This window comes from Rhinopithecus roxellana, chromosome 8, assembly GCF_007565055.1.
Source record: "Rhinopithecus roxellana isolate Shanxi Qingling chromosome 8, ASM756505v1, whole genome shotgun sequence".
NCBI classification, from domain to species: Eukaryota; Metazoa; Chordata; class Mammalia; order Primates; family Cercopithecidae; genus Rhinopithecus; species Rhinopithecus roxellana.
In genome coordinates, this window is record NC_044556.1 from 60,908,970 (window position 1) to 60,976,198 (window position 67,229).

Genomic DNA, 67,229 nt, shown 5'->3' on the forward strand with positions numbered 1-67,229 from the left:
GAAATGCCTCCAGTAGAATTCTAAAATGCAGTAAAAAGGAAAAAAAAAAGTCACTGTAAAATACCATTTGGAGAAAGAAGTGGCTTTTCATTCTTACATTTTACCATTATCCAGAAAACTCATGAAGTGGCTTATTTTTGTCACTTAATTCCAATTAAAATAGAGTACTGCTGTGTTTTCTAAATGACCACAAAACTACAGGTAAGAAAAGATTATTCAAGGTTTACATTCTGAAATTAATGGTTTGTGTGAAGTTGGGGAACTAGCAGAATTATTAGAGTGAACAATTCTTTTTAATCCTCAGATTTGAGTCGAAGACTTGACCTTTGAGAATGTTTATTTAAATGCTATTTATTCTTGTGAATCCCGTAAAAGGCCTGGAGCTTCACTGGATTAACTTAAGGCTTAAACAGTAAGCATCAAGCTGAACATTCTGGGGCAAGGCCTGATTCCGAACCATTGTAATGAGCAAGGAAGCAAAGAGCTCTCCTCTGAATTTCTTCGGTGCAAGAACAGCTGTTGGACTCCCCAAGCTAATGCATTTCTGTGGAATTATTGCCTTCTTACTGAAGCTTCCTGGCCCAAGACCTATGCCTCTCTACCTGAAAAATGCCTTTTCCTTCAGCAGTGCTGTGATTTTTCAATTTTTAAGGCTGAATGATCAGCACCACTCCAGTTTAGTTAAGGATTAACTTGGCTAGCCCAGACATTTCTATAATAGATCCATGTGTTGACTGACAAGAAGAGGTGACATCTAAAAGGAGATTGAAAGAGTCTTACAGGAGAGGGGAGGATTAGTGAGCCCTTTTTGCAATCATGAAACAATCAGCCATGTTCTTAGGAGATTTCACTCTGTTGTAACCGAATGTGATGCTGTACTGGAAAAAATAACAAAGCAGAGTGCTAGGCCTGGGATAATGGTCCAGCTTGTCTAGACCCCATGTCTCCTCATCATGGGAGAAAGCATTTATTCCTTCTCTCTTTCACTCTTTGCTACAACAGATATCAAGTGAGCATGTAAATGCAGGACACTCTGCGTGGTAGGCACTGGATATTCCTAGGTGAACAAAAGATGCATAGTCATTGATGTCATGGTGATCACAATCAAGTAGGGTGGAGCAGACAATAAACAAAATAAACACATAGATAAAACCGCAAATCCTGCAAGGTCTTATTGGATGCCAGAGATAAATAGTTCCACTAAAAACGTCTTAGACAGTAAAGAGATTTAAAAACTAAGACATAGGGTGGTTCCAAGAGTGGTCCAGTGACTCAGTGATGCCACTAAGGACCCAGAACTTTCTGTATTCTCACGTTCCATCTTCAGCATGATGAACTTTCTACTTCAGTGGCTTTTTGAGATATTTTTCTAAAGACAGTTCCTTCTCCACAAGAAAATTAACAACAGCTGTTAGATAAAAATCAACATTAAATTATTTATAGAAAATTGTTATTAGCCTGCACTTGTGTCTCTTTGATGGGCTTAGTGTACAGTTATCTTCTTAATGTTAATAATAGTGAAAGATCAGGCTGGGTGCTTCTGATCACTGGGTGCAAAAGATCAGGCTGGATGCTCACACCTGTAATACCAGCACTTTGGGAGGCTGAGGGGGGTGGATCACGAGGTGAGGAGTTTGAGACCAGCCTGGCCAACATAGTGAAACCCCGTCTCTACTAAAAATACAAAAAAAACATAGCTGGGTGTGGTGGAGCATGCCTGTAGTCCCAGCTACTCGGGAGACTGAGGCAGGAGAATCGCTTGAACCCGGGAGGTGGAGGTTGCAGTGAGCCGAGACCACACCATTGCACTCCAGCCTGGGTGACAGAGTGAGATTCCGTCTCAATAATAATAATAATAACAATAATAATAGTGAAAGATCAGTGACACATCCCACATTCATTTAAAGCATTTGCAATGTCTGTTCTCACAGTTTGTTCAAGTAATGCTGTCTATATAGTCTGTACCAGAATGCAATATTGTGAAGAGAACTAGCCCCAATCCTTGTCTACACTCCTTTTCATTCCGCCCCTAATGCCATCTCCTATTACAAGAAGCCTCACACATAGACACAGGAACACACTAGCCCATACACCCACACTCCAGTCACAGACTGTACAAGATCAGCCATAGCCACTGGTGTGCTTGGGGGTACTCATACCTGTGTGCTGTCTGCTCTTAAAAGAAGACATCTGGGGAAAAGGCCCTCGCAGGCCCAGAAGTAGGCTTTGGTCACTTGGACATAGCTCCCTACAGGGATAGCCACTTTGTGTCTTTAATGAACTCTAGGTGCCTTTGTATTTGTGGGCTCCCTTTTCCATAAAATAAATCACAAGTTATGTCTTACAACTGTGCTGGTATAGAAATAAATATATTAATATGATGTCAGATATGTTTTCAACCTAAAAGTTCATTTTTTTTTTTATTTTAAAAGAAATTTTAACATCTTTGTGGCCCCTAACAGTAATAAGGACCCTTGGCACTCCACCTATTGTACCTAAAAGATAAATCTGCCTGCCTGGAGCTTAGTCTTGAAGGGGGAAGGAGTGTGTGCTCTAACTTGGCCTAGAGAGTCACTGCCCCATGGGAAGACGCGTAGCCAGAGCAGAGCTAGAATTCTGGACCCTTAAGTCACAGGGCTCAGATTTGGGGTTCCTCATCCACCACAAGGCTAAAGGTATTACCATTTCATAATAAACATGTGCACTCACGTGGGCAGTGAATTTTATTATTATGAAGAGCATTGAATTAATACTTGTTCTGCATTTGTGTTACTAAAGATCCCATTCTGGTGGCTCTCCTCCATAAGACAACAGTTGGCCCTGAAAAATGAAAGAACTTCTAGGGAGTCAAAACAACAGCTTGCAACTTCTAAATAACAATTTTTCCAGGTTCTTTGCTTCAGTGTTTCAAAAAAATAAATCGAAGGGTTTAGTTTGAGATTGGGAACTCTGTTACACTATTTTTTCTTGATATATTAGACAACACAGAATTAACCAAGAAGACCAGGAGAAAACTTGGGGCACATGTGAAGTTCTATGAACCACCTCTCTTACCTCTAGTGTATACAGAGTGGACTAGGTGTTTAGTGTCATTCTCTGAAGTAGCTGTAGTTTGCTTCTCCTCCTCCCGTTCAAATACTTTAAGCTGCTCAGTACTTCTCTCTGGAAAAGACTGGAAGTCTGACCCCACCAGTTAGTAGAAGTCGGAGTGCCACAGGGCTGGGTGAGCTCAGAGCAGGAGCAGGAATGCCACCATCAGCCTGTGGGGCTCTCCCATTCTCACACCGTCTTTCCATGTTCTGCCCATCATCCCACCTGTAAAGCATTAATAACTAGAAACTCTTGTTTTCCTTCTCTGCTCCTACCCCACTCCATCCCTCCTAAATGGCTCTCAAATCTTCCACGTCTTCTTCATCTCAAAGCCAGTATCCCAGCTAAAGACCTCCTCTGTCTCTTACCTGAACTCTTGCCATAGACCCATTCCTGGTTTTCCTGACTCTGATCCTTCCTCTCCCTCCCTATATTTCCATATTAAATTGCAATAGAAGGGATCTTACATAGATCTGTGCCACCAGGTACCTCTCCCAAACTGGAGTTTGGGGAAATGTTTCAGCAGATATTAAATATATATTTTATCTTGCCCTCATTGGTACAATCTTTTATTCTATTATTTTTAGGCTGTGCAACAATTAAGTCCCTTCTCTCCCTGGTCCCAAAGACACTCTGTTTTGTTTTGTTTTATTTTATTTTATTTTATTTTATTTTATTTTATTTTATTTTATTTTATTTTATCTTATCTTATCTTATCTTATCTTATTTTTTTGAGAAGGAGTCTTAGTCTGTCATCCAGGCTGGAGTGCAGTGGTGCAATCTCAGCTCACTGCAACCTCCACCTCCCGGGTTCAAGTGATTATGCTGCCTCAGTCTCCCGAGTAGCTGGGATTATAGGTGCCCACCACCATGCCTGGCTAATTTTTGTATTTTTCGTAGAGATGGAGTTTCACCATGTTGGCCATGCTGGTCTCGAACTCCTGACCTCAAGCAATCCAACCGCCTTGGCCTCCCAAAGTGCTGGGATTACAGGCGTGAGCCACCATGCCTGGCCCTCTCTGTCTCTTTTAATTTTAGTGAGGAAAAAAGACCCCTCTTATAGCAAGAGGCACAGACCCATCAAAGAATTTAATTACCCCTTACTTCCTATCAAATACAATGACGAAAACTATTCAGATATCATTAGCACTATGTCCAGTCCTCATCTGGAGATTTGAGACTTTGGTGGTATTACGTCTATAGTAGACACCCAGAGGGAGCCCATGCCTAGGGTTAGGTATCTGTTGAGAATTCCCAGGCTGTCATTCAAGCTAACAGAGGGAACTCTTTTCATTGTATTTCTTAAGGTAGGGTTTTGGGGAAGGGATGGAATCCACGACCTTTGTCCATTTAAAAGGTCTATAAAATACTTTGCATTAGTTCCTCGCGCAAAGTACTTGCACATGTTTTATTCCTCTTACTGAACATGCAAATAACAAGAAGGACTAAGAGAAGCCTGTGACTCTCCATTGTTCTGTAGTAAATAGGAAAACTAGCCACATAGTGTTGCCAGGTGATTATCAGCACCTATCTGGAAAGTTTCTTGGGGATTCCCACACAACAATTATAAACACATTTCTGACTTTACATTTAAATGTTTTATCTTCAAACAGATAGAGGGTGAAATTATTCATATTACAGAAAGATGCTTCACAACAGCAAACGATCACAAGGATACTTTCTATGGCATTTGCTCAAGTTTTGTTTCCAGATCACTAAATAGTTCAGAGGAGAAAAAACTAAACTGGGGAGTGTTCTAGGCCACTGTTGATAACATATCCATCCATCAAAAATGAAATTATAATGACAAAGGACATTAATATGTCAATGGTTCGTTTATATTTTACAATTTTTATTTCTTTAGACAGAAAGCTAAGCACTTGATAACCTTATTAAATCTTTTTCATGCTCTTTCTTGCCTACCCGATATATAAGACCTTTCATCCTGCGTGTTCCTTCAACTTTATATCCCTTTGCTCTCAGACTCAAACTCTATTTTACCTTCAAACTCATTTCTGAACTATTTCCTATGCTTGCCTTGCTCTACACTCCATTCCACCTATCCCCAGTTCACCCGGCACACCCACCCAACAAACTCATACTCCTGCAAGACTCAGATTGGGCCTCGCTGCTCCATAGGTACTTTTCTGACTTCCCTTGGGTTTACTGAAGTCCCCTTCTTGCACACCTCCTTTATCCCTTCCATATACCTCTATTAGAGCACAGATAACATGGAACTCTTGGTAACCTCCCCACTAGATTACAAGTTTTTTGAGGACCAGAGTTGCTCTCCTGTTTTCATAACCAGTGTGTCCGTGTTCAACACCTCCTCATGAATCACTCCAGTTCAAATCCTGCCTCTTCCATATGTTATCCAATCTCAGCAGCCTAGAATACTCCCTTATATTCCTACTCTCCAAAACAAATGAAACTTCCATAGCACTTGTTTATATTTTGCTTTGTGAACAGCTCTTTTCAAGGAAATGTGCAACACACAGTCCTTATCTTTTAACCACAATATTAGGTATATCAAAATAGTTAGAATACTATGGACACTCCTAGGATTGGGCCACACTAAACAGTAGCTATTTCATGAGGGCTTGTTCAGCCTAATGGAATTAGTGTGAAAGAAGAACTAGCAGGGTCTGGCATTGTGGATATATACTGTTGGCACAGCAACCTTGCTGTTGAGAAAGCATATATATTATAACTTATGGCCTTGTGGCTTTTGTGGAATCATCAAATATTTTTCATGATTATATAACAAAATTAAGTTTGAAAAAAGGAATCCCTAAAGGACAAAAGCAAACTAAAAGAAGTAAACCCAACTAGACATTGCTTTATGGCATAACCATATACAGAGAAACTGTTTTAATTGTCTTAAGAAGACAAAACTGATTCTCTCTCTCTCTCTCTCTCTCTCTCTCTATATATATATATATATATATATACACACACACACACACATATACATACACACACACATATACATATACACACATATATATACACATATATATACTCAGTAGGTTTTTCCCTAATGATACTAAGAAATTCAAACACACACACACACGCACTCTCTCTCTCTCTCCCTCTCTCTCTCTCTTTTCAGTAATCATATTATTGGGAGTGCTATTGGAAGTGTTATTCTAAGATTCATCCATTGGGAATTCCTTATTTTCAGCCTACAAAAAGAAAAAAACATTGTAACATAGATTAGATTAAGCAAAAATTCTATAGTCTTAAATTTGATTTTGAAGTATTAGTATGACTTCATAATTTCATCTTTTTAAGAAACACATATTTACTACCTCTGCCCACTGAAAAGTGTCTAAAAGCAAAGGTCAACCCAGGATCAATGTGTATTCCCTAAATACCACTAAGAAATGACTGGCCTCAGGTCTGGGAAGGAAATGTACAAAATGAGCCTGGATCTTCATGTACCACAGAGAAAAGATAACATCAAAGACCGTTGAAAGTGTGTAGAAAGGACTCAGGAGCCATCCTGAGGAGGCTCTTACTGGCCAGAGATGGGTCAATTTAAATATCAGTAAAGATAATGGCAATAGATTGAAAGACATGAAATATATTTAAATTTGTTAGTTAATAATGGCTATAGAAAAAAAAAAAGTGGCTACTTTTGACCAGTGAATTATTTAACTATTTTGAAAACTGGTAAATAAAGAAAAAAGATTAAGCATTTATTCAGACTTTTCTATGTGACCAATACTTCAAGTCAACCAAATAATGTATGAGAATTTTCTCTTTATGGAAAGATTCCAGGTAACAAATTTAAAGAGTATGATAGAATACAATATCACCTTTTTGCTACTCCTAATTATATAGTGTATCTAAATAATGATCATCAATCACTGCTGACTTCACAAAAAGGGAGACAATTAGACATTTTATATGCCCTAATAGAGGCTCACAGCACCATTTATGAAGCTGGCTTGCCAAATGAATCCAAGGTGAACGTGATGGAGCCTCTAAATCCAACTAATAATTTGCAGAAAACACATGGGACAGGAAAGCATGATACATGAAACCACAAGGATCCAATTAGCAAATCCTGACAGTGGGAAATTCTACAGGAAAACAATATGGTTAAAAAACAAAAGAGTAAGAGGAAAATTGAATCTATACATTAAAAGAAATTTAAATGACATATCAACCAATTTTAGTGTATGGAACTTATTTTGATGCTAATTTGAAGATATTATATAAACGTATCAAACTTATAAGATAATCAGAGACATCTGAATACAGAGATGTACCATTAAGGAACTATCATTAGGTAAGATAATGATACTGTGCTCATTTGTAAAAGAATATTTCCATTTTAGAGATAAAGAATTAACATTTTACAGATGAAATAATATGAGGCCTGAGATTTGTTTGAAATAATCCAGGTAAGGGTTGTCCGTGCATTGATAATTGTTTAAGAAGGAAATTGGTATATGGAGGCTTATTATGCTATTTTCTATATTTTTGCATGTGCTAAATAGTCTACAACGAAGTGTTTTTGAAAAAGATATTGAATAGCTAATAGAGTATTAGAAGGGTGAGAAAGCAAAAGCATAAGACCCAGCTTCTAGAAATAAGACTCAGAAACACTTTCGTAAGGAAAACTGCACCACTAAGTATCATTGGAGTCATCTGTTCTTACAGGAGAGAGACAGAGAGAGAGAGAGAGAGAGAGAGAGAGAGGGAGGGAGGGAGGGAGGGAGGGAGGGGGAGGGAGGGAGGGAGGGAGGGGGAGAGAGAGAGAGAGAGAGAGAGAGAGAGAGAGAGAGAGAGAGAGAGAGAGAGAAGAGAGAGAGAGAGAGAGAGAGACTGCCAGAGAGCACAAGCATGCTCTCCACTCATTCCATCTCAGGAACTTTTGAGGAAAAATCTGGGGAAGATGCCTATGGTTATCAGAGCCTTTCCATAGCTTCAAGGGAGTCTGGAAAGAGGGGAAAATGATCATCTAGTATTTTCTGTTCGAATTACAAGAGGTTTCCTGTCCCATCCCCACTGCAAAGAATCAAAATGAGAGCAATTCCAAAAATACAGAAAATAATTCAGACATCAAAACGCAAAATTGAATGAACAATATTTACCTCCTTGGGCAAGTAGCAACTTCCCTGAGTTTAAGTTTCCTCATCTGGCAAATGATTAAACAACACCATTCTCCCAAGACTACTTTGAGGACTGAAAGCAATAACGTGTCTATTAAACAGCACAACACAAAAGGTCACTCAGCAATCTTTCCTTCCTCCCTGTCTCTCTGTTTTTTTCTCCCTCTTCCCTTCCTTCCTTTCCGTTTAACTGCCTATCTCGCTTCAGTTTCTATGTCCTTTGTGTTTTCAGGATAATATTCTATTTACTTAAGGGACACAAAGTAAATAAATGTTTTTGAAACTGAATTGGATCGAATTGGATCCAGATTTTCACAGGAAAAAACAGTTTCCTTTTCCCTTAGTTCTCCTTACACACCTGGCTTTGCAGGAAAAGAAATTAGCATTTGGAAACACACATCTGCCTCAGCCACAGGTGAGATATTAATGCATTCCCACATGTCCCAAATCCTCAATCTTTGATCAGTATGATGGGAACTTTCATTGTCCAATAAAGCAAGGGACAGACTCTTGGTTTCATTCAAGTCAGTATTTCTTCTAATGGAAACACACCCCAGGATGAAACAGCCCTGCATTTCCAGCAGCCTCTGGAGTGTCAGGTGGCCCTCCAGCCTTTGAATACCGTGGGCTGGATTGACTCAACCATGGTTAGCTGACTTTTATTTATTTTCTTCCTTCCTGCTCATTCAATATCATCAACCAGAGAGAAGGAGCTCTGTGTCATAAAAGCGACCACAGCTGAGCCGATCTCTCCCTATGCCAGTCCACGTGGTAATTTTGGAGGGGCCCTGGGATATCTGACCTTATGACTATAAGAAAGTTTTGCGATTAATGGTGATTTTTATCTTCAGACTTCAAAGATTGACTCATGCAGAGAATGAGCAATCTATAGGTCAGATATCCTACATCCCAGTCATTTTCTTTCGCTGGTCAAGAATTGAGAACTAAACACCGACCAGCTGTAAAAGACATCTATCCAGTCTGCAGAAAAGCCTACTTAATAGGCCCCTGAGGAGAATTGTTTAAAATAATGCTATGCAATTTCTCCAAGAGTTTCTGCTGGAAAAAAAAAAAAATGAACAAATGGAAAATTTAACACCTAAATGATTGATACTTTATTCATGAAGCAAGGTTATTATCTTGCCTTTTTCTCTTGTGGATGAGGTATTTCGCAGTTACTTTAAGAAGTCAACCTACCTTTTATTCAGCAATTTATCAAATATTTATTGTGGCTTTTCTTATAAGATACAGTACAGGTCCATGGGGTTATAAGGGTAGAAATAAATGGTGCCCAGCACTGAAGGATTTTAATAATAATAATGTTAGCAATGCCAATTATAACCTCTAATGCATCTACTAAGCTTTACTTTTTACAGTGTTTTAATATGTCCTAAGTCATTTTAATAATTCTTGTAACTTATTATAATGTGATAACTTTTTCAAGATCATTTTAGCAATATATTGTATTTCATTTCATCTTCTAGTTGATAATATAAGATGCTTAGCCCACTGTGTGCCCAGAAGTACAGTAAGTCCTTACTTATCTTTGACAATAAGTTCTTGGAAACTGGGACTTTAAGTGAAAGCACACATAACAAAAATAGCTTTACCATAGGCTAACCGATCTAAAGAAGAGTTAAGTTGCTACGGCATATTTCTGGTCACACACACACACAAAATAACCAAACTTCTAAAGAAGACCCAAATACTTCTAATATTGAAATAAACATCAAAATAACTTTGAAAGGAATGTGGGCTGCACACACATTTAAGAAAGGTTAACAAAAACAAGTAAGATAATAATGTACCCACTTATTCAAGTTCAGGAGCTCAAGTGGCCAGAGCCAATTCTGGTAGTTCAGGGGTACCAGGCTGGAACCAGCCCCAGACAGGCCACCATTCTCATTGCAGGGCACACTCAGCAACACTCACTCACACTGGGACCAGTGAGACACACTGATTCATCTGACAGACACAGCTGTGGGTTTTGGGAGGCAACCAGACATGGGGAGGACATGCAAAGTCCACACACACAATGACTTCAGCTAGGAATCCTTTTTTTTTTTTTTTTTTTTCTCATTGACATTATAAGGAAATGACATTGAACTTAAATGGCATTATTCAAGGACCTGCTGTGTAAGCCCAAGAAATAGTAGAAACCCCTTACCCACATACCTTGTTCCCTTAGGTATAATGAATTTAAAAGTACATTTGCATGTTCACATCAAACACTTGTCACATAGCTGTGGCTTTCTATTTTGTATAGCCAGGAGGATTTCATAACTTAATGAATAATCCAAACAACAACCGCCTGTTTTACCTTGACTTAGTTTCCTCTTTCCTTTGTGTACACAGGTAGAAAAGGCTTAGACTACATGTTGGGTCTGAAGTTTGAAAATCTCAGTTTTTCCCCAACCATCAAAAATATTTACCTCCCTCCCTTGTCCCACAATCAACTAAGCTGCTTTCGTGACTTGACTCCCACACCTGTTCATCACAGAACGAAAAAAATTAAAGCAAATACCATATAAAATCTCTCTTCTTCACCAAGGTCTTCTGTTTTGAAATACTGAAACAGTTCCTGTTCTATTATCTCACCAGCTGTGGCCTTTTATCTCCTAAAGGGAATAGCTGACATCTTACCAGTCAAAGTCATTGTGCTTACGGACGCCATAAATATCTCCTTTAAATCCTACATGATAAATTTCCCACTGATTGGTAAAGCAGATACTGTAACGTGCAAAGGGGAGCGGGAGAGGCTTTGATGATGCTAAACTAAGCCCCTGGAGATATCCCAGCCCTCTTTCCAGAATTTTACTTTCCAACAACTGAAGTCAACAAATACGGTAGAAAATGTTGTCTGGATTATCGACTCCCATTATTTTTTTTTAAACTGGATTTCAATGATGGACAACCTAAAATTTACTCATACGGAACACAAAACAGTTGAATTTGTTAAAGGTCCAAATGGGAATGTGTTTCTTGTACAAATCACAATATGCTTTCTAGGCCACAACCTAAAAAGGAAGGAAAAAATCCTGTGAATAAAAAATAAAGCAAGGATTTTCAGTTTTGTACATGCATTTGAAAAGACTTTATCTCTGACTCATGTTCTACTTTATTTTTGATTCTTGGGAAGACCTATTCCTATACTGTAATTTGTTTTTTTTAATAACAAGTTTCCATTTGTAACTATTAGCTGATCTTTCCACAAAATTGGTTTGCTGGAAAGGACAGAGAAAAGAAAGAGTATTCCTGTATCAAATGGAACTGGTGAGTGTGGAAGTCCTTGAACTTGACCAAGCATTGTCAGTTCTCATAGTCTGACCAAAAAGAAACTAGATTATTCTTTGTGTTTTTCTTGGTGCTCCTAATGTAAGTTTATTCAAATGGGGGGAAAAAAATAAACAAGTAGACTGCAGTTACAAGAGAAAAAAGGTGAAAATAAATTATTTTGGTGTTTTTTATTACTTGGAACCTTATTTATGGTAGGATATAGATTTAAGATAGTTTTTTGTTTTTTTGTTTGTTTGTTCGTTTTATTTTATTTTTATTTATTTGTTGAGATGGAGTTTCACTCTTGTTGCCCAGGCTGGAGTGCAATGGCATGATCTCAGCTCACCACAACCTCCGCCTCCCTGGTTCAAGCAATTCTCCTGCCTCAGCCTACCGAGTAGCTGGGATTACAGGCATGTGCCACCACGCCCAGCTAATTTTGTATTTTTAGTAGAGATGGGGTTTCTCCATGTTGGTCAGGCTGTTCTCAAACTCCCAACCTCAGGTGATCTGCCTGCCTAGGCCTCCCAAAGTGTTGTGACTACAGGCGTGAGCCACCATGCCCGGCCTTGTTTTGTTTTTATAAGCAATGGACAGTCTTTATAATCTGTGGAAGTGGGGTATAATATAAATAATAACATACCCAAGAGGTGGGCAAAGAAACATCCACACTGATGCTCAATCCTTTTGGTGCCAACCCCACAGGCAGCCAAGAAGCACTTTGACAATGGGGAGAAAGGAACTGAAGCTGGAAGATAAATGAAAGGTAATTGGTAGCTTTGGGGCCGATATAGCAAAGACGTTCAAAGTGCCTACCTATTTACAGAAATGACTCATTTCTGTAAGTGGCCTAAACTCTATTACCAATTTAATTCATGTCCCCAACACACATATTTCCCTCGCCATTCCACCTTAAACAGAATAAGACAGATAAGTTACTATATATTTCACTAAGCATTCAAATTTATTAAAGTCTGCACTTTGCTCAGACGAAGGGTTTGTGGTCTTGCCCACTGGTCCTAGCTGGGAGTTGGAATGTGTTGCTCAGTTAAAATAATATGTCCTCTGTATGTTCTCCTGTAACAACTGGACAGTGTTTTCCTTGGCCAGAGGGGCTGAGCTGTATTCACTGGTTCAAGGACTATAAGGTACCCAGTGGAATGTTTCATGTTTGTTGGCTAATGGACTACTACTGAGGACTGAGGGAAACAAACTATAAGCCATTCATGCTCAGTCAAGCCTCCTTGGAGGAGGCGGAATTCCCCCGTGATTGCTGCCACCCTGCTGATTCAACCGCCACTCATACTGCCATCAGAGGTTACTGGCTCTAGACTGTAAGTTACAGGAAACCTTTCGGCCTCTACTTGGTTATTTATAGAGGAGTTTATAGGATTCTTCCACAACTCGAGGGAGGAAAATCAAACAAATGTCACCTCCTATTATCGTGGCAACTAAGTTCCACTCTGAAAATAGAAGCTGGAGCTTTAACCTGTTAACTAGTAAACTAATCCAGTGGTGTGTTTACGTTTTAGCAATACTTTTTACATTAAAAAAAATTATTTCAAACCTTTACCACTCTCAGGAATTTTCCTTGATTAAGCCCACTCCAATATGCACTCTTTGACACCTATTTGCATTGGGCTAATGCTTTAATAATGGACTTCAAGTGCACGGAATTTGATTATTCATAATTATTTATTTATTTCCTTCCTTGATTTCTTCCTTCTTTTACTTCTTTCCCCCGCCCCCGTCTCTCTCTCTCTCTCTTTCATCTTTCACAAATACTAATATAAAACTATGTACCAGGCATTATTCTAAGATTTTCAACCTTCATAACAACGCTAGGGGGCTAAGTATTCTTACTAATTCCGTCTTAAAGATGAGAAGACTTGATTTATGATATACTATCATCACTGGTCTAATCATGACTCTATTTTATTTTTTCATTTACCCATTGTATTCCCTGGTTTATTACTTTGTTAGTGATAAAAGTCAACTACCCAACCCAAGAATTTGAACATGAGCAATGTTTGCACCTATCTGTACAATCCTCCCCATCCCATTACCCCTCTGCATAACCCTGACATCCGGAATTTTATGTTTATATTATTTTCTTGCATTTTTAAAATGATAATTTTAGCAAATACATATTTGCTCAAAAATGTTATTGCTTATAAAGACTATCATGCTGTGATCATCTGAGAACCTGCTATCACTAAGCATCATATTATCACATATACCTGTAGTTCATTTATTTTCATTGCAATAAGTTATTCCAGATATATTACAATTTGTTTCCCTCTGGATAGTCATTTGCTATCTGCTCTTGTTATAGTAAACACTACTTTTATGAACACTTTTATGTGTTTATCCGGGTGCACAAATGTAATAATTTCCTTTAGTATATACACGTAGAAAATTGTTGGGTCATAGGGTGTGTGAATATTAAACTTGAAAAGATAATGTTAAGTGGTTAACCAATTTATACCAGCACTATATAAGGAATCTGGTTATTCCATATACTTTTCAATTTTGCTGTAGTTTAAATTCTTAATTATTGCCAATAAATTGAGTGTAAAGAGATATCCATTATCTCTTTGATAATGATACTGATTTGTTATTCTATATATTGATTTGCTCAATGTTGCTATAAGACTCAAGATCCTTCCATATGTTTTTAGCTGTATATGTTTCTCCTTCTGTTTCTCCTCTGTAAAGTGTTTATTGTTAATTTTTTTTTTTTTTTTTTGGTCAGTCGAGTGGTTTGGCCTTTCCTTATTATTTTGAGTCTTTACATATGCTTGATACTAAACCTTTCTCAATTATATGTTCCAAATGAATTTTTCTCAGATTGTAGCTTGCTTTTTCTTTCTTTTTTTTTTTTTTTTTTTTCTTTTTTCTTTTGTTTTTGAGACGGAGTCTCGCTCTGTCGCCCAGGCTGGAGCACAGTGGCCGGATCTCAGCTCACTGCAAGCTCCACCTCCCGGGTTCACGCCATTCTCCTGCCTCAGCCTCCCGAGTAGCTGGGACTACAAGCGCCCGCCACCTCGCCTGGCTATTTTTTTGTATTTTTTAGTAGAGACGGGGTTTCACCATGTTAGCCAGGATGGTCTCGATCTCCTGACCTTGTGATCCGCCCGTCTCGGCCTCCCAAAGTGCTGGGATTACAGGCTTGAGCCACCGCGCCCGGCCGCTTTTTCATCTTCTTTAAGAATTCTTCTGATGAACAGAATTTCTTAATTTTAATAGTCAAAAATCATAAATCTTTTCTTTTATGGTTTGTACTTTTTGCTCCTGTTTAAGAAATCCTTCCCTACCCCAAGATTGGAAAGATATCCACCTATATTCTTCTACTAAGTGTTTAAAATTTGCTTTTGACATTTAAGTCCCTAATCCATCTGGAGTTGATTTATGGGTATGGTGTAAGGGTGGGATCCAAATTCATTTTTTTTCCAAATGGACAACCAGTTTTTCCAGCTCCTTTTATTGAATAATCCCTCTTTTCTCCACTGAAATGCCAGACCACCTCTGCCCTCGTTAAAGTTCCACATATGCATGAATTTATTTCTGGGCTCTCTATTCTATTCCACTGTCCATTTGTCTACACCTGCAGTGTGGTCTTCTGGTAAGAGCATGGTTCTTAGTCAAAAGTACTGGTCATTTATAACCAAAGGGACTTCAGTATGTCACCTGACCATTCTGTTCAGTTTTCTCTTTCATAACACTTGGATAACAATTTCCTTTCTCATGAGAATGCTGTGAAGACTAAAGGAAAATCTGTGATACTGTTTTCTAACCTATAAAATTCTTTGAAATATTTTAGCTTATTTGTTTCATAAACATTCTCTGTTTCTTTTTTCTTCTTTTTTTTTCCATCTTTCAGAAATCTTTTGGTTATTAGTAACAACAAAACCTGACTTGCACTTTAAAAATACAATTTAACGGCCCAAGTAACTTAAATATTCAGGTGGTAGGGCCCGCCTTAGGAGAGGCTTTAAATTTTTTTGCCTTCTCTCTTCCCTGATTCCTGCAATGTCACCTTCATTTTGAGACCTTATGATTCCAGCGCAGCTGTCAGGGGCTTCTGGGGCTGCACAAGTCGCTGTTCACATCCAGCTTTAAAACAATCCTCTCCAGAGAGCTCCCAGAGAAGAAAGAGGAAACTTTTCCCCAGACATCCCGGCCACAGTTCTCTGACACATGTCGTATAGGTTTCACCTGGGGCATGTGCTCCATCCTTCTCGAAGCATTGAGCAGACAGTTTGGGATCTGCGGCTGAACTTCCTTCTTCCAAAGCTTAGGAACTGTGTGCAGAGGATTGAAAATTGGTTATTATTACTGAAAAGAAGCAGAGAATGAATGCTGGGGGATAGGGGGCAGCACCCATAGCAAATGGACATTACATTTTAATTTTAATTTTAAACAAAAGAACACACGGATATGGTGTCAAATCAAGTAGTACTGAAGAGTTTACAGGGAGAAAAGCAACAGCCACTCTCACCAACACTGGTCTTACTCCAGGGGGGAAATATTTTTAACCCAGTCTGCACTGGACTCTCCCACTGGACTGCTATCCTAACTCTTTAACAATTTAGACCTAATTTCTTTTTGAATTCAGCTTTATACATGCCAGTGCACTTCTACTTCTCCATCCTTACCACTGACTCATCCAAAGTAATTTTAAAATATTTTATTGTTTACCTTTGTGACTTTAAATAATATACTTGTATTTCTTTTCCCATCTATTTTAATTAGTATCTCAACTTTCTTCTCCGAGGAATTTTAGCTAACTTTTCCATCTCCTCTACCCAGTCTTCGTTCACTTCCTCTTTCTGTCATGTGCATTTTGTCTTTTGCGTTATCAAGAGTGTGAACATTCACATTGTGTCCCTCAACAATAAATAATACTTTCCTGCTCTGTACATATTACAAGGTGAATTTGCAAAAATTGTTCACCATCGGCTCAAGTTTTGTGCTAACGTAATATTTCCTTTCCTGTGGGTCCAGCATTACTCAAAGCAGACCCCTACACTACTCCAAGTAAAATGTCCTTTTGCAGCGAGGTTAAATAGAATCTGTTCGATTGTATTTTTCCAATTATGCTTTTAATTTGTGTGTTATTTGCATAACAACTTTCTCCAACACATTTCATTTTTTGGACATCTATTTCACGTTTTTTTTTTTTTCTTTCGTCCTCCTACATGTTTTCTCTTTGAGTCTGTTTTGTAGCAGTCATTTTGCAGCTCCCCTTTTCTGCTGTCCTGTGTTGGAGCCATGATCCTCGGAACCTCATGTCTCCCATTTTTTTTTCTTTCCTCCTGTTGCTTCACTATATCTTCAATTAACTTCTTTAAAAGTCATGATTAAAAGGTAAATGTTACCCTCCCTTGACTGTCAGAAAAAAAATTTTTATTTTGTTCTCACACCTGATTGATATGTTGGCTCAGAACTTTGAGAGAACATTGCTTCATTTTCCTGTAATATCCAATTGTTTATAAGAAATCTGACATTAATCTGATCCTTATTCCTTTACATATGGCTTGTTTTTCCGGTCCAGAAGATTTTATGAACATGCCTTGATCCTAGATGCATTATAATTTAATGAGAATATTTTATATTTCTGATTTTAAATTCATCTTGCTTAACAGTCAGTGAACCCCTTCAATCTGAATATTCTGGGAAGTCTCCTGGGACATTAAAAACCAATCCCCTTCCCCTGTTTTCACCATTCATGTTTTAGGTGTCATATGTAGGTGAGTTTGGAACCTGCTTTGGTTTAAAATGTCCCCTCAAAAATTTATACTGAAATTTGATTGCCAGTGTGGTGGCATTAATAGATGAGACCTCTAAGAGGTGATTAAGTCATAGAACAAGAGTGGATTAAAGCTGTTATTGAAGTAGTAGGTTAGTTATCTAAGGAGTTCACCCCTTTTTTCTCTCTGTCTCCCATGCTCCCTTGTCTTTCCACTTTCCTTCATGGGATGACACAGTAATAAGGCCCTCACCAGATGACTGAGCAGATGCCAGTCTCATGCCCTTGGACATCCCAGTCTCCAGAACCATAAGCAAAATAAATTTATTTTCTTTATAAATTACCCAGTCTGTAGTAATCTGTTATAGCAGCAGAAAGCAGACTAAGACAGGACCACCTGAATTGGTCTCTTGTTTTGTCTAAATTTTATTTAACCATACATACAATGAAATGTGCTAATCTTAAGTGTATATACATTTATACATTCACATAACCACTCTCCAGATAAAGATAGGGAATGCTTCCAGCATCTCAGAAGTCAATAACGTCCTATTTCAAGGTATCATCAATTGATTTTGTCTATTCTTGAACTTCTTATAATTATACAGTATACACTCTTATTTGTCTGGCTTCTTTCACTTAACATAATGTCTGTGAGATTCATCTATATGATTTAAAATATCAGTAGTTGTTTTTTTTTTTTATTGCAGTATAATTTTCCATCTTCCACAATTATTAGACCTCCTGTTGGTGGACATGTTTCCAGTTTGGAGTTATTATGAAAAATGCAAATGTGATCATTCTTACATATGAGTTTTGAGGAATATATTACTTATTTCTTTTAGGTATCTATCTAAAAATGAACTTATTGGGGTTCCATGTTTAACTTTATAAGAAACTGTCAAACGTTTTTCCAAACTGTACCAGTGTACACTCCTGCTATGATACTGTATGAGAATTCCAGTTGTTCAACCACCTTACCAATGTGAGTTACTCTCAGTCTTTCAGTCTTTTTAATTTTAGCCATTCCAGTGGGTGTAAATGGTATTTCATTATAGATTTGCTTTGTATTTTTCTAATGAGTAATGATGTTGACATTTTTTCTATGTGTATGACCCTTTGGATATCCTCTTTTATGAAATTTTTGCTCAGGTGTTTTTTAATGCATTTTAAAATTAAGTTATATGCATTTTCCCATTGATTTGTAGAAGGTTCTATATATTCTGGACAGAAGTAGTTTTTAGATGTATGTATTATAACTGTCTTCTTGCATGCTGTGGTTTGCCTTTTTTCTTAATGGTGTTTTTACATTAATATAATTGTTTAAATATAAAGAAGTCAGGTATGGGGGCTCACAGCTGTTATCCCAGCACTTTGGGAGGCAGAGGTGGGTGGATCTCCTGAGGTCAGGAATTCAAGACCAGCGTGGCCAACATGGTGAAACCCTGTCTCTACTAAAAATACAAAAATTAGCCAGGCATGGTGGTAGGCATGCCTGAAGTCCCAGCTACTCAGGATGCTGAGGCAGGAAAATCACTTGAACCCAGGAGGCAGAGGTTTCAGTGAACCAAGATCACGCCATTGCACTCCAGCCTAGGTGACAGAGAAAGATTCCATCTAAAATAAATAAATAAACAAACAAATAAATATCTCCATGTTCCCAATCTTTTCATTTATGATTAGTGCCTATTTAAGAAATATTTTCTAACCCCCAAATTCACGAAGATACTCTTCTCTATTTTCATCTAAAACCTTTATTTTTAAAAATTTTTTATATTTAGATTTACAAGCCATTGCACATTAATTTTTGTGTATGATGTGAGACAGGTGTCACTAGCATCTCTTTGATTGAAAAGGCCACTTTCTCCACTGAATTGCAGTACCAGTGTTGCTGAAAACCAACTGACTATATATGTGTGGGCCTTTTTCTGGACTCTCTATACTGTTCAATTTACCTACTTGTCTAGCCTTGCACCAATACCACACTCCCTTAATTACTGTTTTTACTATGAATCTTAAAATCTTATTAAGTGCTGCAATTTCATCTTTTTTTTTTTTTTCAAAATTGTCTTGGCAATTCTATGAGTTTTATATTTCCACATACACTTTAGAAAAAGCTTGTCAATTTCCACAAAGAAAAAATTTATTGATTGGCCAGGTTGGTTTTGAACTCCTGACCTCAGGTGATCCGCTGGCCTTGGCCTTCCAAAGTGCTGGGATTACAGGCGTGAGCCACTGCGCCCGGCCAAATAAAATAAAACGTTAAATTCAAAAAAAAGAAAAAGAAAGAAAGAAAAAATTTATTGGTATTTGATCAGGATTGCATTGAATCTACAGTTCAGTTAGGGTAGACTTGAGATTTTAACAAAACTGAATTCCTAATCCATAAATATGGCAAATTTTTCTATTAATCTCCAATTACTTTAGACACATTGATTTTCTCTTAGCAATATTGTATATTTTTCAGTCTTGCAAAATTCGTATTAAGTTTCTTTCTAGATATTTGTTAATTTTACAGCTATAAGTAATTTATAAGTGGTAATTTAAATTTCTTTTTGTTTCCATTTGTTTACCTCTAATGCATAGAAATACTTGAATTTTTATATTGACCTAGTGGTCAGTGTTCTGGCAAGCTTCACTCATTATTCCTAGTGGCTTTTTTTGCATTTTAAAAATTGTCTACATTTCTAATTACTTCATCTGTGAATCTTTTTCTGTCTCTTTTTTTTATTTACTAAGTGATTTCCTTAGCTTTATTTTCCATGAACTTTTAGCTTTTGTTTTTAATTTTGGGACCCTATCACTTCTCTTTAAAAGTTTTTTCTCATCCTTCAATTTTGTTTTTTTAGAATATCTTGCTCTTGCTTTGTGAATACAATGAAACCTCAAATTAATCAAGTTATATTATCTTTATGTTGCTTTTGTTTTCTGATTTTTCCTCTATGATAAGTTTTATGTTTTTTGAAAAAAATCTATTTCATGCCACTTTTTTTATGTACCTAGTAATCCTTACTTGTTTATTTATATTTAGGAAATAACTGCTTGGCTGATAACGATCTCCTCTGCTGCTATGTCTCTTTTCCCTTCAGTCTGTCTTTCGGATGAGAATATTCCTGGCTGCCAGCTGGAGACAGAGAAGAACATGTCAGCTGGTCAGCTTTCCTCTGCTTCAGTGAAGAAGGCAAAGCTCTCAGACTGTTGCCCTTTCTTCTGTAAGAATGTAATGAGAGTGACTTAAACCTGTGATGCCAACATCTACACTAGGCATATTTCAAATACTTCATTCAAGTTCCTTAGCAATGGCAGCCTCGCTGCCTGTGCCAGGTAAGGGAGATTGGGAGGAACTATTCCTTATGAGCACTCCTTTAGGGAATGCTCTTGTGTCTTCCTCATTTCTAACAGTTTGATCTCTCAAACATATGTACTGCCATTTCTCTGAAGCTCCCTTGTAGCATATGCTGAGCAGTGACCCTCATGCACTGTCTTCCCTCAACATGCTCTACCTAATGTGCTTTCATAGGTATGTTTATTACCTGGTGGTCACTAACCTCCTTATCTATCTTGCTTTGCTTTTTGTGTCTATTCTTATATAAATACTAGCATATGTTTGTGTGTGTGTCAGTGTGAACACACACAAGTATATATATGCATATATAGTGCATATTTTATATGTGTAAAAGTATATATGAGGAATATATACAATATTCAGATTTTATATATGTGTGTCTATGTATGTGTGTATATATATGTATATATGTGTAACATTTTTTATTGGCTACTTGAGAAGAACACAAGTGTAACATAAATCTGCTATCTTGAAGCAGTCTTGAATTTTTTTTTTTTTTGCATAGTACACAGTCAAACTACAAGTTTAATCTTCTTAACATTGGAATCCTGTGGTTTATCATTGTTATTAGACAATTCTACATGGATCTCATGTTTATGCACAAGGATATTTGTCTAATGAAGAGCCTTGGAAAATAGAGATAGTCTTCTTCTGGAGAAATGGACAGATTTGTTTGCTGTCCAAGATAATAAAGAGAATGCTTATCACCAGGGCAAAAGTTAGGAAGATTTACTAGCCACCTGTTATAAAAGATTGGGATTTTCTAAGCTCAATCCCTCAAACCAACCTTCAAGTGGACAGCATCTCCCTGGACTGTTCTGCATCTCTCAGGGGGACTTCAGGGGCAAGGGGAATCACACAAATATGAAGCTCTGCTATCTGCTGTGTCATGTGTAATAAAGTTCTTTGTCTCTGACCCAAGAAACTTGTGTCTTCTACCAGAATTCATGATATTTACATTAGGCTAACTAGCTATTTTGCAAATAGAGTACAATTTAAGAAGTACATATTGTATACAGGACAGAATATAGACAGGACATTCATATCTTGGCTAGTCTCAAAGATACCAAGATTTAGTATAAAACAAGTTGAAACCACTAATTCCACCTTCTAAACTTTGGTTGCTATCATTTTGTTTGATCTTGAGAATTTATTGTAACCTTGACATTCACATTCAATCTCTTTTACAGTCATTTTAGAGGGTTTCTAGAGAAATTAGAACTAAACAGATATATTCAATCTATCATTATTAACTGAAGTCCTACATAAATGCTGTGAAGTTACATCTTAAACTACAAAAAGTGGAAATAGAAACTGTTAAAAATTTATCTCAAGCCATGAAAGTTGAAGATGTATGCAAAGAAAGACTTTTTTAAAATTATACATTTTTCACACTTCTGTGAAGCTTCAGTGTTCTTGTCACTTACTGACATTACTTTAGTCTGTACATTGTTGCTTAAACTTATACAAACTATTTTTAAATGTTAGTATTTAAGGAAAAAAAATTGAAAGCATAGGAACAAAACCCAAAAAACTGAATATGTTAAAAGTGGTTTTGTCTGAGTGAAGGAAATAACCTGGGGTGATATTTTCCTATAGTTTTCCAAATTTTTCTATATGCATAGTTTTCAATCATGAAATGTTACAAATTTAATTTTAAGAGTGGGTTAGTAAAGAAGAGACAATTATAAAAATTCAACCTGAGATCAAACACTCACCTAAACCAATGTCTAGGGAATATAAAATGGTTAATTTAGGCAAAGACCAATTTCCTGCACCATCTTGCCCTCTAACACTTAAATGAAAATTTGTGTTTGCAATATTGACATGAAGGCCCTAAAAATCCTCAGACAACAAAGAGAGATACAGCTATGCTTGCAACATGGGAATTTGCTAAGGGCATTTTGTAAGGATTATTCAAAAAGTGTTGAAATAATGATTTTCTGACTAACCTGCAATTAACCACAACATTAAGTTAACCCAAGTATTGCAGTTCCTTCAGAGTTCTGCATAATTACAATCTTCCCACTGTTTCATACTTACCTCCCTAGGATTTTTTTTCCTAGGGAGTTATTCTATATATTAAATAACCAAACACAGCCCAGTCATTCAAAGCTGAACTTCTTTCCATAATTAAAAAAGTACTTTTAAAAAGCCAGCTTCTTTCTGTACTTAAAATAACTGGCTACATGGGAATCTGGCAGAGGACATGTCCCAGTGTCCTGGGCTCATTGAATTACTGTGACCCCAGGAGGTACATTTTTCTTTCTATCATTTTGGAATTCTGATTTTTTTAAATTTTATATTAATTTACTGCTTAAAAAGCACCAGCGATATTCTTGTATATCTCTGTCCCAATCAAAATCTTAATATGTGAGCAGCACTTTGCAAGACACAACAGAGGACATACAGAAGAATACAAATTCTATCTTTGAGCTTACCATTCAGAAGGAGAAACCCGATGTAAATATAGTAAACCTTAAAAAAAAAGCACGCTGAAGTCCGGGCGTGGTGGCTCACGCCTGTAATCCCAGCACTTTGGGAAGCCAAGGTGGGCAGATCACGAGGTCAGAAGATTGAGATCAGAAGATCAAGGTCATCCTGGCTAACACGGTTCACCCTGTCTGTACGAAAAATACAAAAAATTAGCAAGGCGTGGTGGCACATGCCTGTAATCCCAGCTACTTGGGAGGCTGAGGCAGGAGAATCGCTTGAACCCGGGAAGCGGAGGTTACATTCAGCCGAGATGGTGCCACTGCACTCCAGCCTGGGGGACAGAGCAAGACTCCATCTCAAAAAAAAAAAAAAAAAAAAATTAAGGAAAGCACGCTGATGAATTGTAATAGGACCCTTACACAGGAGGAGGAACTGTGTGGGATGGCCGAGTGTAAATGCCCAGGGGAATCAGAATATACAGTCAGGAATTTGCACTATACCCAGCTTTTTGTGGAATGGTGATAAAGACTCCAGCTTGAGACAAAGTGATTCAGATGTGTCTGGGGACATCTGGCAAAAAAGCAGTGTCAGCACCCAGAATCATGTCTGCATAAAGACTGAGAAAGTTTCTGGAAGAGAACTGGTCCTGAGAATGATCCAGGAAAGATTAGGTTGACTCAGTAAAAAAGTCTATGTCATGGGATGAGGAAGATGATTCTGGACACGGCAAGTCTGAGATTCATCCCTACCTTAATTGCAATTCAGCTTAGTCTGAGTGTGACGGGAAGCAGAGAGTTCTAAGTAAATGCCGAAGCAGTTTTACTTTGTGACATAAGCAACTCTGCATTGGGATTCCCTCTAGCAGAACTTAACAGAAAGAAAAAGTCTCCCCTGACCACTTTTCCATAGGGTATAAATCATCACACAGCTTTGGTGCCCTGAAGTCACAGCCTGATTCCTGGCAGAGCTGGCACTGTGTCTGCCATGCCTTGCCAACTGCCTGAGGGTGGTCAGTCAGGAGAAAAGGCCATGTCTTACGGATCAGTCACAGAGACAAGGTACCTGACAATGGAATAGAGGCAGCATCTGGAGCAGGCTTTTAAACCCAGCACAGCATTAGCAGCAGCCATGGGGAGACGGCTGACCCAGTCAAATGTCAAGCCTGGAATAGCAGAAATGTACCAGCCATGCCCCAACTTAAAAACAGCTGTGTCCCACAACATAAGATCCAACTTATCTGTGGCCATATGAGAATGTAGGGAAAAACCCTTTGTAGGGTAAAAACTTCCAGGGGTTGAGGGGACCTGTGTCAGCATAAGAGGACATGTGATAGTGACATTTGAGTCTTTAATGTTAGCATGCCTCATGGATATCTGCAGGAAGGAGAGATCTTGAGAAATCTGGGCTATACAATTAGTTATTTCTCAATGCAAGTATAGGAAAGACAGCCTTTAGCTTTGGTGTTCAATATTAGGTTTATAACAAAGCCAAAAATAACATTAGGCATGTGTACAGAAATAGTGTCTAAATGCCCCATGTTGATTATTTATTATACAAGGAGCCTTAGAGACTCACAATACTAAGATGTTACAATGACAGAAATCAAGTAGACCAGCCCTCTGATGTTCAAGTATGAGAGTGAGACCCAGAAGAAAGAAAGTCAAGCACTGACTGGTGATAGAACAGGAAGAAGAACAGAAATCTTCTGACTTTCAGCCCAGGGATCTTCGCATGACACTATAAGGACTCAGGGAGACCAAATGAGAAATAAGCCTGACCATTTGATTCTAGAAAGTGTTAGCAAATAAATCTTCAGCCATTCTGTACAAATAAAAACAAAGTGGGGAATTTGTGTAAGAATGGTTAAGATGCTCTTTCCTGCAATGTGAATATGTTTAGATATACATTTCTATTCGTTTGGAAATGTAAATGCCAGGCTTGGTTTCTGGAATAATGCCTTAAAAATTAGAAACACCATTAGAATTAGATTCAGAACAGAAAAAGTTTGCACAACTTTTTGTTTTCTCTAAGGAATGGATGAAGAAAACATGGGGGGGGTGGGGAATGAAGAAGAGAGGCGTGCAAACAAAAACAAGAACCAGTATGAGGAATGAAAACATAAGAGGAAGTAAGTAGAGGAGAAAGAGCCACATGAGAATCCTGGAGTGTCTACATGAATGAGACGGGTGGGTAGAACTCCATTCAGAGGACATTGAACATGACGTTCATCTGTTTTAACTGGTGTGATTTACTTGACATAAGTGACAGCCCGAAACGGAAATAATAATTATCTGTCAAACAATTCGTTTGACTGTTTCTTGACTGTCCTGGCTGTTGTTTTCTTTTTTTAACCTAACCTGCCTGTTTCCTTGACCAGTCAAGTCAAAACAGACAACCGAATGTGTACATGTTAACACAGGCTCTCTCTTGAGTTAATGTCTCAGAAGTCTGAGTCATTGCCCTGAGAACCCCAGATTCTAACTATTCTCTTCTTCTAAATTAGAATGGGATGGCCTCTGTTTATATTTTCATTAAATAGAACCACATGATTGCAATCTTGCCACTGGGGGTTGTTAGCAGAGAATTTATTAGCATGAGCCAGTATCCTTGACTGCAGGGCTGCTTGGGTTGCTGGAGTACACCCTGGATTTGCTATTTTTCCTCAAGAGTTCCACTTTAGTGGGTTTCTCCTAGGGGCCTGTGTCTGTATATTGAAGGAGAAAAGAAAAATATGAGTACATCCTTTACATGATCCAGCTGTCTCTGCTACTCCAACCCTCTCTGCTGCATTATCAGAGCTTTCCACGTGAAGTCTGAAGTCTCCACAAAGGAAAAGTAAAAGATTCGCTTTCACTTACCCTGTGAAAATATAATGGACATATTCCTGGGAAGTGGCAGTGGCTTACTAGGTCTCTGGTCCTTTTTCACATGTAATAATCAAGTTAGAAATTTTCTTAAGGTGTCTTCCTTTTACTTAAAAGGTTGTCTCCTCTGAATTGTCATATACCTTTTGAGGCCCAGCTTAGATGCCACCAGCTCCATGGTGTTCTCCTCAATTCTTCCCACCCCATTTGAAAACCCACACTTTTTGGATTTGTGTTTCCCTTCTCTGTGTCCTTAGACTCCACTTCTCCATTCCCTGCTTTGTATCATGCTGATGGCATCTACAAATGTGTCAGCTCCCTGTTGCTGGCAATTATGTTTTAACCATCATCATGTTTCTAATAGAGTAATGAATGTTAACTCAAATTGAACTGGCAGAAGACTAATGGGAAAAGTCTGAGGATGAGGCGAGAAGAAAGGAGGGAGAGGTTATTGGTAGTTGAAAAGAATGTACAGGGAGAAAGAGGAAAAGACAAGATTGTTCGGTATTACCATGGAGGAGGGTACAGGGTGGTGGAAGGAGCTTGCAAGATAAGACAAGGGGAAGCTCAGAAGGAGGATCACTAAGATGAAGACAGAACAGAAAGTAGTCAGAAGTCAGTGAAGTGCTGCAGTTGGAGAAAATGCCGCCATAATGGTGTGGACAGTAGTTCCTTCCTTGTGGGAAGGGGAGGAAGGTGAGGAGGGCAGGGAAGGGCAATCATCTCATCCCAGGCTGCCTCTCCTTCCCATTTCTTGCAGAAGTCTGCCTTGTTGCCCATGCTTACCAGCCTCTGTGACACTTCGTTATTCTGTCACCAGTCCTCATGCAGAGGTTTAAGTCTATTCTTCTCTCCATAGCTCCAGCACCAGAGGAATTCTGAGATTAAATTCCCTGAGTCAGCTCCGTCTTTCAGGTGTAAATAAAATGTGATTGTCCTTAGATTACAGAAGTGTACAGTTAACATGTATGTGTGGTCTTACTTTTCATCTATGATACAGATATATACACATGATATACAGGGGTGAGATTTTTTACTTTCTATATCCCTTCTCTTATAATCAGGTAATCAAATTCGTTATGAAACCTCAGAAAGGATGTTGAGTCTTCAATAACACTGGGAAGGAAGATGTGCTGTTCAGAAGCAAGAAGTGTTGACAGTGTAAACAACAGGCCAATCCCTGGGGTCCTAGGAAGAAAATAAAAAGATAACAAAGAGCAGCCTGTACCAAGAAATCATCTTTGAGGGTTAATATGAAATAAAAGGTCTTCCCATCCTAAAGAAGCCATCCCTTGATCCCACCCCTCAGTAGTCTCTGTTCTTACTACTTCATTGCCTCCTAACCTCCCAGCCACTTTCCCAAAATGGGAACCACAACGTGGAATTTGGATTGTGGGTAGTCCCTGATCCTCTTGTTGACAAGGTTTAGGAAGGAAACAGATCGAATCTGTGATTCTGTTCTTTCAGTAGAAGGTGAAAGTCGTTTTTAAGATATTTCATAGGCATTGTCTTATCTGAGCCCTGCAACAATAACCCAGTGAAGACAAAAAGCAACTTTTGTAATCTGCCTTTCTCCATTCAGTTAAAGAAACTCAGAGCTAAAAGGAGTTCCGAGAATTTTCTAAAATCACTCAACTAGTGAGAAGCCAGCCTGGCCTTCTACTACCAAAGGTAGTGAGGCTTTCACCACCTCTTCCTACTTCTAAGTTCACTGATGATGGTTCTATGCTATTAAGATGGAAACTATTTATTGGGTACATTATGGGTCCAACAGGCTTTTGTGAACTGGGCTGACCTGGGGAAGTAACCATCAAACATGACTTTGTTTCATTGGAAAAATTTGTTCTGGGTTCTAAACAGCTGATTTACATACAATATTTTAGTACACAGCTCATTTTAAATTGAGGACTGCTTGTACTAAGCTTCTAACTTCTAAGGATAGAAAGATAGTCCCTTTTATTTTTCCTGTTCTGCTTTTGGAAACTACCAACAAGGGTGCCAATTAGCACCAGATGGGACAGGGACTGTGTGATGTGGAACTCCAACCACTGGGAACTGGAACAAGTCCACTAATGTATTAAGCAATCGAAGAGCCAGAGGTTGGGCAGGCTTCAAATTTGGCACAATGTAAAGTTCGGATCTGCAAAGGCCCAGCTTTATACACAGAATCTATCCCTTCTCGACTCACTGCCTATGAAGACTAGCAAGGGGAATGGGAATTTAGAACTCTAATACCTTCAAGCCTGTAGACTTTTATTTGCACATTGCCTTTCACTCTGTATCTTTTCTCCATTTTGAACTTGAGCAAATCTTTATGAAATAATTAAGAGGAGGTGTAAATGCTTGTTTATCTTGAAAACTTGGATTTTAAGTCTATAATTCTTACTTAGCTGTGTTTACTTTCTGGATATCTTGATTTTTGAAATTATAACTTTGCATATGTCCAAAGTCAAAGTCAAGCGTAGAAACGAAACATCAGGTTAACTCAAACTCAAAGGTAACTGAGATTTAAATGGTATGTGTTTACTAAAAACATAGATAAGTGAAGCAACATGGGAATTTCTATCAATATTATTCAGATAAATGTCATTTTTTTTCTCCTCATTTAGCCAGCCATGTGCCTTCAATGCAAATTTGGCTTGCTGAATTTTGTCACTTACCACTCACGCTGTAATTCATCAGCTTTCCCAGGCAGTGATCTAAATCACCTTGAAGACAGTTGAACACAAGATAAACTGAACGCAGTTTTACCTCAGCTTCATACAGCCTGTATTTAATAGAAATGAAGTTAGGTTTTGCCTATAAAATTAGTGGGTTAGATCTGAGCACTACTTTCCACCTTTTTTTCTTATTATGCCACATATGGAAAATGATATTATTTAATAGCGCTCACTGGTCTAAAGAGATAGATAAGATAGCTCATGGCTAGGGGAAAGTGACTGAGGGCTGGAGGTACCCAGATTCTACCCAGCCAAAACAGGGCTGGGGGATCAGTACCTCAGCACACCTGGATTAGTAGCACAATGTGTTCACATCTACCACTGGGAACACCAGGTTGGAAGTTCTGGAGTAAAACATATTTAAGGACTCTTTGGAGATTCTATGACTTCTTTATATATAATTTACTGGGACTTGACCACTGATGTGTGATTTGGGTATTATGGTTCAAAACCTTCTAAATCATAAACTTATCTCAGAATGTTTGACTCTTAGTTAACAGCATGGATAAGGCCCCTAATGCAGGGATGACCAACTGTCCCAGTCTGACCAAGAGTGAGGGGTTTCCCATGACATGAAACTGTCAGTGCTAAAACTAGGGCAGTCCTGTATAAACCAGGGCAGTTGATATCCTACCTACAATGTATTAAAATCCTTTATTAAGGAAACAAAGAAAAGAGAAACCAGGGTTTCTGCTTTCAGGGGCTTGATGTTTGTTGTAGTCTTTCTTCCCTGGCCATTGGAACCAGAGGCAGCACCCTTGTGAATTGGTCATAGAGTCCAGGTCATCTATGGTTTAAAAAGCAGAAGGCTATGATTTTTCTTATAAAATGTTTTCCTTTGTAGAGTTGTTTTTGCCAGTTCCAAGAGGAAATAGTGGGCTGAAATCAAGAGGCATGACTGGATGACTAGTACTAAGCAAATGATTCGTGCAAAGATTTCACTGGAAACATTCAGACTCATAACAATAGTAGTTCTGACATGACTACCTCTTGCCTGAGAAACTCATAAACATGGCCTCTAGGCTATACTTTTTTCCAGCAGCTGCTGGTTCTTTAATTTAATTATAAGCTACAAGTAAGCTTCTTAAAGAGGCAATGTGTATACCAAACAGTGTTCAGAGGACACTCTGTTCACAAATTTTATGACAGTCAGCACTGTTGGAATTACATGTTCTAATATGAGATGGGTGGACTGGTGTGGGAGAAATAAGAGCCACCATTCTCCTCCTCCCCCACCCAGACTTAAACCAAAATTGTTTTTGAGGTTCAAAAATATTCACATGACAGCTTTCTATGTTTGGCTGGAGCAGACTAAACTGCAATGCCAAGAAAATGGTTTCTTCTATCTTTAATTCTAATACATATGTCACAGGACCTAAGGGGTGCTCCAGTGCTGGGTCCTCCCTCTCACGCAGAGCTCCTGTTTCATTGTGAATATTTATTATGCACTTACTTATGTGCACAGAACCAGGCTTTGCACTGAATGAGAAATGAGTAAGATAACAATCTTTGCCCTCAATGTACACACCATGTCGTGACGGAAAAGCCATCAAAGCAAGTAAGTAATTTTTACACAAAGCAGAATGAAAGAAACAGAATAGAAATGTGAAAACTTAAAAAAGGAAGAAATGGCATGTGAGCTGGTGGCATTTGGCAGGGTTCACAATATCAGTGAAAGGGGTAAAATTTGAAGTTTTAGAAACACACAACAGGAAGCTTTTTTCCCTTGCCATTACCCACCAAGACTAACACACTCTTGCTTGTCTGAGATCCATGTCACACAGAAGCTCTCTCTTCTGAATGAATGTTGACTTTGAAGTCAGACAGATTTGAGTTTGAATTCCATCTGTGTCAGGCATGAACTGTGCGACTCTAGGAAAATTCGTGTCTCTAAATTGATTTTCTACTTTATAAAAGAGAATAACAAAAACCTGTTTTATAAATGTAGAAGAGGTAAGATATGTACATACAGATCTTATACAAATTGGGCAATTAATGAGAGAGAGAGGGAGAGCTACATGTAGTGGGAAGACTTGTACTGTGCTCTCTCATGGTGTATGGTAGCCCCCAGTTCTTTCATTATTAGAGAAACCAACAATACATTTTAAACTTACGGTAAATTAGATGCATTAGAATCTCAGATTCTAAGAATGAAATCCTTAGAATTGAACTAGACTCATTGTTTTAGTATTAATGTCTTTTTCTGCAGGAGATGGTGGAGTTAAAGATGCTGGAAGGAAGGAAGGAAGGGAGAAGATGTGTAAGTATGTGGACAGCCAAAACCTGACAAAAAAAAGAATGAATACAGTTCAGAAAAAGACGCGTGTTTCGTGTCCTATCTTCCAGTAAAAACTAGTACATATTTCTCTTTTACATGTGTTTTATTATATCTTTGGTTACTGATATTTGGTTAAATGTAAACAAAATATTCATTGGACATACCAAGCATCACTTATAATGATGCAGCTTTATTCTTGTGGAGAAACTGTTGGAGGGAATTGCAATATGGTTTTGCAATGTGTGTAACATTTTGGCGCATACCAGTGATAATTTGCAATGATTTTTCCCCTTCATGAATATATTCCAGATATTCATTTGAGACTCTAATATGAGGACATCAACTTAGGTAACCCAGTGGTTCAGGATTAGCAGGTTGGATGTAATTATCTCCAAAAGTCAACTCCCCACTCCTGCTTCCTTTAGCCATCTTTTCCACTGCTTATTTCTTCTTACCATTAGTAATATTTTTTTCCCTAATACCTATTTCAGCTTTTCTTCCTCAATAACTAGATGTCTTCAGTAAAAGGAAAAAACCACACTCCCTTTTAAACTACAAAGATAGTATTTTTCCCCCTTTTATACTCAAATAAGAAGAGGAGCCATACAAGGAGTAGAGCTTGGTGGAGGACAGAAGAGGTGCAGAGGAAGAAAAGAGAAGGGCAAGCATGATCTCTATTTCCCTCCTTTTGTTGGCCCACGTACTGTTTTCTCCTCCAAGTCTCTGACTAATTACAAATTCACTGTGGGAGGCTGTTGCTCTTTCCACCTGGTTTCCATTGCATGGGAAAAAGATCAGTGCCCAAAACACATTTCAGTGCCTGACATGGAAATGCCAAGAGTTGAGACAACCTACTGAGCAATATTGATAGATAAGCAACAGTCACATCTGTATCAAGTCATTTTTTTTTTAATATCTACATCAATTTCCTTTTGCTAGATGAGTCAAATGCTTACAACTCTAGTTCTGTCATACTTGGCAGAGTAATACTACATTATTTTTTCTGGTTAAGAATTCTATGATCTTCAGCAAATTTGCCTGTTCTGTCACTGGCTCCATTTCTTTGGGATTTTTCTCTAAAATTATCACAGTGTTCACTGCCCTCAGTTTCAATGTTGGGTACAATAGGTCTATTATTTTTATGCAATGCTAAAATTTCTTTTTAAAAACCTCTGGGAAATTAACTACTGAATACATCAAATGTGTGGAGAAGGTAACCTACATCCATTCATTCATTTGTTTATTCATTTACACAACAATATTTAGTTAGCTCCTACTACGTAACCAGCACTGTATGGGCAGTGGGGATACAGCAATGAAGAAAAAGAAAAAATAAATAAATAAAAGACAAAATCCTCTCTATCATGAATTTTACAATGAATATTCTGTGACGAGAGAGATAAAATACAGAACATAATAAACAATTGTATTACATAATACTTCAGAGGACAATACTTAGGTTAACAGAGTTGAGAGGTGCTGGATGACAGGAGCAGGATTTTTTATAGAGTGATCATGGGCATTTGAGAAGGTGATATGGAGGAAAGAATTAAAAGAGGTTAAAGAGCAAACCCAATGGATAGAAAGTAATACTAGTACGGACAAACACCCTGAAGTGGGACACGGTTGTGAGATGATACCAGGTGCACTGGCTGACTATATTATCTTGGGCTGTATGGAGTCAGGAACATGATTTTACCATAGCACTTGAAAATCAAGCTAATAAAAACATGCTCAAATAATATATTACTCTATTTCCTTCGTGTTAGGCTCAGAAAAATTTTACGCTAAGTGAGATCAGCGTTCCCTCCTTTTCAGACTTATCCGTTGGTATTACAGAAATACTGTAAACAATATAACTACAGAGCAAGTGTTATCATTGTTCAGAAACATGAATGTTGTTTTGCATTGTAATATAATGAATACACACTGAGTTGTTTGCTTTTGGAAAAAAGTAAATGTTGGAATACATTCTATAAACATTGTTTAAGTTATATTATAAAGTTACGTTTTATAGGCAGTTTTACTGGTCTTATAGCCATCAGCCAAAAGTCTCAGGTGCTTAGGTCGGTGGAAAAATAAGCTACTGTCTGTAGCGTTTTCAATAAAACAGTCAAAAAAGAGGTTGATGTTAAAGAAAAACTAACATAGAAACTAATATTATTTTAGAGATTCATTTTTTTCTGTTTTACTTTATATTATTCACATTAAAATACTTTATAGGGTTGTTTCTCTCAAAGGATTTAGGTTTTTTCCAAAACCGCAACTTGGGTCTTCAAAGTTGGGTTTAAATTAAGATTGAGAAAAATATTTTTTAAACTCTTGTAATTTCTAATTATCTTTAATCAAGTCTTTGACATTTTGCTTATCTATATTTAAAAAAAAAAACTCAATTCATCAGCCTAACAAAAACCTACTTGTACCCAAAAGTTATTGAAATAAAATTTTCTTTAAAAATCTCAAAAAAAGACATTAATGATAGCAGAAAGGGACTCTTGAATCACCAACAGAAGGAAAACTTACATTTTCAAAGGGGGCTATAAGTAAAACTGATATAGTCATCTTTTTCCAAAACATAGTAGGGGAATAAATTGCAATTAATTAAATTGGGTTTCTAGGCTGAATGATAACTTTTGAGAGCTGACATCTGATCACTGAGCTCACCTATTCAAATAAACGTAGTATTAGTTGGTCTGTTTTTCTTTCATTATATTTAAAGCTAGGAAAATCTAGATGGAATAACCAGTCTCTCTCACTGACAATTTTGTATTTTTCTGCTGCAAATGACCTCAATTTTCTTTAATCATTTTTTATGTGTTTAAACAAACTCTAAATAAGCTTACATTTTTAAACATTTACGTACACATACCCTTATACACCTAACCCAAGAGAAGATAAAATTAAATTTTAGTAACCTTCTTCACTGAAGCCAACATGGAGTGCCTCCTTCTTCTCCCACAGCAATGTCACGAGGAGAATGAGAGCCTCCACAAGATCTGCTCCGAAAGTCTTCTCATCTCTCCACTTCATGAGCCTTACCCCTCTGAGTACCATGGTCTTAAAGTTTCACAAGGGAGCTGGGGCTCATTTGCTGAAGGAAATCCATACAAGCATGACATTAGCATGTCACTTTTATCACGATAATCCTCACTAGGGCTTCTCTGGGACAATTACCAAAATGTTCTCAGAGAATAAAGAGAAGCAGGAAGATCATGAGAGCAGACTGGGGAGTGTGATGACTGAACCAGTAAAATCATGCTAGAGAAAGAGGACCAAAGAGAAAAGTGCACATCAACAGCAAACACTCTCATTCCCTTAGACCCATCATCATGGAGGCTGAAGGACTTTCTGGGCTTGGTCTCAAAGAAGACTGGAGAAATTAAGACTGGTAGGCACCTGTTTTAGCTAACTAGATACAAACTTGTAAAAATGTTTTATTTTTTTTTTGAGATGGAGTCTGGCTCTGTCGCCCAGGCTGGAGTGCAGTGGCCGGATCTCAGCTCACTGCAAGCTCCGCCTCCCGGGTTTACGCCATTCTCCTGCCTCAGCCTCCCTAGTAGCTGGGACTACAGGCGCCCGCCATCTCACCCGGCTAGTTTTTTGTATTTTTTAATAGAGACGGGGTTTCACCGTGTTAGCCAGGATGGTCTCGATCTCCTGACCTCGTGATCTGCCCGTCTCGGCCTCCCAAAGTGCTGGGATTACAGGCTTCAGCCACCGCGCCCGGCCAAAAATGTTAAACCAAAAAAAAAAAAAAAAAAAAAAAAAAAAAAGGAGTCTTCCTCCACCACAACCCCAGACCACATTCACAGAAATAACTACTGTTCACTGTAACAGTAGCTACATCTATAGAATATTGATATTCTATGCCTATACAAAGAGGGCGTGTGTGTGTGTGTGTGTGTGTATAATATACAAGATATGTAACTAAATATATATACTTCACGTATATGGGTTCATATATATTCATCTGATATCTAGCTAGCTAGCTATAGATGTGAAGTATACCCATACCACCCATTGCTGGTGTTACTCTAAAATGACTGTCTCAGAGTTTGTACACATTATTCTGCGGATTATCTGTATTGCACTAGGGGGGTTGATAGAGAGGGAAAAGGCATCTAAGATAAGAGCAAATACAGAATTGAGCTTTTCTCCCTTGGGAAGGGGCTGAAGAAATTAATATTAAGAAAATTTCAGAGAATATGATTTCTTAAGAGATAGAAAGTAAAAGCATATATCAGGGGAGAGGAGCAAAACTAATATCTGTGGCTTAGACATGAAATTGTGGCCTTTGCTGATCTCTCTACTGCTCAGGACGCAGGCACATCATCGAAGGCAAGAGATCCAGACTTCCAGGAGTGAAACAACAGCAAACAACCAGTGGCTCACTGTGACACTGGAAATGGCTGTGCAGAATGTAGAATGCTGAGAGTCAACTGTCCAATGGATGAATGTGGGAAAGAACTAAGACAACCCCTCAATTTCCTAAATATGCCAGAGGAAAGCCTCCCTTGGGGAATGGCTGATGCTTGGAATATAGATGCCATGTATAATTATTTAGTTCACAAATTCAGGTCAGTTTGACATTATATCCTAAGCTGTAAGGAGAAGAAATCTTCTTACCTCTCTACATTCCTAATTTAGCTATAAATGTGGTGTGCTGCAGGCAAGTCACATTGGCACATGAGAGCAGACTGTTAAATTCTCAGAAATTTTGTAAACCAGTTGTTAAACACAGGCATCATTAAAAATTAAAGTATATAAACTTTCAAATAAATAAATTTTATCAAAAACAAAAATATATTTTTCAAAACTCAACACTTCCTAATTATTATCATTTTACTATCATCTATGCTCTTGAAGTTATTTTTATCTATTCTATGGGTGTAATGGAAACAATATGTCCAGCTGCCTTTCCAACTTTGCCTTTAGTTGCCTCACATTGATAGCTTGACATTGGCTAAAGTAGAGGCATTAATAACACAAAAACTGGCAAACACCACAAATCAGGACCTCATTTGTTCTGTTGATTGTCTACACCACTGGTTCTCAACCAAGGTGAAGTTCGCCCCTCAAATGCCTAACATTTGGCAATGTCTGGATAAATTTTTGGTTCTTCCAACTGGGGATTACTACTAGTATCTAGTGGGTAGAGACCATGGATGCTGCTAAATACCCTATAATTCACAGGAGAACTGTATTAGTCTGTTCTCATGTTGCTAATAAAGACATACCTGAAACTGGATTATTTATAAAGGAAAGAGGTTTAATTGATTCACCATTTCACATGGCTGGTAGACCTCACAATCATGGCAGAAGGTGAATGAGAAGCAAAGCCACATCTTACATGGCTGCAGACAAGGCAGCATGTACAGGGGAACTCCCATTTATAAAACCATCAAATCTCATGAGACTTATTCCCTACCACGAGCACAGTATGGGGGAAACTGCCCCTATGATTCAATTATCTCCATCTGGCCCTGCCCTTGACACGTAGGGATTATTACAGTTCAAGGTGAGATTTGGGTGGGAACACAGCCAAATCATATTAACAATCTCCCGTAACAAAGAATTATTCAGCCCCAAATGGCGGTAGTGCTAAGGTTGAGGAACCCTGGTCTAGACCCAATAAAGTGATATGGAAAATGTTAACAGTGCAGATTAAAGTATCATGTCTGTCCTGGTTATATTGGCCTATGTCTGCCCTCCTTTCCTATCATCACAGGCAACTTTAGCTAGCCTTCTGTCTTCAGAATTTTCCAGGCAAAGGCAGGTATAACTTTCTCAATTCTCAAATATCCCCAAGCCTAACAGAACCCACCTCAGGTGCTCTGGAGTGATCTCTCACCATGCTTCACTCCTGTACCACAATAGTATCTGACCCATGACTCCACCTGTTGCTCTTGGAACCTTTCTGACTTATTTGGTGGAGGGAGCAACATTAACATTCTCTTCTTCTGTGAATTACCTCCAAATATAGCCTCCTCTAATAAATCTCTGTCTTCTGCCTTCTATTGTATATTCTGGAATTAACTAATAGGATATGGGTCTCAGGACTAGCTTTGCTATCTCTAAATCTTGGAAGTTTATGTTAAGAGTGTGCATATTTAGAACTCTGCCTCTCACGCTTTGGGGCTTGAGAGAGAAGAGAGAAGAAGAGAAGAGAAGAAGAAAGAAAGAAAAGAAAGAAGAAAGAAAAGAAAGAAAGAAAAAAGAAAGAAAAAAAGAAGAAAGAAGAAAGAAGAAAGAAAGAAGAAGAAGAAAGAAAAAAGAAGAGAAGAAGAAAGAAAGAAGAAAGGAAAAGAAAGAAAGAAAAGAAAAAGAAGAAAAGAAGAAAGAAAGAAAAAGAAGAAGAAAGAAAGAGAAAGAAAAAAGAAAGAAAGAAAGAAAGAAAGAAAGAAGGAAGGAAGGAAGGAAGAAGGAAGGAAGGAAGGAAGGAAGGAAGGAAGGAAGGAAGGAAGGAAGGAAGGAAGGAAGGAAGGAAGGAAGGAAAGAGGGGAAAGAAAGAAAGGGAGGGAATAAAAGGAAAGAAAGAAAAGAGAAGAAAAGAAGAGAGAAAAAAAGAAAATTCCATTACACATGTTGTGGCTAATCTTCCCAGGATATTTTAAAAAATATTTGTTTTAACTTAGAAGTGCTCATCAATGGTTATTATTTGTATTTTGGTCAGTATTTTTTTTTAGTAAAACTATGTATTAAAGCCCATAAAACTTTAATTTTTACTGCCTGTGTATTTTGAGAAAGACTAATAAGTCACTTGATGCTCTTATTGAAATATCAAACATTTTTGTGAACTAGGACAAGGGGAGTACTTAATTCCAAAGAAAATATAAGAAGGGCAAAATAAAACATGATCCTACTTGAAGTATTCTTCCTCTAATCCTCTTGCCAAAGCTGTCATAGATAATTTTTTTAAATTGCAGTCACAGCTAATATGTTACAAAATATGTAAGAAAATAATAATGGAATACCATATAAGTAAAGATCAAACTTAGTTTGAAAAATAAAAATAAAACTTTATTTACTTATTTACCTGTTGATACATAAAGCCGTTGGAAGAGGATATAATGGAGCATCTTCTGTTGGAGAGGACTTATGCTCATCTAAGGCATCTTGGTCATCTGGCTGCAGATTATATCTATTTCAAAAGATTGACAATTTGATTATAAAAGTAACTTTATACATTCTATTTAATTTTCTTCATTTGGAATACGCTTTTAATAAATGCAGGAAAGCTGACACCTTTAACATCTTCACAACTCGTGCAAATGATTTGTTATTCCGGAAAAAATCTGAGTTATTTTAGCTACATAGTTTCTAGTCCATTTCACACAAATCATTTCCAAAAGGAAACAGACTTTTCAAGACCAAAAAAATCAATGTTAACTGTTTAATGAAATAAATATTTTAAGGGCAATATTAATACATAAACGTGGGCTCATACATTTAAAAATTACTTCTCTATCTCCCAGATTTATCTGCCGCCCTTTGGGGTTTTCCCCCAGCCCCTTAGCTAGATAAAGTTCTCAAGCATTTGTAACTGTCATCCTAGCACTGCTTGATCTTTCTAAGAAATAGCCATTTGATGTCTTATTGTTTTCTACTGGAGGAGACCAATTTTTGAAGGCACCCTGAATTGTTTCAGTATATGGTCTTCTTTCAAGTTTCTATATTCACTAAAGGAGTCAAATTTCTTTCTTTTCTTTTATTTTTCCACAGGAAAATGCAAATACAGTCCTTCACTTCCACAAATTATGCAGCTGCGTTTCCCCCATTTGGGTAAACCGCAGGGGTCAGCACATCCAGAGTTCAATAGATCTGCCTTGTCCTGGGAAAGCCACCATCGTGATCATGACATCCCCTCTGGCAGGGAAGTATCCGTTTTCTTTTTATGACTTCGATTTTCCTTAGAAAGAAGAGTATAATTCTAGTGGATAGTATATTTAGACAAAACATTTTAAATTTGTTACAATGTATAGTTTAATAAATTAAACTACAACTATAAATGTGATAGAATTTTTTAAAAAATTCAGCATCAGCTTAAAATGTTAATTTCAGTCATCCGTGATTACTCTTTTATAACAAATTTCTTAATTCTGACACAGGCTTCTACAAAATTGTGAGAAAACACTATGGCAACCAAAGAAACAACTACTAAATAAAGCTACCATACATTTTATGCACTTATATGCTCATTTTTGCTACTGACTCTTTGAGTGTTCTATTGTATTTAACAGCCATTCTAGGTCTTCTGGAATTTTTATTATGTCCACTATGAGCTTTAAAAATAAGCAGATAAAAAATAATTTCTAATATCTAGTAGTAGCTTATATTTTACTGCCTCATATGTGCCATTCAGAACAAGTTTTTGAGTTAATATAACTAATATTTGAGTTAGTTTCCTAAGCGGGTAACATTAGGAAATCCATTTCACAAATAAAAAATCAATTATAGTCAGGAGAAATACTTTGCAAAATATCACAGATTTAGCCAGTTGAGGAGGTAGCTAGCAACCTGACTCAAATATCTGACCTCTTGGCATAATACAAATTTAAACTGTTTTGTCTAAATATACTATCTACGCATTATTACAAGTGAATTAAATACAGTAATGCTATATTACTTTTCATAGTAGTGTCTTTTATTCTATACCTAGGATTATGCTCTGTGGCCCAGGCTGGACTCCAGTGGCCTGATGCGAGCTCATATCTCAATGAGGCCTCACACTCCAAGATTCAAGGAATACTCCTGCCTCCACCTTTCAAATGCTTGGGACTACGGAAGTGCACCACCATGTCCAACTCTCCTCATTATTTTTTTATTTTATTTTTTTTATTATTTTTTTTTTTGCAAGTGATTTAACACAGAAACTTTATTATTGAAATTATTCTCATTACAGCATATAAAATAGCCAATGCCTAATCATGCCTAAAGGAGAAAAAAATAATCCTGTAAAACATGATTATAAGAGTATTTCCTTTATTTTACAAAGGCACTCTTTTTTTTTTCTTTTATTTATTTATTTATTTTTTTATTTTATTATACTTTAAGTTCTAGGGTACATGTGCATAACGTGCAGGTTTGTTACATATGTATACTTATGCCATGTTGGTGTGCTGCACCCATCAACTCGTCAGCACCCATCAATTCATCATTTATATCATGTATAACTCCCCAATGCAATCCCTCCCTCCTCCTCCCTCCCCCCTCCCCATGATAGGCCCCAGTGCGTGATGTTCCCCTTCCCGAGTCCAAGTGATCTCATTGTTCAGTTCCCACCTATGAGTGAGAACATGCGGTGTTTGGTTTTCTGTTCTTGTGATAGTTTGCTAAGAATGATGGTTTCCAGCTGCATCCATGTCCCTACAAAGGACGCAAACTCATCCTTTTTTATGGCTGCATAGTATTCCATGGTGTATATGTGCCACATTTTCTTAATCCAGTCTGTCACAGATGGACATTTGGGTTGATTCCAAGTCTTTGCTATTGTGAATAGTGCCGCAATAAACATACGTGTACATGTGTCTTTGTAGTAGAATAATTTATAATCCTTTGGGTATATACCCAGTAGTGGGATGGCTGGGTCATATGGTACATCTAGTTCTAGATCCTTGAGGAATTGCCATACTGTTTTCCATAATGGTTGAACTAGTTTACAATCCCACCAACAGTGTAAAAGTGTTCCTATTTCTCCACATCCTCTCCAACACCTGTTGTTTCCTGACTTCTTAATGATTGCCATTCTAACTGGTGTGAGATGGTATCTCATTGTGGTTTTGATTTGCATTTCTCTGATGGCGAGTGATGATGAGCATTTTTTCATGTGTCTGTTGGCTGTATGAATATCTTCTTTTGAGAAATGTCTGTTCATATCCTTTCCCCACTTTTTGATGGGGTTGTTTGTTTTTTTCTCGTATATTTGTTTGAGTTCTTTGTAGATTCTGGATATTAGCCCTTTGTCAGATGAGTAGGTTGCAAAAATGTTCTCCCATTCTGTAGGTTGCCTGTTCACTCTGATGGTAGTTTCTTTTGCTGTGCAAAAGCTCTTTAGTTTAATGAGATCCCATTTGTCAATTTTGGCTTTTGCTGCCATTGCTTTTGGTGTTTTAGACATGAAGTCCTTGCCCATGCCTATGTCCTGAATGGTACTACCTAGATTTTCGTCTAGGGTTTTTTATGGTATTAGGTCTAACATTTAAGTCTCTAATCCATCTTGAATTAATCTTCGTATAAGGGGTAAGGAAAGGATCCAGCTTCAGCTTTCTACTTATGGCTAGCCAATTTTCCCAGCACCATTTATTAAATAGGGAATCCTTTCCCCATTTCTTGTTTCTCTCAGGTTTGTCAAAGATCAGATGGCTGTAGATGTGCGGTATTATTTCTGAGGACTCTGTTCTGTTCCATTGGTCTATATCTCTGTTTTGGTACCAGTACCATGCTGTTTTGGTTACTGTAGCCTTGTAGTATAGTTTGAAGTCAGGTAGCGTGACGCCTCCAGCTTTATCCTTTTGACTTAGGATTGTCTTGGCAATGTGGGCTCTTTTTTGGTTCCATATGAACTTTAAAGCAGTTTTTTCCAATTCTGTGAAGAAACTCATTGGTAGCTTGATGGGGATGGCATTGAATCTATAAATAACCTTGGGGAGTATGGACATTTTCACGATATTGATTCTTCCTATCCATGAGCATGGTATGTTCTTCCATTTGTTTGTGTCCTCTTTTATTTCACTGAGCAGTGGTTTGTAAGAGTATCCTTTGAAGACTACCTGTTTTAAGAAAAAAAAAAGAAAATATTGTTCACTCATTTTTCCAAAACAACAGTTTAGAACGTAAAGCAAGGATCCCATGATTATAAATCAATGGTATAAATTGGCAGCACAAAATTGATTTAAATTCTAATAGTACAGGAACACATATGACTGGTAAAGCAATTTTCAATGACAACAATCAAAGTTTCCTGATTTGCTAATGACCAGTTGTTTTGTTTCAGTGTGACTGCAGTGCAGCAAATTTACACTGCCAACTGTTTACTCCTCTTATGAGTCAACATTAAAAATTGCAAAAATGACTTCTGTCTTTTTTCATTACAATGACAGATAAATAAAACAGTTTTTCTCCCTTTATCATGTCTCTTACTGAACATAATCGTATTATACTCCAATTCAGAAGCCAAGATTTTTGTTTTTGCTATAGAAGCATTTATAATATGAATTTTGTTTGAAAAAAGTAATTTTATAATCTAATGATTTCAGGTTAAGAATAACATGGGTAGGCTTGTTGTAACAATTATAGTACATAATTCATTATCATACTCTCTTAAAAATTGAAATAAAATGAATCTATAAATTGCGTTGGGCAGTATGGCCATTTTCACGACGTTGATTCTCCCTATCCATGAGCAGGGAATGTTCTTCCACTTGTTTGTGTCCTCTTTTATTTCCTTGAGCTGTAGTTTGTAGTTCTCCTCAAAGAGGTCCTTCACATCCCTTGTAAGTTGGATTCCTAGGCATTTTATTATCTTTGAAGCAATTGTGAATGGGAGTTCACTCATGATTTGCCTCTCTGTCTGTCTGTTACTGGTGTATAGGAAAGATTGTGATTTTTGCATGTTGATTTTGTATCCTGGGACTTTGCTGAAGTTGCTTATCAGCTTAAGGAGATTCTGGGCTGAATCGATTGGGTTTTCTAAATACACAATCATATCATCTGCAAACAGGGACAATTTGACTTCCTCTTTTTCTAATTAAATACCCTTTATTTCTTTCTCCTTCCTGATTGCCCTTGCCAGAACTTCCAATGCTATGTTGAATAGGAGTGGTGAGAGAGGGCATCCCTGTCTTGTGCCAGTTTTCAAAGGCAATGCTCCCAGATTTTGCCCATTCAGTATGAAATTGCCTGTGGGTTTGTCATAAATAGCTCGATGCCATCCTCATCAAGCTACCAATGACTTTTCCACAGAATTGGAAGAAACCACTTTAAAGTCCATATGGAACCCCGAAAAAGTGCCCACATTGCCAAGATAATCCTAAGCCAAAAGGACAAAGATGGAGGCATCACGCTACCTCAATTGAAACTATACTGCAAGGCTACAGTAACCAAAATAGCATGATGCTAGTACCAAAACAGAGATATAGACCAATGGAACAGAACAGAGCCCTCAGAAATAGTACCACACATCTACAACCATCTGATCTTTACAAACCTGATTAAAACAAGAAATGGGACAAGGATTCCCTATTTAATAAATGGTGTTGGTTAAAGGGGCTAGCCATATGTAGAAAGCTGAAACTAAATCCCTTCCTTACATTTTATACAAATATTAATTCAAGATTGATTAAAGACTTAAATGTTAGACATAAATCCATAAAAACCCTAGAAGAAACCTAGGCAATACCATTCAGGACATAGGCATAGGCAAGGACTACATGTCCAAAACACCAAAAGTAATGTCAACAAAAGCCAAATTGACAAATGAGATCTAATGAAACTAAAGAGCTTCTGTACAGCAAGAGAATCTACCATCCAAGTAAACAGGCAAGCTACAGAATGGGGAGAAATTTTTGCAGTCTACTCCCCTGACAAAGGGCTAATATCCAGAACCTACAAAGAATTCAAACAAATTTACAAGAAAAAAAAAAAACATTAAAAATTGGACGAACAATATGAGCAGACATTCTCAAAAAAAGATATTTATGCAGTCCACAGACACCTGAAAAAATATTCATCACCACTGGCCATCAGAGAAATGCAAATCAAAAAAAAAAAATGAAATACCATCTCACACCAGTTAGAATGGCGATCATTAAAAAGTCAGGAAACAACAGGTGCTGGAGAGGAGATGGAGAAATAGGAACACATTTACACTGTTGGTGGGAGTGTAAATTAGTTCAACTACGGTGGAAGACAGTGTGGTGATTCCCCCAGGATCTAGAACTAGAGATAACATTTGACCTAGCCATCCCATTGCTGGGTGTGTACCCAAAGGATTATAAATCATGTTGCTGTAAAGAGACATGCACACATATGCTTATTTTGGCACTATTCATAATAGCAAAGACTTGGAGCCAACCCAAATGTCCAGCAATGATAGACTGGATTTAAAAAAATGTTGCACATATACACCATGGAATACTACGCAGCCACAAAAAAGGATGAGTTCATGTCATTTGTAGGGACATGTATGCAGCTGGAAACCATAATTCTCTGCAAACTATCACAAGGACAAAAAACCAAACCCCAACTCTTCTCACTTATAGGTAGGGATTGAACAATGAGAACACTTGGACACAGGAAGGGGAACATCACACACCGGGATTGGGGAGTGGAGAGTGATAGCATTAGGAGATATACCTAATGTAAATGATGAGTTGATGGGTGCAGCACAGCAACACGATACACGTATATATATATGTAACAAACCTGTATGTTGTACATATGTACCCTAGAACTTAAAGTATAATTTAAAGAAAATACACAGAAAAAAAAAGAAAAAAAATTATAATAAAGTGAAAATCATGTCATTTGCCACATTATCAATAGTATCAAATGTTTTTATGTGCAATTTGGATTAGTATTATCATTGCCTATATTGTTATCTGCTGTCTCAAACAGCGCTTGGTACAGAGCAGATGTTGATATATATATATCTGTTTAATGCTGCCTATTGAATAGACTAATGTTAATTAAATAAAACATTTTATGCTTGTCTTAATAAGGAGAATAATAAATTCATACATAAAACCCACATTAATCCACAGCCACTATTTTTCACATTAACCCAACATGTATAACTTTAATCACTTTCTTGGATGAGATGATGCTAAGATGTGATTTAGCCTTACTTGAGAGGAAATACGTGCAATTACATAGTAAACAATGTATGACTGCAAACTATTTTTATAATGGCATGAATTAAATATCATTGATAAGAACTCTTAATGTCAATTGTACAACATTAATTGACCTGCTTGAAATTTATGATGGTGGACCAAAGAACAATTAGAAAATTTTAATTGTTAAAACCTAATATTTTCAGTTGTTTAAAATTTAACTTTGTCACTTGTCTTTAATCGTTTTGTTCTACAGATTTATAATAACTTTCATTTATCATCAGGTTTTCAGTGAGTTTATTATTATGTCTATTGAGTGAAAATTGTGTGTTTGTGTGTGTGAGAGAGAGAGAAAGCATGTGTGTAGAGAGTTTCCAGATACATAGTATGATTTGTTTCTAAAATCTTACAACAATAAAACTTTGTGTCTCCTGGCATCTTTGGGCAACTAATTGTGGTGCAATTGTTAGGCTTATTTTACTGCAGATGACACAAGTAAGAACTCTAGAAGAAGGCTAATGATCTCTTTTTACCATAACCACAGTTTTTTAAAAAATTGTCATTTTTCTCAAATCCAGTCTGGCCAGGCGTGGTGATGGGCCCTGGTAATTCCAGCTACTCAGGAGGCTGATGAACAGAATTGCTTGTACGCAGGAGGTGGAGATTTCAGTGAGCTGAGATTGCACTCCTGACTTCCAGCCTGGACTCACTCAAAAAAAAACAAAAAAACAAGACAAAACAAAAAAACACACACACATACACACACAAAAGTCTTCTTCTTACATACCAATTAAACCAACTATTTACAGGCTATGGATTGTTTTTGGGTAACTTAATACTATCTACCTTGTTAACATTAACACTTTTTAAAAATTTTTCCATTCTAGGACATTCCTTTCTATGACTTTTTGTCATTATTACATCTATAGTAACACATGGATCCTTTTAGATGAGTCCAAATTTTGGACATGTGTATCCAACTCCCCATTACAATTTTTTATTTGGTGTCCCATATGCTTCTAAAATGCAATCCGCTCAAATAGGTTCTCTTTTTCCTATCAGTAAATTGCATTACTGTTCCCTCAACTTATCAAATTACACCCGGGACACAGTGTTAACATCTCTTAATTGCCTCAAATATCCAAGTACCAATACCTGCCTATTGTAACTTATAAAGAGCTTGTAATTCTCTCAACACATATGTTCCACATTGCCAGTTTCTCTAACATAGAGCACGCACATCATTTTCTACAGGCAATTTTGAATACTTCCTTACTGTGGTCCATTGTGAAATTTTCCATGCTATAGCCAGTGAGATGTTACTAACTTGTGGTTCTCTAATGGTTTATCAAGTCACACTGAATATCTCACATAATTGCTAAAATGCCAAGTTATGCCAGTAGTAAATCTGTAACTACTGGCTACTTTTTTTTTTTAAAAACTTAACAAAGCAACCGTTTTCTACTGCAAGATGCTATTTACTCTCCAAATCTAAGTCATGTAGTCCCTACAACTGACGGCAGAACTCTTTGTATTTTTACTGTCTATTATGATGCTTTGTATCTCACCTGGGCTGTTTATTCAGTACTGTGTTTTCAAAATCATAATTAAGGCAGATTCAAAGTAATTTATCTAAAATTCAAAAAGCTCAATTAAGTAAGACTTTTTTGTTTGGTAGGTAACTCAGTTTCTGATGTAATATATACTTAATTGAGAGAAGCTATTTAAGTCTACATTCATGTACCCTTCACCTTAAAGGGAATATTTATTTCTCTTCACAGAAACATTACTATGTTTCATCTTTGGGTACTTTTGGGGACTTACAGGGAATAGTACACAATGTGTACTATTATAGTACATAAGTGTGTTGACTCAGTTTTCTCAAATTCAAAAACTCCTAAACCCTAAAACACACTGGCTAATGCCTTAAGATATATAAATGTATACAGAACCTTGTTAATTAAAATTAAACAGGTTATATTATAAGCCAATCATGTGTTGTAGCTGAAATCTCAACTTACAGCTTGTAAAACACAATTTTTTTTGTGAGTTCTATGTATGATCCTTTTAAATGTAAAATAAATATCATATTTATGTTTGTATAACATATGCTCCTCCTCTATTAAAAGTATCCCAGCATCTCAGATGTAGTGAGACAAGGCTAAGAAAAGCAAAGCACAGAGATGGTCAGAGGAGGAAGAGTTAAGAGAACAATTTATTTCCACTTGAAGGTAAATATTAATAATACAAATAACATTTTCATTACAGGAATGTCAGACCATAGAACTTAGTTTTGATAGTAAAATATTTGTGATTTAACAAGTTACTTAAAATGATCTGCTAATTTTCACAGTTGATTATTCATATAAATGTGACCTAATATTTATCAACATCACTGAGATATTAACTAGTCATTACATTTTAACTATATCCATAAATCAGCAATTTTGAAGTGTTGTACTCACACCTGAATTGCAGATATTCTAATTGGATGACAGCATCTGTAATAAATTTGCCCTCCTTTTTACTCATAAAATCAACATCAATAACACTGAAAACACTACAGATATTTTTGTTGTGTGTTTCTGACAATATATCCATGTCTTTAGTACTACTGTGCGATAGGTTGATGCAAGAAAAATCAGGCTACCCTAAGAGAGATTTACTGAAAATTGCATTTCTTCATTTATGCTAACATCAACCAAAAAATTTAAGTGAATTATTTATTTACATTATCGCTAACTATCTTTTCCTTTATTTAAGTGAAACAAAACATACATACATGCTAAGTTCCTCATGAAAGTCCTTTTGAAACCTGGCAAGAAAAACAAATAATTGGGATCCCTTAAGGATATAGATTCCATTTCCAAGTTCCAGAAATTCTCTTTTAGATAGTGTGAGACATGACCTGGAAGCCAGTACGTTTCAAAAAGCAACATTAAGAGATAACATCAGCTGGACACAGACTGAAGTCTGTAATCATAGCACTTTGAGAGCCCAAAGTGTGCAGGTCACAAGGTCAGAAGATGGAGACCATTTTGACCAACATGGTGAAACCCAGTCTCTACAAAAGAATGAATATATACACAGTCCCAGCTTCTTCGGAGGCCATGGCTGAGGAATCGCTTGAACACAGGAGGCAGAGTTTGAATTCAGTCGAAATACTGCCCCTGTACTCCAGCCTAGCCACTCCATCTAAAAAAAAAAAGGAAAAAAAAAAAAAAAAAGAGAGAGAGAGGGAGAAAGATAACATGAATCAGACACAATATCTATTCTTAAGGATTATTAGAAAAATGAAACAAGTGCATAAAAAACCTGAGAATACATGAAATACATTAAAGTTGCACACATTTGCAATGCATTTTAATATGTGTATATGTATATGTAAATGGAATATTGATTGTACTTTAGGACACTTTTCATTTTATAACTTGATAAAAATGTACTCCTCATTTAGTTTTTAAAAATAAAAACATAATTGATATAAAATTATGAAAATATCTTACCTAAACTGGCATACATTACAAACAACAAACTATATTTCTGTAAATCTAATCCCTATGCCCTGAATCTTTTCTTCTCTGGAGATTCAATACTCCTGTTAGTAACTGATCACTCTTGCTCAAGTTGTTACATTTCTGTGAAAAATAAGCATTCACTGGTGTAATAGAATCAAGATTATGAAACAGCTTCTATTTGTATAAAAAGAATTCTATTCTCATAAAGAGCAAACATCTCACAAAGAAAAATATTAAATACAATTCCTTTTTGAGAGAGAAAATAAAGAGCTGTGTTAGATGTTACTGTAGATTTTATACGCTGCTATAATTGAAACAACAACAACAACAACACTTCCACAACTTCAGGAGAATAATTTAAGCCATTTAGTTATTTATAATATTAGTAATTTTAATTCTATGTTACAGTTTTATTTTTAATAAAATGCCATTCATTTTAACATTAGAAAAGTAAATTTTAAAAATATGAAGCTCAGAGAATTCCTTTAAAAAAGTGAATATTCAATACACAAAATAATTTAACCTTGTTTTTGAGAGTGCCAAGTAATCATTATTAATTACCATAAAATAATTTTTAAAAATCACAGGGGTTATAATGCATGTCAGCCTACATTTGTGTATGGCAAATACATCAGATAGAGTCATACAGGTTCTCTGATTTGCATTTGCAGACAACAGAATTTACTTCTAGGTATATAACTGCTCCAAACACCAAAACAAAATTAGTAGCTGTGCACCTACCTGACTAGAAGGTGATAGAGCAGGTGCACCTTCATCCTGAACAAACAGTGCCACATTAACTTCCAGCTCTCTTTTCAGCCTTATGAATTTCAAGGGAATCGCTTCTCTTCTGACTACCAATAAGAAGTACATTCCTTTGCCTTCAGGAGCACTAAGGTAGGGAATCTAGAGGTAGACATGGAGGATATGCCTGCAACTCCAGAAACAGAAACACAACTCTCTTTGTCAGATAACCACAACAAAAGAGAAAAAGAGAGAGTCCAAACCTCTGATACACTCTTTGAGACTGAATTGGGAAAAACTCTTAGTCCGCTAACAGAGTGTGGCTCTGACTACACCTGGTCAGACACCACTCTCAGTTTGATTCAAAGTAAACCTCTCTGTTGACTGTCAAGCCATCCTTCAGGTTTCTCTCCTCTTTTCATAATGCTTACATTTGATGCTGAAAACTGGAACCAGTGTTGGGAGCACAAGCTCTCTTGCTTCCCAGGAAGCTGTGGGTAATGGCAGTTTATCCTAAGGTAACTCCTGGATCCTGAGAGTCTCTGGCCACCTGCCCCATCTTTTTTCTCTCATTTAACCCATCAAGAGAATGTTGTGAGAAGGACAACAGACCTGAAGGGAACTGGAAGGCTCAGGTCAGGGCTCTAAAACCCTCAAGTCTCAGGAATCCACCTCTGACAACCAGTATTAGGTATTTCACTTCCTAACACTGGCTCCCTCTTCTCTCTCTCTCTCTCTCTCTCTCTCTCTCTCTCTCTCTCTCTCTCTCTCTCTGTCAATCTCTATCTCTCTCATTCTGTTGCTCTCTCTTCATCATGTAGCTCCATTCTGGCAGTCCCTGTGCCAATTCCAACTGGAATATCCAATATACAACCTTAATTCAGCCATCTGGTAAGATCTACCTTTTCCTGGATATTTCCTGGAACTGGAGAATTTCCTGCCTGCTGTCCAGTTCCTCTAAGGACCAATGGGACTAAGCTAGAGGAAACACTGGGGATGAATAGGACTTTCTCAACATAACTGTCTTCTTCCATAAAGAGGATTCTAAATTTCTATCTATCGTCTGGGACATCTAGAACAAAACAGACATTTTTTCAAAATATCTTATAGCAAATCTAGCTTCCCGGAAGTGCTAATTGTTAAGTACGTGAATTTGTAAATATATCATTCACTTGTACCCATGGGAAAGGTTTAGTGTTACTGTCATTTACAGGAAAAGCAAACAAAGAAACAAACAAAAACTTAACACGTTTTGCGTTGAAGTTAAAATGGCTAAAAGTTACATTATAACATGTAATTGAAAGTGCTAAACGTAAATTTTCATGCAAGGCATATAAAAAGAGTAGAAAGTTAAAAATTGTAAGTGGACATAAAAATGTACACTTTAATAAAAACTAAAAATTCATTTGGGCAGATAGTGACCTAGCTTGAAGAGTGTTTCATTTGTTTGTTTGTTCCTGTGTTTGTTTGTTTGTTTCCATGCCCCAGTGGCACCTGAAATGCCAGAAATCGGCACCGTTCACTCCCTTAAATGGGGGTGAAGCCAGGGAGCCAAGCAGTCTAGTTCAGTGAACGTCATGCCCAAGGAGCCCAGCAAGCTAAAATCCACTGCCTTGAAATGATCACTGCCATCCAGTAGTCTGAAGTTAACCTGGGATGCTTGAGATTGGTGGGGACAGGGGTGTCCACCAACGCTGAGGCTTGAGTAGATGGCTTTCCCTTCACAGTGTAAATAAAGTCACTAGGAAGTCATCACAGCTCATCAAAGCTGCTGTAGCCAGACTGCCTCCCTAGATTCCTCCTGCCTGGTCAGGGCATCTCTGAAAAATGGCAGCAGCCCCAGTTAGGGGCGTATACATAGAACTCCCATCTCCCTGAATCAGAGCACCTTTGGCAAAGGGCAGCTAGAGGCACAGATTCAGCAGACGTAACCCTTCCTGCCTGCGGTTCTGAAGACAGCTGAAGATCTCCAACAGACTGCCTCATCAAGTGGGTCCATGAATCCCATGCTTCTTGACTGGGAGACTCCTTCCCCCAGGGATCGACAGACACCTCATACAGGAGTACCCTGGCTGGCACCTGGCAGGTGCTTCTGTGGGATGAAGCTTTCAGAGGAAAGAACAGGCAGCAATCTTTGCTTTTCTGTATCCTCTGATAGTGGTACTCAGGCAAAAACTGTCAGAAGTGGACCCCCAACGTAGTCCAGCACACCTGCAACTGAGGGACCTGATTGATAGAAAGAAAACTAATAAGAGAAAGGCATAGTATCAACATCTACTAAAAGGATTTCCAGAAAACAAAACAAAAACCGAATTAAAGGTCACCAACATCAAAGATCAAAGGTATAAAAAATGCACAAAGGACAAATATAGTTGAAATGATGAATTGATGGGTGCTGACGAGTTGATGGGTGCAGCACACCAACATGGCATAAGTATACATATGTAACAAACCTGCACGTTATGCACATGTACCCTAGAACTTAAAGTATAATAAAAAAAAAAAAAAAGAAAATTCCAAAAACAAGAATACCTCTTTTCCTCCAAAAGACCACAAGTCCTCACCAGCAAGAAAACAAAATTGACTAGAGAATAAGTTTGAGGAATTGGCAGAAGTAGGCTTCAAAAGTTGGGTAATAACAAATTCTTCTGAGCTAAAAAAGAATGTTGTAACCCAATGCCAGGAACCTAAGAACTTCAAAAAAAGGTTAGGGAAATTGCTATCTGGAATAACGAGTTAAGAGAAAAACTTAAATATCATAACGTAGTTGAAAAACACACACTACAAAGACTGCATGAAGCATACACAATTATCAATAGCCAAATCAATTAAGTGGAAGAAAGGATATCAGTCACTGAAGGTCAACTTAATGAGATAAAGCATGAAGAAAAGGTTAGAGAAAATGGAGTTAATAGGAACAAAGAAAGTCTCCAAGGACTATGGGACGATGTGAAAAGATTAAACCTGCTTTGTTTGCTTGTTTGTTGGTTTGAGATGGAGTCTCACTGTGTAGCCCAAGCTGGAATACAGGGGTGCGATCTCGGCTCACTACAACCACCTCTTCCCTGGGGCAAGGGATTCTCTTGCCTCAGCTTCCTGAGTAGCTGGGTTTACAATAACACACCACCACATCTGACTATTTTCTGTGTTTTTAGTAGAAACAGGGTTTCAGAATGTTTTTCATGTTTGTCTAGAACTCCTGATTTCTTGATCCAACCATCTTGGCCTCCCAAAGTGCCAGGATTACAGGCGTGAACCAACATGCACAGCAAAAAACTGGCTCTTATTTTTGGCCCAAATACAACTATGAAGTTTCCTGCTCTCTCAACACTAACTTCCATTTCACTTGTCATCAACATTCTCCCTAAAGTATAAATCTTGCTGTATCAGAAACACGCAGTCTTTCATCTCTTATCCATCTCTAATCAATTGTACTTGACTTACTATGAGCAGAGAGGGGCTTATCATAGATTCACTGTTCATTACAAGAGCATTGATGTCACATTGAGGCTAAAGTGCCAACTTCACAGACAGCTGTGATGTGAGAAAGGAGAAGAGCGAGCCCTTTTTAGTTGTCTTAGAGAATAATGGTAGTATAGTAGCCCACACATAGCTATGTGTTCAGTAAACATCCAGTCTTATTACTTTTTCCCTAGGACTGTGTTTTAATTCAACTAAATGCAGATATTCATAGTCTCATACAGAAGAATAAGTAGGTAAAAAGGAATGTTATGCTACCTTTTTATTTTTCAGGGTTCTTGAAGTTCTTGAGATGAACAGTGGCAGGAAACTCATCATTTTTAAAAGTAATTCTCTTTGGAGACGGTGGGGTTGGGAGGAGTTCATTTATGAACAGACATGCCACTCATACGTTTGATACTCAGCTGTTCCATGCGATAGTTGTGGAATTTTTAACAAGATTTGAAAGGGATGGACATTTTGCTACCATGAAGGTTTTTGACATGGCAGGTCAGGAGAGATTCCAAAGACTGAGGATATTATTTTACAGAGGTTCTGACAGTTGTCTGTTTACTTGTAGTATCAATGATTCACAAAGCTTCGAGAACTTAAGTAACTGGAAGAAAGAGTTCATCTATTACGCAGATGTGGAAGAACCCGAGAGCTTTCCTTTTGTGATTCTGGATTCTAAGACTGGCATTAGCGAATTGCAGGTGTTTATAGAAGAAGTGAAGCTTATGCAGGGAGAACGGCGACTATCCTTACATTGTAACAAGTGCAAAAGATGCCACAAATGCGGCCATAGCCTTTGAGGAAGGGGTTCAAAAATTCTTGCATCTGAGGATATGTCAGATCACTTGATGCACAAAGGCATGGTCAACCTTCAGCAAAAGCCCAAGCCTAGCTCATCTTGCTCTTGAGTTTTAGAGATAAGGCAGATGCATTCTAACCAACTCACACATGTGCACATAATCACAGACACGGAGAAGAGAATTATTGTTTGCAGCAGTGTGTTACTTACTAAAAATTTCGATGAATGTGTATTGCTGTGTCATTAGTTGGTGGGAGAATGGACACATCCACTCATAGAGGAATACATTTTCTCAGTAAAATCACCCTACATTTATAAATTGTAATGGCTGTCTAAAAATTTTTCTGTGATTTACATATGTAAATTAGATATTTTATAAATGAGATGGCCAACACTTTAATTATAATTAAAATGAGACTACTGTAGAATTTATACTTGAATTTTTTTCCTGGAAAAAATGGGAAACTAATTTTTATATGTACAGATTTTTATGCAATTATCATCCTATCCTTCATGAAATAAAATGATTTCCTAAGCTACAATATTAGATGGGAAAGATTGGAATCTAATGTATTTGCAATGCATTCTATTTACTTTACTTCTTTATTTCTTTTCAACATGGCTTAACCTTTTTCTTAGTTTTCATTCTACCTATCATTAGATTTACTCTAGTAACTACTCATCATTCTTTTGCCATTAATGAACTTCTCCCAAAATAGATCACATTTCCCAGCCCTAGGCAAAAAATAGTACAAGAGTTGCTTCTTCATACAGTCTGTCACACATCCAGCTAAATTCAAGCTGTCCGTGAATAAAAAGGCTTTCCACTGACAGAGTTCACTTTTAAGAAAAAAGGCGAACTTCTGAGCTTGGAGAAAAGACAAATCTGCTTTTGATAACTGATTTAACACTTACAATGTGTGTGTGGAGGATACAAAATTACAGTTCTACTAATGGGATACTTAATATTTCTCTGACATTGTTCAACCTTTTGGAAAGTCTCCTAGTTGAAGTTAAGTGACTCCTTTTTAACAAAGACACAAGCTGAATTTATCACTCTCAGGGGAAATACTAAGAAGGATTGTACTTTGTCAGAGGGTAAATAAGACATTTTTATTAGGCCATATATTACTTACTGCCTTCACTATTGCTGAACATTGCTTAGTGATTTGCTTTCAAGGTTTTTTGTGTTTGCTTCAAAAAAAAAACCCTTCCTGCAATGATGAGACTTGATAAAACAAGTTGTGGCCTCTTGTGGATGTTCATATTCTCTGCAGTTGAGGACTATCTGAAGCTTGGATTGAATGTGGATGAGACCCGCAACTGGGGAGCGATGGGGATATCAAAGACCATGCTGGGTGAGTGTGGTGGCTCTCATATAGGGAGCAGAGTTTTAAAAAATTACATCAAAACATTTCTCTTCCTGGTTTCATCCAGTATTTCATCTGGAAGCGTTTTATAAAATATACGATAGGAAATGGTAGCAGAACAAAGCAGGTGGCGAGTATGGCAGCAGGAGCAGTGAGAAGCAGCTGCAGAGTCAAGCTGGAAAGGAGAACCATAGATCATGCTCCATCGTTTGAAGGAAGGGTGATTCCCAGTGGTACAGAAGTTTGCTTCATACAGTCTGTCATATATCCAGCTAGAGTCAAGCTATGAATAGAAAGCTTTTCCATAGAGAGAGCTCAGTTTACAGAAAAAGGCTAACTACAGAACTTGATGAATAGATAAATGTGCATTTTATAACTTACATATCAACTAAAATGTGCTGAGTAGAGGATACAAAATTACAGTCCCATTCCATTCAAATAAATAGTTTTGTTAATTTTCCTAGTTGAAGATAAAACATTCCTACTCTTTCTTGTCTCAAAAAAAATCTATGTTTCTTGACAAACCTAAGCTTTCACTTTTATATTATGATACCAGCATGTAAGTTTTCTCACAATAAACATGTCATGTGGAGGAGTAAAAGATAAGTAGAGAAAAGCATCTGTGTGGTATCCAGTGATAGGTGCTCTCTGGAGAGTCAGTGCTTTCTGGAACTCTGAACTGATAATTGGGAGTGGTGAAGTGACTGAATTGTTAAAGATCACAAGTACAAGCATGGACAAAACAGAGATTGAGAGTATGTATGTCCATGCTAAAGGAAGTATCTTACGAAGTTTGCAGCTATAACCGGAGGACAAAACTCTGTATGCACATGTCTTCCGGATCACTTTTGGAGCACTAAAGCAGACAACCAACTTCGTGCAACATACATGTGCTAAGAGGAGCCTGATCTTAAGACCAATTTCATTTCCTTGCTCTTATGTTAGAGAGCCTGCAAGGGACATCACCTACCAGATCCAAGCTTTGCCAGCTTATCTTTCCTCATGATCATCTTGTCTCTATCAGCTGACAGCTCTACACCTGTGCCCCAGTGCTCTCATTCACACCTTCACACCTGCAATAGTTTTCTCTGCAGCCCACATTAGAGGTCTGGCTTAATGCTCCACTTCCCTTACAGCTCCTTCAAAGAATTAGTCACATATGCAGTTTGGCACTTAACTTCACTAATATACACCCAGTATGCTCTCTCACCTTCATTAGCATGGAGAAAAGGCTATTTTCAGTGTGCCACTGTAAACAGCTGAGCCATGTCTTCCTGCTGTCACTCACCCTGATGCTCTTGGCAGGATTTCATCAGAAACCTCTGTATTAGACACTCACTGAAGGCAGGAACAACTGTATTAAAATTTACATGTTTGCTGAAATTTCTCCCAGATTTCTAGAAGAGTCTTGCCTTTCTCTGCACCCTTAGCTCTGACATTTATTTTGTTTCAATATGAGTGTTGTATAACAGGTTAAGACATCATCTTAGTTTGGACATGACCAATAGAGGAAATAGTACAAAAACAGCTGTGAAGGATAGCATTTTTTTTTTTTTTTTTTGACAGAATTTCACTCTGTCGCCCAGGCTGCAGTGCAGTGGTACAATCTTGGCTCACTGCAAGCTCCACATCCCGAGTTCAGGCCATTCTCCTGCCTCAGCCTCCCAAGTAACTGGGACTACAGATGTCTGCCACCGCGCCTGCCTAATTTTCATTTTTTTTTTTTTCTATAGAGACAGTGTTTCACCATGAATTCAATCTCCAGACCTCGTGATCCACCTATCTCGGCCTCCCAAAGTGTTGGGATTATAGATGTGAGCCACCACACCAAGTCTGCACTTTAAAAATGAATATTAAACTACCACAATCTGGAACAAACATCTTTATGTTAAAAATCAAATAAGTGGGATAAAAATCATGAGAGTTATTTCACACAAGGACACAAGAAAAAACGTAGAAGGACTTGCTTAAAGTTAATTCAGAATGGAACAAAATTGTTCAAATGCTCACCATTAGCAGAGGTTGTAGAACCTGATTTCAATGAACATTACCTATTTTACTGTAGATCTTATTGTAGAAACAAAGAGAGCATTACCAGCCTCCTTGGTGTACCATCTCGGCCTCCAAAAATGCTAAGATTGCAGCATGAGCCACCATGCCCAGCCAATTCCAAAAGTTTTATAAATTTCTGCGACTTCCTCCACCATCTCTTCACCCGCAAAACAATCATTACTGAGAATTCCAGTGTATAAAAAGTAAAGCAACTGCTGTGACCAAAGTACCTACATTGATATGAGTGTATATTCATGATCTGCTCGATTTTTTTTCTTTGTCTTAAATAGACACCTTTGACGTTTCAAAAAGGCTGACTACAAATGTTATTGTAATCCTGGCTTTTCTTGACAACACTCCTAAAAACTGCCTTACACTTTTTTTCATCTACGAATATCAATGGTTTACTCTCTGACGGAAAGGAAATAATCAGGGACCCACTATTCCTAGCCACCGGCAGAAGCATAAATGCGACATTTAGCACTGCACATGTGTTTCCTTAGGTTCTTGAGTACTGCTGTGTAGACTGTCTATACATTGTTATGATATATCTACATTTATAAATGAATTAATGTGAATGTATATGCTATCACATTTCATTCCCAACTGCAAATATCTTAGTTTTAAATCTATCTACCAAATCTTGACTCTGACAATTATTTTTGGATTGTTACATTAAAATGTACTACCTGGGACAGTCTCCGGGGCTCATGCATGTACTCTCAGGCGGGCTTTGGAAAAGCAGAGGTGGGTAAATCACCTGAAGTCAGGAGTTGGAGACCACTCTGGCTAATATGGTGAAATTCCGTCTCTACTGAAAATACCAAAATTCAGCACACGTGGTGTTGGAATGTAGTCCCAGCTACTCCAGAGACTGAGGCAGGAGAGTCACTTGAACCCGGGAGACAAATGTTGCCGTGAGCCAAGATCCTGCCGTTGCACTCCAGCTTGTGCAACAGAGCAAGACTCATCAACAACACAAAATAACAGCAATAATAAAATCAAAAGTAAAGAAACCAAACAAACAAGTGGCACCATTCTTCTCGAATGACTATTTGATCATAGAAAACTCAATCCTGCCAGTTTGTGGTCTCTATTAATAGCACAGCAATTTATTTGAAAGTAGATGGAAACATTTCAGAATAAATTTTGAATTAGTTATCTCTTATATAGGCTGCTTGCTTGCTCTCTTTGGGGTTCCCTTGTAAAATCAACGATGAACACTAAAAGGTGAAACATAAAAACAATTTGCCTTCACAATATTCTACAAATAGCTGTCCTAAGTTGTGTTCCTAAATACATATTCAACTGGCTTGAAGACTTGCTTGCAAAGGGAGTTGACAGAGAGAGTTCTGGTGAGAAAAGGCCATCTGGAACGTAAGCTGTGAAGCCTAAGGGAGTTCCTTCAAAAGGGCAGATGAAATCTTGATTCAATCACCAAATTTTAAAACTAGAGAACACACCTTACTTTTATATGTAAATCATAAATATCAGTAAAGAAGTGATTTATTTCATCTTCTCGCCTTATGTCATGAAGCATAATAAATCTCGTATGTGACAAAACTAAGCAATACTTCTCTTAGAAATAAAAACAAAAAGCAAAGTTAATTGACACAATATCTTCAAATTAGTCGCACACCACACATTTGTGATGTAAGAGTTGAATACTTTAACTGGGTTTAAAATTAGCTTAGTTTTTCAGAGAGAGAACACAACTATTGTAAGTGAAAAAATAACTACAAAATAAAGTAACATCACTCTTGATATGACTCAGATAAACTTTTGGTGTGTATGAGACTTAGTTAAAAATCAGCTGTTCAACAAAAAATTTCTCCCTTAATAAAACAAAAGTAGCCTCATAAATGAAAACTTACATTCATACAAATTGGGCAGCATACAGTCTCAGAGCCTGGCATCTGCTTTCCATATTCTTCTGGTTTGCGAACCCAAACTTTAGTAATTATCTTTACTAAAAAGGTAAAAGTATGCCTGCAGTAATGAATGCTGACACAAACCACTTGTTGGACTTGTCCACACATTGTCCACACAATGTAGGCATTTGGATGGGCTACAGAGGCCTTTTTCAGTGCATGGAGTTAACGGCAGCACGTCCTGGGAGTAGTTGGAGATGATACTTGGCCCCCACTGTGAGCAGTCATCTGTGTCAACAAAAGTAAAAATGTTCTGTTAGAGCTGGGTGTCCTTTTCCTGGGCTCAAATGGCTAAAGTGAACAGAAGGTGGAACTCTCTGAATATAATATGAAGATATTCACAACTTGGAATGCAATCTTACACCAATGTAATTCTTTCTTTAAAAAATATAGTTTTAAAATAACACCTCAGTTATGAGATGAAGTAGATTCTCTCCAAATTTCCTTTGTTGATGTTGTAAGTGACAGTATCACAGAATATATCCTCACTTGGAAAGACAGTTTACATGTAGATGTGTTTATTTCAGATGAGGTAATTTAGAGTAGGGTGGGTCCCTAAGAAAATCACTAGTGTATTTAGAAATAGGGAACATTTGGAGATGCACAGAGTGGGAAAATGACACAAGAAGCTGGAGTTACAATGCCCCAAGCCAGGGAACTTTCAGAAGCTGGGAGAGAAACTGAACAGATCCTTACCTTAGGACCTGCATAGGAAGCATGGCAACACTGACACCTTGATTTTAGACCATGGCCCTCAGAAATGAGACAATACATTTCACTGTCCAAAGTGACTAAATTTGTGGTACTTTGTTCCAATAGTCACAAGAAAGAGAGCATTTACATTCATACAAAATGTGAAGCATATGGTTCAGAGCCTGGCATCTGTTTTCTATATGCTTCTAGTTTGTGAACCCAACTTTAGTAATTATCTTTACTAGAAAGGTGAAGGTATGCCAAGGAAGCTGTTCCCAATCCTGGACTGGAGAAGGGTGGCCAATTGCACACCAAACCCTCGGACATCTAAAGCATGTTTTACTTCACTCGTGCTGTCACGACAAACCTAAGTGAATCCTTGGATAAACGGATGTTTTTCAGATACGATCACGCAGTGATTTTTTTTTTTTTACAATGATGATGAATCCTGAAAGACTAGAAGCAAATTGTGAAAATGCCTTAACAAGGTGAATGGTAGCAGGAGAAATAATTAAAATCAACGTATGCAACAAATTTTTTTTAGGAGTGCTGCTTTGTCACCAAAGGGCCAGTGGAGTGCAGAGAAATTGTAGCTACATCCCGGAAGGCAATACTGCTACAAGTACTGAAAACAAGTTTTAATGAGGAGGGTTTCCATAATAAGAGAAAATAATGTCACAACACCACCTGGCACCTAATTCTGTCTATCATATTTTGGGGGCAAGTCCTGAATAGTTGAAAAATATCATACACACAAACAGTATACATTGCAGTTACTACAACACAATCAATTCCTTAAAGGTCATTAAAGCTGACTTGTGTGCTTGAGAGAAACAGTGCAAACGTGTCAGCCATGTATTGGGAACATAAACTGGAAAGCACTGGATTCTTCTCATATCAAAAATCTATGGCCTGTTTACTATGAATGGCAGCATGTTCTCATACCAAGCCTGGGTTCCGGAAACATTCTTGAGAAGAAAGTCAGGTGTCATCACTTCTGGTGCTGCTTTTCAGCTTCCTGTGCATGGCCTAGGTGCTCACTCAGAGGAAAGCATGCACGTATGATCCAGACAGGAAGTGCCACTGAGGGTCACTGAGGTTCTTTTTTAACCCTGGAGGTCCTGAGGAAAAAATATGATTCCTGAAAACTGCCTGAATTTTAATGGATGAACCCCAGTAGGTCCTGATGTAAATATGATTCATGAAAACTGCCTGCATACTCATGGATGACATCTCAAGGCCACAGCTTGCTACAGGTGGACTAGGTTTCTACGTGCTCAAGCGGCAGCGATTCATGATGGGTGACATAGTGAATCCAATATCATGGGAAAGTCAGAGGTCATGGTAGTCTGTGCTGAATTTAAGTAAACATAAACAACTCCCAGGACATTGCCTGGCTCACTTCCTTCAGTCTCTGAGACCCCACAGCAAGGCTCATTTAATTTTGTTAGATTCCATTTACCTCCTCAGACCAGAACATCCAGTTGTAAAATCACATTACACTATTATTACAGTATGGTAAAAATTCTTACAAAATTTAAGCCTCCATATGCAGTTTGGATTCTGCCTTCCCAGCTGGCAAAGACTGCATGTCAACAGCTGGATTATCATAGTGGCCAATAGTACACAGTGGAAGCTCCCAGACATGGTAGTCAATATGTGGCTCCTAATGAAGTAAATAATAGTATATACATATTTTAGCAGTTAGTATTGAAATTCAAAGATGACTAAAGGGAAGTGTAAACTTCTTCATTTGTTTTGCTTTCTAATTTAAACCTGGAAGATACCACAAAGCTTGTCACCATTTCCCACATACTAGTGAAGTGGCATGGCATCTCTAATAAACAAATGATAAAGCTGATATTCTTGTAGAATCCTATGTATTTCCATAAGAAAACTAGAAGACTTCTAACATAAAATCACAGACAACATTCTCATGATCTGAAAGTATGGCACATTCAGCTCAAGGGACCCTGAGTCTGCTGGCATAAGCGAGATTCACTTGGACTGGAGCAGTTAGCACCAGCACTGACACAAGAGTTAACAGAGGTAGACGGTAAGTTAAGGACCATACAAATTGGTGAGAAGACCAAGGAATTAATTAGGTTGCCTTAGAAATTTCCATCTGACATCCATTAGGGGAAGCTAAAACCAACTCTCCCTCATGTCACTTACCTAGAAAAGAGAGGCAATGTAGCACTTTGTGCTCTATTTGTCTTCTTTCTACCTGAGCTATGTGTGATATTATATATATATATATATATATATTATATATATATCCTTGCAAATAAAGAGACCATTATATGTCATGTGATACACCAATTTATAAAAAGGAAGTTTTTTGTTCTATAAAGGATGGAAGAAATAATCCATAAAGGAAGAAATTCTGAGGCACTGAGAACTCACAACTAAGTTTAACAGATTGGGGTGGATGTAATAGTTTATGCCTGTAATCCCAGTACTTTGGGGGGCTGAAGTAGGCAGACTGCTTGAGCCCAGGAGTTTGGGAACAGCCAAAGCAACAGCATGAAAGAAGAAATTCATCTCTACAAAAATACATCTTTATAGGTATACTGAAACTTATCGTGGTGGTGTGTGCTGGTACTCCCTGTTACTCTGGAGGCTGACAGGGAAGAATCACATAACCACAGCAGGGGTCAAGGTGGCAGTAAGCTAAAATACCTTGATTCAAAAGAAATAAAGAAAGAAAGAAAGAAAAGAGAAAAAAGAAAAAACTTCAGCAGATTCGCAAAAGAAATAAACCTATGAGAAACTGGGGAATAATATAAGTGATTCCACAGCTTCTAGCACAGATAAATAAAATATAAATATAGGTGAATGATGGATGGGTGGGAACATGGATGGTTATACTCAATGGTAACACCACTGTGTGTATCTTTTTGTTTGTTTGTTTGTTTGTTTTGTTTTGTTTGAGACGTTGAGAGTCTCGCTCAGTCACCCAGGCTGGAGTGCGTGGCGGATCTTGGTCATTGCAAGCTCCACCTCCCGGGTTCATGACATTCTCCTGCCTCAGCCTCACTAGCAGCTAGGACCACAGGCACCCTCCACCATGCCTGGTTAATTTTTGCACTTTTAGTAGTGACGGGGTTTCACTGTGCGAGCCAGGATGGTCTCGATCAACTGACCTCATGATCCACCCACCTCTGCCTCCCAAAGTGCTGGGATTACAGGCCTGAGCTACATGCCAGACCCACTGTGTGTATTTCTGACACAAGGGATTTGAAATCCAACGAAGCTAGGTTCTATCTAGCTCTTACTTCCTTGCAATGTGACCAGAACTACCATGTGAGTTGGGGAACTATAGCCTTGTCAACATTCCCACTACCATCTAAGCTACTCTCACACTTCAATGACAGAGTTAAGGTTTATCTGCAACCAGGGTATCCCACAGAGCCAATAATATTCGCCATCTGGTCTTTCAAAGAAAACCTTTGCCCCTGCTTTAGAAAATAGATGAAACACAGATTGATATAGAAAAATGGGATAATAAAGACAAGCAGGAATGACATGACATGCAGCCATGAAAAACTAGAAGAACTAGTAGTAATTCTCCAGAGAATGTAATGGGAGAAAGGATGGAGAGTTAAAAATGAAGAAAGTAAACAATCATATTATGAATTATGGCTGGGCTAAATTTTAGAGCTGAAGTTTGCCAAAGGAAATGCTTGTTACTTTCTTCAGCACAAACATTGAAGCAGCAGTGCCAATAAAATGGTGGGGCAAGTGTGTGTTTGTGTGTGTTTGAGTGTGTGTGGTTTGTATGTGTGGGTGCGAGTGTGGGTGTGTCGGTGTGAAAGGGAGATAACATGCATCCACACACTCATCCCCATATAAGAAGCCACAAATGGGTGAGCAACATGTTGCTAAGTCAGCAGGAGGACGAAGAAGGGAATTCAAAGAACAATTGCACTGGGGTACTGTTTCCAACTACACAGATGGGCAGAAGCCAGAGCTTACTTCATACACATTCCGTGCTTGGTGTGAGTTGTTAATTTGATTTTGCTTTTGTAAACAGCTGAAGTGGTAAGAAGGCTGTAATTTTTTGTTCAATTTTGAAAAAGGAAACTCTCAGGTGAAGTGGAAGAATGGGAAACCCTGGGAGAAAATGACCCCATTGTCACAGGAAGGGAAGGGAATAGCTGCAATCACTTAGCAAAGACTTGAGGGTATTGGGCAAAGGTGAGACACACATTGGGGATCCACACTGTCCAATCTGTGGAACTTTCTCCAAGGCTGCAAATGTTGTACATCTGTGCTGTCCAATATGAAAGCCTGTGAGTGCATATTAGAAATGTGGCTACTGTAACTGTAGAACTGAATTTTAGTTAAACCAGAATAGTCACATGTGGATAGTGGCTATGCAATAGACAGCACAGGTCTAGAGCCAAGATTCCAAGCCAGTGGCACAATCTTGACTCACTGCAAATTCAGCACCCCAGCTTCAGGAGATTCTGTCACAAACAATCACGCCAGGGTAAGCTTTGTAATATTAGTATAGACAGGGTTTCACCCTACAGCCCAAGCGGGGCTTGAACTCCTAGCCTCAAGTCACCTGCGGACCTCAGCCTCTGAAACTACTGAGATAAGAGTCATGAGCCAGCGTGCCCAGCCCGGTTTCAATATTTTTTAATAAAATGTCTCTGACATCCACCACCTTCCCTTCACCCACAAAACAAGTATTACTTAGAATTCCAATATGTAATGAAAATAAAGCAACTGCCATGACGGATATACCTGCATTGGCATGAGTGTGTTTCAGGGCTGCTCGAGTTTTCCATTGCTTTAACAGGGTCTTTGAAGAATCTCCAAGCAACACTTGTACCAGAGGCCCTGAGGAGGTAGCTACACAGAATTAGATAGTAGATTAAATTGGGAATTGAGGACAACAGGAGAACCTAGGATCATTTCCAAATGTGTAGCTGTGGGGAACAAAGAATGTGGCTCTCTTCTAAGATGCCCTCATCCCAATCTCCAAAACTTGTGAGTATGTTACTCCCCTGGGACAGAGGCAAGGCTCTGAGGGCCGAGATTTTCCCTCATCTTGTCCGTCTGGGCTGGGCATTCAACTCGGGCCGTGACTGGGGGAATGAGGAGGTTTGGGAGGAAGCTGTTGATGAGAAGGCTGGCACCTGATGACTTAGGAATACACAAGTGCGCCTCATTGGGGACAGGTGGAAATGAAGTCTCCTTGATGTTCCTTAAAACCCGTTTCACTCTAAGCCACTCAGGGCTTCCCCAGAGGCTTTTCTCAGTAGTTAACCTGAACACTGTTTTTTTTCAGTCGTTCGCCTTCCCTCTACCGCCAGGTAACCTGCAACCATTGTGTCTTCTAGTCCAACTTGCTCCTGTGTGTGACATGTTGAGTCAAGATGAGCAGGGAAAAGGTACACCAAATGTTGAAGGACTGGGGGGATGGGGCACACTCAAAGTATCAGAATTAGCTTCATCTGTTCCATAATTTTAAAAGTGTAACCTGTAACGAGTAGTTCACATTTAAATTCATCCAATGTTTGAGTTTCAAGACTCTATCTGAAACATTACAGTGTCTTTGAAACCATTGAGAATATGTTGTTTGAGTCACTTAAAGGAGAATGTTCAAATTGAACTGACATAAACACAGGAGCAGAAAGCATTTATATAATGAACACATTTTAGTAAGATTAGGCCCGTGTTATAAATCTGGCTTACAGGTTCTGAAACTAGCGAGTGGGTTTGTAATACATTTGGATGAGGGACCTTGACATCACATAGAAAACACTAGTGTGCTTTTTTAATAGTTTGGGCAATGAACACTTCCGCTTTAAAGTATATTGATATGCCTGAATTTAATTTGAGCATCAAACATCTGTAGGCATACTTTATATTTGGATTAACAGCTAGGAATGGGATGATTCAATGTGTTTTCATTGCAATATGCATTTCAAAAGCATATTTTACATTTAAATTGTGTAGATACATCCTGTGTATATCTTCTTAAAGCTTAAGTTATCTGGTGTGAACATGTCTCTGCTTCCTTAAAGGTTTTTGAAATCTCATTTTGTGGCAACAGGCTTACCTTTGGATATGCTTGTAACATAAAAGCAGTCTTTTGTTGTTTAATATTTTGGTTATATTTTCCAGCAGTCCACAGAGGTGTGATGAACTGGCAGAATTTGTTCCTATACTTCATATCCCAAGCATAAGCTGCTGAAATGGGATTCTAGGGAAGTGAAGTTTTGGTTTTGTTTTTGTTTTTTGTTTTTTTTTGTTTGTTTTTTGCTTTTCCTATCCACCAATATATCTGTCTGTAGCAATATATTGACATTGATTATTTTTTAAAGTAAATATTTGTCCCCCTGTTGTGGAGATTTAGTTGTCTTATTGTTTGCTCTTTTCCGATAGAGGCAGCCAATATGCAGTGTGCACCATTTGTGTTAGTGTAAATGTATAGCTGTGTGAATTGACAGTGTGCACCATTTGTGTTAGTGTAAATGTATAGCTGTGTGAATTGACAGATTTGGAATGAGTAGATTAAAACACACTTGCATTTTAAATATATATAAGCCCTGAGACATTCCTCTACCAAGTGAATGAGCACAGCTATGCTTCCACTCCATTGCCAACATTAGCGTTATCAAACTTTTGATCTTAATGGTGTTCTAGGGAAAATAATGGTTCCTTTGTGTCATTAATTTGCATTTATGATTTTGTTCATGTTTATTCAACATCTGATAATCTTGCTCTTACTTGGTAGACATTTTATTTTTTTCTCTAATCTGTGCATGCTTTTCCCCATTTTTCAGTTTTGTTCTCTATTGTTTTAACTGATTTGTAAGAGCCGCTTAACAATATTAAATGTCATCATTTTAATCCTGGTTATGCCTCCATATTATTGCAACTATTTTTTCCAGTGTATTATTTTTCTTTATTTTATGCCATATGCAAACTTTTAATTTTTATGTAGTGAGATTGATAAATATTTCTCCTTATTCCTTCCAGGATCTGTAACATGCTTGGGAAGGACATTTTTCAGATTTATTCTTAGAAGTTACAACCAAAGTGACTCATTCTTGTGATCTCAGCATTTTGGAAGACCTAGACAGGAGGATCACTTGAGGCCACGAGTTTGAGATCAGCCTGGGTGGGCAACATGGGAAGACTCTGTCTCTCCAAAAGAAATAATTAATTAATTAATTAACTAATTAATTAATTAATACATTTGCTGGGCATGGTGGATGGTGGTAAATGCCTGAGCATTTTCAACATATGGGAAAGTTGAAAGAATTCTAGTCAACACTTAGATACCTACCACTGGTATTTCACTGAAACATTTATGTTATATATGTGTCATCATTTTAATCTGTCCACATATTCATCTATCTTGCAGGGTTTTTTTTTTTTTTTTTTGCATTTCAAAGTAAATTGGAGACACCTATGCTTTCCCCTAAGTATACTCTTTACTTTTGAATGAGAAGTCTGGCCTCTTATGTACCTCCTGATGCTTCTGTGTTCTAATGTGACCTGTTACTTTTTAATAGCTGACAACTTTCTACTTATTGATGATGATCAGTTGGCAGATACTTATCTTCAGTATAGAAACTTTGAGTCTTTAGAAATAAAGCTCAATGAATATAAGAGAGAAATAGAAGAGCAACTTCTGGCAGAAATGTGTCAAAAGGTAATCTTTATCTTGTTACAGATAACAAGAGTCATGTTTTGTTTGTCATCTAAAGATTTAATCTTAGGTATTTTTGAAAAACACCTGGAATGTTTAATAAAAACTGGGATACTTTACCGTAGTGCATAGCAATATTTTTCCGATGAGATTTGTTTATGCCTTTTGATTGAGTTCTACAAATACAGTAAATGATATAAAACTGTAGATGAAAACAATAAAATATATTTGGACAGATCGTTAATGTGGAGCCCAGCTG

At 37.7% G+C, this 67,229-nt stretch overlaps 1 protein-coding gene, 1 non-coding gene and 1 pseudogene across 2 annotated transcripts; 1 reads left to right on the forward strand and 2 right to left on the reverse strand.

The window, feature by feature from the left end:
* Positions 1-1,154: 1,154 nt before the first annotated feature.
* LOC115899278 lies at positions 1,155-33,976 on the reverse strand. The gene is made up of 4 exons (XM_030937171.1): positions 33,801-33,976; positions 3,459-3,463; positions 3,055-3,172; positions 1,155-1,408 (listed from the first exon to the last, which is right to left on the reverse strand). The coding sequence occupies exons 1-4, from the start codon at positions 33,937-33,939 to the stop codon at positions 1,341-1,343; spliced, it is 330 nt and encodes a 109-aa protein (XP_030793031.1). The 5' UTR covers positions 33,940-33,976; the 3' UTR covers positions 1,155-1,340.
* A 164-nt stretch (positions 33,977-34,140) lies between these two features.
* LOC115898994 lies at positions 34,141-53,358 on the forward strand (annotated as a pseudogene).
* LOC115899302 lies at positions 38,603-38,766 on the reverse strand. Its single transcript, XR_004059052.1, has one exon. It is a non-coding gene; the product is annotated as a U1 spliceosomal RNA (small nuclear RNA).
* Positions 53,359-67,229: the final 13,871 nt, after the last annotated feature.

Excerpts from the sequence above, each read along its gene's own strand:
- LOC115899278 (XM_030937171.1), bottom strand. The coding sequence starts at position 33,939 with ATGGTACTCAGAGGGGTAAGGCTCATGAAGTGGAGAGATGAGAAGACT. Across the intron at positions 1,409-3,054 it reads CCACTCTGTATACACTAGAG|CTGTTGTTAATTTTCTTGTG; the intron begins GTAAGAGAGGTG and ends TTTATCTAACAG.